The 72089-nt window shown below is 34.8% G+C and overlaps 1 long non-coding RNA gene across 1 annotated transcript; it reads left to right on the top strand.

Moving 5' to 3' along the window:
- The first annotated feature begins 39453 nt into the window (after positions 1–39453).
- Positions 39454–68297, top strand: LOC130543509 (uncharacterized). The gene is made up of 5 exons (XR_008958889.1): positions 39454–39572; positions 53321–53373; positions 58302–58426; positions 64805–64848; positions 66722–68297. It is a non-coding gene; the product is annotated as an uncharacterized LOC130543509 (long non-coding RNA).
- Positions 68298–72089: the final 3792 nt, after the last annotated feature.

The following is a 72089-nucleotide window of genomic DNA, read 5'->3' as shown; positions in this document are numbered from 1 at the left end:
CCGGTTACCATTCCACATAATTCCTTATGTTTCTGCCACTTGAACTAAGGGGACTGAAACAAGGTTAGGAGAATATTAAGATAGACCAGGATAGAGGGCACATATTGCATGGAGCACTGGGCGTTATATGCAAACAATGAATCATGGAATGCTAGATCAAAAACTAATGATGTACTGTATGGTGACTAACATAACATAATAAAAATTAAAAAAAAAAAAAAGATACACCAGGATATAATGCTAGTACAGTGCAGAGTCGTTAGGATTTTGTCTACTGAATTAGTCCCATGAAATCCTCCTCAGCGACATCTATCTAAACTTAAATAGCTACAACTATTTATTTCTAATTGGAAAAAAAAATTGTTGTGGCTTCACTGGGCGTTGGGAAGCCAGAAGATAGTTCCAGTTTTTGCCCCATTTTTAGAATTCATTTTTTCCCATTTCTTCTTTTCATTAAATGAGTGTTGACATCTAAACTACATGCCCTTTCTGATCATAGTCTTTTTTTTTTTAATTCCAGTAGAGTTAACATAGTGTTATATTAGTTTCAGGTGTACAATATAGTGATTCAACAGTTGCATACATAAGTGCTCATTGTGATAAGTGTACTCTTAATCCCCTTCACTTATTTCACCCATCTCCCACCTGCAACCCTTCTGGTAACCATCTGTTTGTTCTCTGTAGTTAAGAGTCTGTTTCTTGTTTGTTTTTTTCTTCGTTAATTTATTTCTAAAATTCCACATATGTGTAAAGTCATATGGTATTTGTCTTTCTCTGACTGAATTATTTCACTTAACATCATATTCTAGTTCGATCTATGTTGTTGCAAATGGCAAGATTTCATTCTTATGTATGGCTGAGTAATACTCCATTATTGAAATATATATATATAGATAGATAGATATATCTATCTATCTATCTATATATATATCACCTTGTTTTTATCCATTTACCTATGGATGGACACTTGGGCTGCTGCCATAGTTTGGCTATTATAATTAATGTTGCAATAAACATAGGGGTGCATAAATCCCTTCAAATTAGTGGTTTTGTATTCTCTGGGTAAATACCCAGTAGTGGAATTACTACTGACCATAGTCTTTTTAATTGACGAAAAATTATGTGCGGAAAATGCAAGAATTAAGCACATTTCTGATAGGTTTTACTCTTCAGAAATTTTCATGTGGTTCTCCTTGCTCCGTTCTTACTTTATCCCCTCCAGGACACCTGTGATTTCAAGAACAGTCCTGTAATTCGAAATCCGGTTTCTAAAATTCAAAGACAATGTCTCTGCCCATTTACTTATTGATTCATTATGAATCTATTACTTCCATATAGGGTTTTATGGCTTACTTTTATTGAAGTTCATGAAGTCAATTCCATTAATTTATGCTAAGAATGTGAGGATTTTTTTTTCTGAATCTCACAGTCTGTTTCAGTGGAAATCAAATAAGAAGCCAGGTTTCCAGATTCCCATCAGTGTTCTTTCTGCTACATCTTCTTATTCTGGCTTTTAAGATACAATATTACCTATAAATAATACCTGAGTTAAAAAAAAAAAAAGAAAGAAAACATTCTGCTAATCACCAGCAAAATGAAACAGTGGGACACAGATGGTGAATTTTAGTGAGGAGCTGTAATCCCTACCAAATTGAGACTATGAGAAGAAGAACGCAAGAGTCCTCTCAGTCTCCCCTGATCCTAGTCATATCTCAAGGAAAAAATTCTCCTGTACCTAGGCTTATCTCTTCTGAACACCAGAGCTGCCTTATGAACTGTTTCAAATGCTGGTTTGTAGATAGACAAACTCCTTAAGAAACAGGTAGAAAATAAAATCCTGATGTTGTCATGGTATATTTTAATAGCACCCCTGAAAATTGGTTACAGATCATACATTTTGTCTAATTCTAATTATGTGGAACTCCAAAATCATTTTGGTAACAGAAACCGATCTAACCTGTTGCTCTACAGCATTTTTTAAAATTGCTTTGGTAAGAACTTTAAAATAAAAAAATCTATAATGAATCAGACCAACAAAGCCTAGTAAAATGAAGAATCTGTATCTTTATTCATGATTCAAGAATTATTCCAACTTAATTCAAAGTGAATATATCTTAGGAGTGCCTGGGTGGCTCAGTCGGTTAAGCGTCTGCCTTCAGCTTAGGTCATATTCCCAGGGTCCTGGGATCGAGCCCTGCATTAGGCAGGCTCCTTGCTCAAGGGGAACCTGCTTCTCTCTCTCTTCCCAGCTCAGTGCTCTCTCTCTCTCTCTTTAATAAATAAATAAAATCTTAAAAAAAAAAAAACCCAAAGTGAATGTATCTTTACTGTTTTATGGTTATAGATAACCACTCCCCCTGTCTGTGTTCCCTCTCTTGCGGGCTCTCTCTCTCTGTCAAATAAATAAATAAAAATCTTAAAAAAAAAAAAAAAAGAAAGAATAAAAGAAAATAAATCAGCTAAACTGTCAATCTTTCTTGATTTATGGAAGGAAGCATTTAGGAGATTAGGTCTTGATTTTTACATTCTTGTACTTCAAGGTGGGATAATACTGGCACGGCCATTTATGGCCCTCATTCCTATCCGCATTGTTTGGCAAGCTTTAGGTGAATACTTTTGTAATAGACTAAAGCCTTCTCTCTGGATATACTTTTCATTTCAAAGCAATATATAAACATCACACCTCCAGTTCTGGGATAGCTTGAGGTACAAAGGAAAACCAGAATGGATGTGATCATGGGAATATCCGTAGCCAGGCGTTAACATTTACAGTTAAATATGTCAGCAACAGACTTCCTGCTACACCGCCCACCATTTCACACGATTCAGCCAGCTGACTCATTCAAAACCTTAAGGCTAATCAGAATAAATTAATGAGTCATCATTAATAAATGGACACAGTATGTCCCTTTATTCACCACGGGAGTAAAATAACCCTCCTGAGTACTTTTGGAGTAAATGTGTTTCAACAATGTAGTCTTTTGAATTACTATCTATAATAATTTACACACTTAGGGAAGACATAAAACTTTTAGAGCTGTGAGCTACTATTTGTCAGGCAAGGGAAACTGGGAAAAAAAGGTGATTTACCATATATTTATGAAGAAAAAATTAACTGACACACAGATTTTGTTATGATTCTTGATAATAACAATGAATCATACTTTTATGTGTGTGGTGGGATGAAGTAGTCAGAGATCTAATCCTGGCATTTCTGTCTACATGTTTTTAATTCATCTGATGGAGGTATTCAAAGAAAGCCCTTTGTTTTGCCCTTTCTTTGAATTCAGAAGTCTGACACTGTGCACAGTATTTTTCACTCCCATCAGGTGATGTAATGATAAGAATATGTTTAAGATCACCAGATGAGACATTATATGTAAATACAGTGTATTATTGACAGAAGCCAAAATACACATTCAACTGATAGGGAGAACGCAGAAATTTATTAGGACTCAAAATCCCAAATAAGACCTCTATATTAATCAGTGCTTATTTTAAAAATATTAACTACTTCAATAAATTATTTTTTGTTTTTTTTTCTATTGATTTTTAAAATAGTTAACACCTTATTATTATTATTATTATTATTATTATTATTATTATTGAACTACAATACACATACCATAAAATCTACCCTTTGGAAGCATGCAGCTTGATGATTTTTTGTAAAATTTAGAATGGTGCAAGTATCATCATAATCCAGTTTGGTTTTTTTTAAGATTTTATTTTTTAGTCATCTCTACACCCAACATGGGGCTCAAACCTACAATCCCCAGATCAAGAGTCACATTCTCTTCCAACTGAGTCAGCCAGACACCCCCATCATAATCCAATTTTATTTAGATAATTTCTCTCATTCTAAAATAATCTCATGTCTATTTTCAGTAAAACCTGCTCCCACTTCCAGTTCACACAACCACTGATATAGTTTCTCTCTCTATAGTTGTGTTTTTTCTAGAAATTGTATACAAAAAGTGTGGTAGGAAGAATAAAAGATGTTCATGCCCCAATCCCTGTTATCTATGAATACGTTACCTCACAAACCGAAAGGGACTCTGCTGATGTGAGACCTTCGGATGGGAAGATTATTCTGAATTATTCAGATGAACCCATTCTAATCACATGAGTCCTTAAAAACAGAATTTTTCCCATCTGGGTCAAAGGGATACAATAATAGAAGGGTCAGGGAAATGCAATGTGAGAGGGACTTGATCCACCATTGTTGGTTTTGAAGAAAGAGGAAGGGGGCCGTAAGCCAGGGAACACAGTGAGCCACTAGAAGGAAAAATCAAAGAAACTGATTCTCCTCTAGAGCCTCCAGAAAGGAACAATACCAAAAGCAATATCCAACATAAAAATAATCAATGATATCTTTTGAAATTATTATTGGTAGCATATAACTTAAGCACCATGTACAGTCTTAAAAAGCTGGTGCTGTAGAACCCAGAGAGGCTGGACGTTTAAATTTTCTACTATCTCTTTCCTGCCATGGGACCACATAATAAAGATTTTCTACTTTTAATTTTTATTTTGCTGTTGTATCAATATTGCTAGTCTAAGAAGAACCTTTTTAAAATTTAAGTGAAACAAACATCTAATTATTAGCTAATACATTCCTTTTGCACAGTCTGTATGAACAGGTGAATTTTCTCCAATGCTAGATCTCTCTTTCATTTAGTCAGAAAATTCAAAAATATGAGTGAAAATGTCAAGATCTGAATATTCCCATTTACTTTGGACTCTGAAAAGAGTCAATATGGCATGCTTGACATTTAGCCTAATTACCATAATTGCAATAAATCATGTAGGAAAATGTCAGTGAACCTAAAATAATATCCTTCTTTTCATATTAGCTAGTTTAGTAGTTTTCCCTAATCTCTACTTACGGGGAAAAGATTTGGAGAGTCCTCTCACTGTCAGTTTATACTTGAGCTGAGTTGTGTAAATACATAGAAGAAGAATATCTGGATATCTTCTAACATAACCAAATTTTGTGTAAGGGCTAAATCTCAATTCATCTATTTGGCACATGAAGTCATCATATTAGAATTAAAGAAAACAATAAGTAGCTCGTTTACAGACTTTCATTTGCATAAATTATAAAAGTACACCTCTAAAAATGATTAGGATATGTTAAACTTCACATGCCACTGGGTAATAACCTATCCTGAAAATTATTTTTCCTATGAAGGCTAATTACTGAACTTTAGTTTTGCTAATGTATCTGCCACTAGATAAAGCGTGTCTGAGTAGACTACCTATTGTTCAGGCAGCAATTTCTGTATTTGGAAATTAAAAAAATTAATAAATCCAGGTTTAGTTCATGAAATAAAAATGTTCTGAATTTCATTTAATTAAAAAAAAAAGCCAATAAAGACTAAAGCACAAAAGTTACATACTAAGATTAGCTTAAATTTGTGTTCTACAGACAATTCCGTTTCTGGGTGTGACTTCAGTCTATTTTTAGAAATCATAGTAATTGCCACTATAACATTAAATTCAGATACTTTTCACCCTGTGTTGACTGATCCTTCACTCATCTTTCTGTGCTTTTTCTAATCCAAACTTTTATTATCTATGTAGTTGTGAAAATTGAAATCCTGCCATTTGTTACCTTATTTTTATGTGATTATGCATAATGATTATTATTTTTTTAATTTCATTAATGAAACAGATTACAAGAACAGAAAATTAGAGGCTATTTTCAACACTTATGTATTGGTTATGGAATTTAGAAACTAAATCCCCATAATGTTAATGGCACATTAATTATTCACAAAAATTTATAGAATAATTCATAGATTTCAAAGGATATTCTATGATTATTTTTGTACTATTGTTCACTAACTTGCTGCTTTTAGGTTTTGGTTTTGGCTTTTTGTTTTGCTTTTTATGAAAGGGTACAAATATTAATTGAATTAAACTTTCTTATGTGTTATTTCAAAATATTTAAAATAGTGTCTGATGGGAGTCCTTCGTTCATCAAGACACTATGTAAAATCGACAGCATATTCCAAAAATAAAGCTATTTTTATTACTACTGTTCTTATTTACTGGTTAAACTGGTCCATCTTTGGGGCACCCGGGTGGCTCAGCCGCAGAAGCGTCTGCCTTTGGCTCAGGTCATGATCCCAGTGTCCTGGGATCGGGCCCTGCATTGGGCTCCCTGCTCAGGGGGGAGGCTGCTTCGCCTTCCCCTCTGCCATTCCTGCCCCCCTTCCCTACTTGTGCTCTTTTGCTCTCTCTATCTCTCTGTCAAATAAATAAATACATCTTTAAACTGGTCCATCTTTAAAATAATCCTGCTTGAATTGATCCCCCAGTTTGTCATTTATTATGAGTTATAATAAGTTTTTGTTTACTTTGTAAAATATTATACTTTATATTTATAAATTGATGTGTCACTCAGTACCCTAGACAAGTAATACAGGAAGAGTATCACCTTCCACTAAATGAAAAGGGGCACACAATAGAAAGTTAAGAGGGGAGAGCTTGAGTGATTGGAGGAATTGTGAGAATCCTTCCACCCCTCTTCATGTCCAAGTAAATCCAGAATCCCTTTAAGGACTGTGTGCATCATATTTTAATTTCTACTTACATTGTGACAGGGGGTCTATTTGCTTTTTAAAAGGAAAACAAGGAGAGAAGCGATACTAAGCTTTCTCATACTATATTCTAATTTTGCATTATTGACTATTTTCCAATATTTTGTAAAGTATTTTATAATGACAGTGGAATCACAAAAGAGTATTTCTAGCTACAGTGAAGTGTTAGTTTAAGTAAACAGCTTCAGCTTTTACTTTATGAAATCAGTGACTTTTCTTGATTGGCAAGGAGATAGTAGCTTTAAGTGGTGCGTTTCTTCACACATATGATCTATTTTGAGTAAAGGATTGAAGATTATGCTATAGATCATGAGATTCCCAGTTTTTCCAATCTTTTCTAAGTCACATTTAAAGTATATAGTTTGAAACGGAATGAAAATATGTAGTCATTCTAATAAAAGCTAGGAAGTTTCTCTTTGCAAGAGCTGCATTATTAATAAATATAACCCTTTCAATTTGTTTTCTATGATGACATTCTTAGATTTTAATAAAAACAAGAAATAGAAATAAGGACTCATTTTACAAACTCATGCTTCAAGCTATCACATGTTCTAGAAATAAAATTTCCTGCTATCAATACAGGAAAATATAATTTTTCTAGTTAACAGGTTAAGAAACATCACTTCTTTTGGTGGGGGTGGGGGGTAGGGAAAGGGGCAGAGGGAGAGGGAAAGAATCTTAAGCAGGTTCCACACCCAGTGCAGAAACCAACACAGGCCTTGATCTCACAACCCTTAGATCATGACCTGAGCTGAAATCAAGAGCCAGGTGCTTAACCGACTGAGCCACCCAGGCACCCCAAGGAACATCACTTCTGATAATCCAGTACCAGTTGCTGTATCCAGTGTGGGTGGCCAAACTTACATGAACTCTTTTCCTTGTATCTTGGATGACATGAGCCTTGTTTTAGTATTGTCTGGCATCCTGAGAAGTCTATATGACATGACTATTCCTCTGCCTTTCCAGCCCATTGTTTTCTCTAATTTTTGATGAAAAAGGCAGCATTCACATTCCCCAATGTCATTACCTTGACTTCCTCAGAACATTTAGAGTGTTGCAGATAATATTAATGTGATTTTATTACTTTCTTTAACACTTTTAGGTTTCCTGTTTCCTTTTTAAATATCACACATAATGTATTGAACATATATGCAGTCACATTTTAATAGGATGTCAAAACAGAAAAGAGAAAAAAGGACATTTTCCTTTTTGGATTCATCATGAGAATTTTCAAAATCATTATTGAAAAGGAATGTTTGTAAAATATATTGAATAATAGCATATTTCTTTGTTGGTATGCCCAAATCTGAATTTGAATGTCAAAATATATTTTTTGTTTCTCTATAATTTTCAGCAAAATTCCTAGATAAAATTACAAGCCAATAATCAAAGGGAAAAAAAGAGATTATGTGATACAGTAGCCTTTATTTATTTCAAAACAAATTCGGTGTTGTTAAATCCACTTATAACCATCCTTGTTTTCCCTTTAGTGACTTAGTGGCCTTGTAATAATTTTAATATTATTGTAAATTTTGTGTACCTGTCATGAATCAATGTTACTTGACATAATTTTGCACAATTAAATAAAGTTTGCACGACAGGAATTATTTCATTAGAAAAAATGGGTTGACTTTCTCTTCTAATTACTTGTGTTTCTATGTTTGATCAAATGTATCTTGAAGCCCTAGTTGTATACTGTCATCTAACTTTTTAAAAGAAGAAATTATCATTGCTTTTTCAACCAAGAGCATTTAATTTGGAGTTTAAAAACTCAGACAATAATGAAAAATGAAAGTTGTCTTCCAAATTTACTGGGGTCAAAATGCAGCGCAAAATTTCAAGGGCACTATCCTTTTTAATTCCTGGCATTTTTTGCTTTTGAGGGTATCCTGTTATATCATTTGGCCTCCTGTTTTACCTTCTTGTTTGCCAAGATAAGTCTCAATGAGGTGTAGAAAAGATATCTGGGGCCAAATAATACAGTGTGGTTGAAAAACACTTGCCTCATGTAAATACAGTCTTGGTGAGAGAATATCTAAGATTTGCCTTTCCAACAATAATACTGTGGTTTTGAGAGAATTATGGTATTGTTGCCTTCGTTTGTTTATACATGTAATTTTAAAGGTTTAATCAATACTGTTAAACATAAGATGAATCTTCCTCAGTTGTTAATTTGGAATTCTTTGTAAAATAGGAAAACAGCAAAGTAGTGTTTGGTTTCAAGATAACATTTTCTTCAAAAGGATTGCAGCAGAAATAGTTTAGGAAAAAAAAGTCTTAATATAAAAGTGACATCCTAAAAAGATTTTTGTCCATTATGTTGTAATTCATTTACTATTATCTAGAAAAATTTTCCAATGGTATGACACTATACATATTGTTACAAACCTTTGCTTGCATTTTGTTTGCTTACTTCTGATGCATTATAAAACAGCTGTTGCAATGGGACTGCTCCTCCTCATATTTTGTGCTGTAGTGGAGGCTTTGAAGTGAAGGTTGTCTTCATTGCTTGATTTAGCAATGCTCTTACAGATATGTTGTATTTGGAGAGCTTGTTGAAACTGGCTAGTCAAGAACTATTGCACGACTCCTGAGAGTTTTGTATAGCTCTCATAACTCGTAACTACAAAACAATTTTGTTTTCAAAGTTCATGTAAGACTCACATTTGGAGTTCCTGGAAAATAATTTACATTAATTCTTTGAATGCTTCTTTATTCTTAGAATTACATTTTTGGTGGCCACCCACCTTTCTGCAACATTGCTGCAATGTTGATATCTTCTGTCATAAGAAGATGGTAATGGTATTCTTATATTGTTAGAATTCACAGCTCTACCTTTTCCATTATTTACCAACCACTAAAGGCCCCAGGGGAGTCAGTGAGGTGCAAGCAGATTTGTCATTATGCAATCCCAGGTGAAAAACTCTATTTTTGAAATATTTTTGCTGAGAGGACAAGTTTCTTAAACTTTCTTAGCCGCAGTTTCCTCATGTATAAAATCAGGCAAAGAGCAGTGGCTAACTAAATTATAGGTATCTTATGTCTTTACCTCAGACTATTTAAATGAGGCTGACTTGTAAAGAGCTGAGCGAAAGCAATTAGAGCAACAATCAAAATGCATGTAACCCGTGTCATAAAAGATCCCATGAAAACATCCTTTGGAAACAGTAACTCTCTCACTTATGTAGGATAACTTGTAATGTGTGTAAGGTAGGAAACAGCAGGTGTTATTTCCTTTACTATCAATGCAACCTTGGGGCTGAGTGGTGGGGTGGGTGTGGTTGCTGAATCCTCCATTTGCTTATATATACTGATTGGTGAGTGTGTGTGTGACAACATGGGTAGGTGAAGATGTACATCTGTAGGTGAATTCCTAGGACTCAGGAGGCCTCAACCCCAACACTCACTTGTTCTGTGATCTAGACTCTTAATTGTGGTTTCCTTATATTTAAAAGCAGGTAATAACAATTTCTCTCTAAATATCACCAGGTAATTATAAATATCACATGAGATAAATATATGCTAGTGATTTATAAACCATTAACTACCATAAAAAGCAAGGTACTCTTATTCAGATAGAAATTGAATCCCTTCCATGCTCCACCATGCTCTCTTAATAATTTTTATTATAAAATAAAGTATAAATAAAGAAAACCTCACAAAATAAGTGTATAAATTAATATGTTATTAAGAAGGGAACACCTCTGTGAATACCACACATATCTAGAAATAGAACTTTACCAGATACCTCAGAAGCTCCTCTATATACCTAACTTTTGTGCCCCACCCCTGAAAATAACCAGTACTTTAATTTTTATAATGACATTTGATTGGATTTCTTTATAGTTTTATCACCCACAAGTGTCAATCATTAAGCTCTATGCTTGCATTGTATCCATTTTTTTTAAAAAAGCAATGTGTCTTTTCAGCCTGTACAAATCTAACAGTTCCCCCCTGTATTCCTTTCTCTTCCTCCCTGTTGAAGAATGCAAGTAATTCATACTGGACATTTCCCACAGTCTGAATTTCATTGATGTGTGCACTCATGGTGTAATCAGGAAGTTTCCCTTCCCTTTGTGTTTCCTGCAAATTGGCAGCTCGTTCTAGATGCTTGATCAGAATGTTTATCCTTTTGTAAGACTATGGTCAGTATTGGGTTTGCTCATCAGTGTCTGGTTGTTTCTCTTTCTGGATGTTAGCCATCGATGTTCAATGCCTAGATCCATTAATTCACAAGACATTGGAAAATGGCATTTATTCAAATTCTGTAATTTTATTTTTATGTATTAGTTGAAGTATTTTTTTTAAGATGTTTATTTATTCGACAGAGATAGAGACAGCCAGCGAGAGAGGGAACACAAGCAGGGGGAGTGGGAGAGGAAGAAGCAGGCTCATAGCGGAGGAGCCTGACGTGGGGCTCGATCCCATAACACCGGGATCACGCCCTGAGCCAAAGGCAGATGCTTAACCACTGTGCCACCCAGGCGCCCCGAGTTGAAGTATTTTTATCAAGCTATTGCTTCCCTCATAAAATCTTTGTTCATTCAGTGGTATCATTTATACAAATAAGGCTTGATTGTTTCCCTTTTTAGTACCAATTTTCAAGAAAATGGCCTGCAAGTACTATCCTTGTTGAAGCACAAATTGTTCCTTGAAGACTTGACCAGTTGGTTCCTAAATCTTTTGACATGAACTTAGTATTCTTTGATAGTTTCAGATTCATCTTCTACATTTCCTTCTTTGGGCCTGGAATTATCCACTTCTCTTTGAAATCCTGGTTTCTTTACAGAGGAAATGATATTTCAAAACCACAATGTGGGTGCTAAGAGCTTGTGACTTTTTTCTAGGCTTTTTCAGTGGACAGGACTGGCAAGTGTATTTTTTACATGTTAACACATAAATTTAATTGTATGTATATAAAATATCTCATAACTTTATATCAATACTTTCAATTCATATTTAGTACTACTGAGTTTTTACTTAATTTCTATTGACATACACCCATTTCAGGTTCTTCCACATTAAGGGTACTTGTTTTCAAAGACATGAGAATAATAGAATTAGGATATCCCATTATAACTAAATTGTTTTATTTCACATTACACACATGATATCCACAGAATAATACTCCATATGATTACTGAGAATACCTAATTATTTTCTACATGTTTTCCCTAGTCATCACCACTTTTTAAAAATAGTTGTAGTATATTTACACTGTCAGAACATCTAGCTATTACAAATATTCTTTCTCTTTTAACTCTTATTTAATTTTGGTCTCCAATTAAATACTTATTTAAAGGTATATTTTCATTCCTTCATTTCCTTACATATGTTGTTCTATTCCTTTATGGCATAAAGCGTAACTGTTAGAGTCAGATGAAAATCTATTTTTTCCATATAGATGATGTTATTTTTGCCTATATGTCCTTCATTTTTTCCTTTCATTTAAAGTCCAGAATAAATCTCATTGGAAAATCAAATATGTAGTAAAGACAGTGGATTAATTACTATAAAGCTAGTATAAAGGTTAAAAGACAAAAGTAGTAATAATAACTATGTTTATAATAGTTAGATAAGGGATATACAAGATAAAAAGATTTAAAATGTGACATTAGAAACATAAAACATGAAGGGAGAGTAAAAATGCTGAGTTTTAGAATGGGATCAATCTTAAGTTATTATCCACTTAAAATAGACTATTATAGATACAAGTCATTATATGTAACCCTCACAGAAACCATAAAGCAAAAGCCTATAGTAAATACACAAAAGATAAAAGAATATAAGCATATCACTATAGAAAATCATCAACCCACATAGGAAGAGAGGAAGAGAAGAGAAGAACACAGAGTAGCTACAAAAACCACAAGAAAACAATTAACAAAATGGAAGTAAGTACACACCTATCAATAATTACTTTAAATGTAAATGGACTAAATTCTCTAGTCAAAAGATATACAGTGACTGAAGGGATAAAAAAAACAAGACCCATTTATATGCTGCCTACAAAGGATTCACTTTAGATATAAGGACACACACAGGCTGAAAGTGAAGGAGTGGAAAAGTTATTCTATGGAAATGGAAACCAAAAGAAAGCTGGCATATGTATAATTATAGCAGACAAAATGTTCTTTAAAACAGAGACTATAAAAGAGACAAAGAAAGGTGTTACATAATCATAAAGGGGTTAATCCAACAAGAGGATATAATATTTGTAAATATTTATGCACCCAACATAGGAGCACCTAAATATATAAAGCAAATATTAGCATACCTAAAGGGAGAAACAGACAGCAACAGAATAATAGTAGCAGGTCTTAATACTCTACTTACATTAATGGATAGGTCATCCAGACAGAAAATCAATAAAGTAATAAACAATATGTTATACCAGATGGACTTTTACAGACTATTCCGTACAAAAGTAACAGAATACACATTCTTCTTAAGTGCACATGAAACATTTTCCAAGATAGATTTTTTTAGGCCACAAAACAAGTCTTAATAAATTTAAGAGGACTGAAATCACATTAAACAGTTTTTTCTGACTACAATGCTATGAAACTAGAGAGTAATTACATGAAAAAAATGAACAGTCACAAATATGTGGAGATTAAACAACATGCTATTGAATATACAATGGGTCAAATAAGAAATCAGAAGATAAATAAAAAAAATCTTAAGACAAATGAAAATGGAAATGGTACATACTAAACTGACCTTCCAAGATGGAATTATGACAAAATAGAAAATCTTAAATTACTAGCAGGGAGATTGAATTAGTAATTGAAACTCTCCCCCCAAAAAAGTCCAGAACCAGATGGCTTTACTGGTGAATTCTACCACACTTTCAAAGAAGAATTCATATAATTCTTCTCAAACTCTTCAAAAAATAAAAAAGGGGGGAACACTTCAAAACATATTTTATGAGGTTAACAGTACCCTGATACGAAGACTAGGCAAGAATGTCACAAAAAATAAAATCAGAAGTCAATATTCCTAATAAAAATTGTTGTAAAAATCATCAACAAAATATTAGTAAAGCAAATTCAACAATCCATTAAAAGGATAATACACCATACTCGAGTGGGATTTATTACAGGAATGTGAGGACGGTTCAACATCCACAAATTAGTCAATGGGATATGCCACATTAACAACACAAAGAATAAAAATCATATGATCATCTTAATATGCAGAAAAAACATTTGACAAAATTCAACATCCATTTATAATAAAAAAATCTCAACAAAGTAGCTACAGAAGGATTATAAGTCAACATAATGTAGGCCATACATGACAAGCCCGCAGCTAACATCATACTGAATGTTGAAAAACTGAGAGATTTCCTTTAAGATCAGGAGCAAGAAAAGGATGTCCACTTACCACTTTTATTCAATTTAGTATTAGAAGTCCTACCCAGAGCAATTAGGCAAGAAAAAGAGTTAAAAGGCATACAAATCAAAGGGAAGAAGTAAAATTGTCACGATTTGTTAATGGCATGATATTATAAACAGAAAACGCTAAAGCCTCCATTAACAAAACTATTATAACTAATTAACAAATTTAGTAAAGTTAGGATTCAAAATCAATACCAAAAAAATATGCTTCATTTCTTTACAGTAATAACAAACTATCAGAAAGAGAAATTAAGAAAACAATCCCATTTATAATTGCCTCAGAAAGAAAATACATAGGAATGAATTTAACAAAGGATGTGAAAGACAGTAGTCCCCCCTTATCAGTGGCTTTGTTTTCCACAGTTTCAGTTACTCACAATCAACTCCTGTCGAAAGTAGATGATCTCCCTTCTGGTATACCATCATCAGGTCAAGAGTAGCTTAACACTACTTCACAATGCTTACATCATTGACCTCACCTCATCTCATCACATAGGCATTTTATTGTCTCAGATCACAAGAAGGGTGTTTATGGTACAATAAGGTATTTTGGGGGAGAGAGAGAACCACACTCACATAATTTTTATTCCAGTACACTTCGTAATTGTTCTTTTTTATTATTAGTTATTATTGTTAATCTCTTACTATGTATAACTTATACATTAAACTTTATCATAGATATGTATGTATAGGGAAAAACGTAAAATATATATAGGGTTTGGTACTACCCATGGTTTCAAGCATCCACTGGGAGTCTTGGAATATATTCCTTGCAGATAAGGAAGAAATACCATATATTGAAAATTACAAGACAGTAATGAAAGAAACTGAAGGCATATATAAATAGGAATATATTTCATGCTTATGTATTGGAAGAATTAATATTGTTAAAATATCTACACTACCCAAATTAATCTGCAGATTTAATGCAATCCTTATCAAAGTTCCAATAGTACTTTTCATAGAAACAGAACAAACAACCCTAAAATTTGTATGGAATCACAAAAGACCTCAAACAACCAAAGCAATCATGAGAAAAAAGAACAAAACAAGAAGTGTCATACTCCCTGATTCCAAAGTATATTGCAAAGCTATGGTAATTAAAACAGTATCATACCAACATAAAAACAGATACTTACAACAGAATACAGAGCCCAGGAATAAATAATTAATTAATTAATTAATTCATGAAGAAGACAAGAATATACACCGGGGAAAGTAGTTTCTTCAGTAAATGATGTTGGAAAAATTAAACAGCCACATGTGAAAGAATAAAATGGATCAGCATTTTATACCATACACAAAAATGAACACAAAATGGATTAAAGACTTGAATATAAAACCCAAAACCATAAAACTTTTAAAAGAAAACATAGGTAGTAAGTTCTTTGATGTAGATCTTGGTGATGATTTTTTGAATCTGACACCAAAAGCAAAAACAGCAAAAATAAGTGGCACTATATCAAACTAAAGTCTACACAGCAAAGAAAACTATCAACAAAATGAAGAAGTAACCTGCTGAATGGGAGAAATTAATTGCAAATCATATAACTCATAAGGCATTAATACCCAAAATATATGAAAAACTCCAAAAAAATCAATAGCAAAACAAACAGATGGTCTGATTAAAAAAATGGACATTTTTTCCAAAGAAGACATACAGATGGCCAACAGGCACATGAAAAGATGCTCAACATCATTAATCATCAAAGGGAAATGCAAAGAAAAACAACAATGAGATATCACCTCACACCTGTCAGAATGGCTAAAATCAAAAAGAAAAGAAATAACAAGTGTGTTGGCTAAGAAGTGGAAAAAAGGGAACCCTTGTGTACTATTATTGGTGGAAATGTAAATTGGTGCAACCCCTATGCAAAAACAATATGGCACTTCCTCAAATAATAAAAAATAGAACTACCATATGATCCAGCAACTTCAGTCCAGGATATTTACCCGAAGAGAAAAGAAAAACCCCAATTCAAAAAGATATGCATAACACCCTGTTCATTGTAATATTATTTACAATAGCCACGATATGGAAGCAACCTAAGTGTCCATTGAAGGATGAATGAATAAAGAAATAGAATATTACTCAAGCATAAAATGGATGGAACTTGATGGCATTATGTTAAGTGGAATAAGTCCAAAACAGAAAGAAAAATACAGTATGATCTTTCTTATATATGGACTCTAAAAACAAAACAAAACAAGCTTACAGATACAGAGAATAGATTAGTGGTTGCAAGAGGCATTGGGGGTTAGGAAAATGAATGAACTGTTCTTTTTTTTTTAGTTTAAGTAAATTGAATAAAAATTTAAAAAAATAAAAATAAGGTCCAGTATTTTACTAGAAAATGTGTGTTGATATTTGTTACTTTTGGTCACTATTCTCAGATACATAGTGTCCTCTTTCAATTTGTAGTTACAATTTTTTTTCAGGAATTACATTTTTGTGTTTATGTATTCTGTTCACTTGTTTCCTTACCCTACTCTTTTTAAGGTTTTTTTTTTTTTTATCCATATCTTGGATCTTTTTTGTCTATCTTCAATATTTGTCACTGTCTCAAATACTTTTTATCTCCTTGTTTTCAATTTTTTAAAAAAAGTCCTTACTTTACCCTTCTATTTCTCTAAAAATATCAGTTTATTTATTTTTGTGTTTCTTCCAGTTTATTCTTAATTTCTGAAAATTTTTTTTATTTTTAATTCATTTCTGAAAATCATTACCTCATTTCTGAGTTTTTCTAATTTGTTATTCTTGTTTTTTTGTCTTGTAATCTTTCCTAATGTTGTACAGCTAATTTATGTAAGTTATTTTGTAAGCATGTCTTTCTGCCATGATTTCTTTGTTTGTAAGGATATTACTTTTATTCTTTATCTTCTTTTTTCTTTAAATAATCTGTGCAGTTTTCCACCTCAATGCCTTTCTTTTGCTCATTGTTTCTCTAGATGATGCCTGTTTAACTTAACCTATTCTATTGCTTTTGTGAAATGTACAAATATATGGTGACTTGCTTTCTCATATTTATGGTCTCTTACCCCACTTTTATCTAAATTTTCTCCTTTATTCATTACTTTGCATATATTTTATTCAATTTTGTTTCTGCTCCCAGCACTTTTCATTGTGGGACTTTTCTGGAAGAGAACTTTAGCTAGTTGGTTTCAAGACTTCACTTGGCCCAGACTGCTTTAAAGCTTTCTGAAATTACCAAGTATCCCATGATAGGCAGAATTCTAAAGACCAATAAGATTTCTGCCCCTGATTATTCAATCAGACTCTAATCTGAGTACTGCCCTGAAGGAATCTTGTGGCTGTAATGAAGATTACTAATCAGCTGACTTTAAAATAGATTATTTTGGACTATCAAGGCAGAACAAAATCTAATTATATATAAGCACTTGAAAGCAGAGAAATTTCTCAAACTGAGTCAGAAGAGATGCAACAGAAGGAAATTACCTGTTTCAGAGATATCTGAAGCATGGGAAGGACTTGACATGCCATTGCTATCTCTGAAGATGGAGGAGGGAGCCACAAACCAAGTACGTGAGCAGCTCCTAAAAAGAGAAAATGATAACTAGCCAGTAGCCAGCAAGGAATGAGTGACTTCAGTCCTACAACCGCATGAAATTTTGCCAACAAAGTGAATAAGCTTGGAAATAGAGTCACCCTTAATGCCCCAGAAAAAAGTCTACTAAGACCTTGATTTCAGCTTTGTGGAACCTGGATCAGAGAAATCAGCTGAGGCTATATGACTTCTGACCTACATGAATGTGACAATAAATTTCTACTATTTTAAGTCACTGAGTTTGCGATAATTTGCTAGAGCAGCAATAGAAAAAGCTTATACAGAGTCTTTGTATTCCACTATTACTTTATTTTTTTAAAGGTTTTATTTATTTGAGAGCAAGAGAGAGTGACAAAGAGGAGAGGGAAGAAGCAGACTCCCCACTGAGCAGAGAGCCCACCATGGGGCTGGATCCCAGGACCCCCAGATCATGACCTGAGCTGAAGACAGACACTTAACCAAATGAGGCACCTAGGTGGCCCTCAACTACTACTTTAATTTGCTATTCTCAAAACTGGCCCACTGTCATTTAATATGAATACTATTGGTTATTTGGGGATTCTTCTGAACTCAGATCTGCTGGATGTTCTGTTGCCTACTTCTGCTTCTTTTCATAAAGATGCTGATACAATCTGACCCTACCGTCTTTTAGCTAGGAAATTTGTCCCCTGAAGCTTATATTTTATTATTCATAGGTATATATTATAAACTAATTGTCATTAATGCTGTTTATAACTTTTCAGTTTTGTATTCAGTTTCTCTATTTTTATATGGAAATTCAGAGAGATTTTTTTAAAGAACTATGCTACTACCATCTTCCCAGAATCCCTCTGGCTGTACTAGTCTCTCATTAGTCTATGAATCTTACCCAAAACATGATCTCCTTTTATAAATATTCTATAATTAATTTCACCTGAGTTATGCCTACCAGGAATTGTTTATTTCATCTCTTTCAGTACTTTGGGACTCCATTGCTACACATACTATGTGGAAGTGTGCCTAACTGATATACTACTTTGGAACTGCCATTTGATTATTCCCTGCTGAATGATATTTAGTATTCCTCAACTATGGACAATAGCCATATTTACTATGTTTTAGTCACTTTCTGGTTGCACTTAGGATGGTGTACAACACCCAGCAGGCATTTTATACATTTGGTTAAATCTATGTGTCTAATGCAAATGATGATTTTTCAATGGGTGAATCCAAGAGAATCCCAGGAGCAGCAACTGAGAAACTATTATAACAATAAAAATATAACTGATCACATAATAGACTTATTGAGAAAGATATAGGACCTAAATGCAAATTCTTATAGAGGGCAAGAGAGAATATTTAATACATGGGTGTGTGTATATATATACCATGCTCTTGAATATGATTCATTTGTTAGAAATAATACCCTATAAGCATCAAAATAAAATTTAGGTGAATATACATATTGCAATAAGAAAGACCTTTCTAAGCATAATATCCAAAGCAGAAATCATCAAGGAAAGATGAAAAAATTAGATTCTCAACCACTACCTTCCCTAAATAAAACTAGATCTTTGTAAATTAAAAACTAACATCAAAAATTAAAAATCAAATGATAAGCTAAGAAAAATATTTATACATATATATGAAAGAAGCTTAATATTCTTTGTTGGTTATAGCATAAGGTAGTATAATAATCTTGTTTAATCAAAGCATGTTTAAAAGAACTTATTAAAATGCATGTACCCAAAACTAAGTAATTTGCCCTAAAACCATCATGGATCTAGGAAAATATTTCATTCTAAATGCATTAATTACAGTATGATTTATAATTTAACAAATTAAAATATAACACATTGGAAAAATATACATTTCCTAAAATACACAATTGGCAAATTAATTATACCCCACCAATACTAGGACACTTGGTATCAATTAAAAATAATGTTGGTTGCATTTGTCTGTGTGTGTCTTTATGTTTTTATAGTACTATAAAATGGTGAAACAGCTTACGGGCAATGTGTACAGAGTACTTCAAACCTTTTTAAGCAAAAAAACCCTTGATTTTTCTGAAAACAAGTCTCTCAGATTTTCCACCATTTAATTATATTTAATTCATTTTAACCTTTGAAATATGTTCAGGACACAAGGAGATTTTCTTTGGTTTATTGATGTTTATTTACATCATCTAGTGGAAAAGCTGTTACTTGTATTTCCACTTCCCTTTCTATACAAAGAAGTTGCTTTTAATAGGCGCTTTCCTTATTACTAGCAATTATTTCATTATAATAGTAATTTACTTTAAAAAGCCAATAGACTTATGCACATCCAACTATCTGACATTAAGTAGCAAAGAACAAAATTTTGGGTCAGATGCTTAAAAGAAAAGAAAAGAAAACACACTTAAAAGGAAAAAAATGACTCAATTGTTGAGGTTAATAATATCTGGCTATGTTATTTGAGTCAGGCAGTTTGAAATTAACATATGACAAACATATAGAATTATATGGAAATGTATAGATTTTAAAAATTAACAAATTTATTACCTCACTAACAGATTTAAAACCTTGCCCTGAGATGACTAGTACATGGTAAGGATATTATAATCTTATATTCTCTCAAATTTTACCCTATCACTTTATCCAACTGATAACATTAAAGAAGAATCTGACTCATGATACATATCCATTGTATGTTGATCAACAGTACTGAGGCAAAGAAAGGAAAAAAATTGAGTAACCCTTCATCTATAAGTAGGAATACATTTTAGTATTTTCACTATGTGTTTAAATTTGCCCTTTTGTTGTTTTTATCTCATACATGGTTTCTTTTGTTTTTGTTTTTTAAGTTTTTATTTTCATCACCTGGTGCTCATTACAAGTGTACTCCTTAATCCCCATCACCTATTTCACCCATCCCCCAACCCACCCGGTAACCATCAGTTTGTTCTCTATAGTTAAGAGTCTGTTTCTTGGTTTGTGTCTCTTTTTCTCTTTCCCCCCTTTGCTCTTTGTTTTGTTTCCTAAATTCCACATATGAGTGAAATCAGGTATTTGTCTTTCTTTGACTGATTTCACTTAACATTATACTCTCTAGCTCTATCCATGTCATTGCAAATGGCAAGATTTCATTCTTTTTTAATGGCTAAATAATATTCCATTTATATAGATAGCACGTCTTCTTTATCCATTCATTAATAGATGGACACTTGGTCTGCTTCCATGTCTTGGCTATTGTAAATAATGCTGCTATAAACATAGGAGTGCATGTATCCCTTTGAATTAGTGTTTTTATAGTTTGGGTAAATACCCTGTAGTGTGATTGCTGGATCATAGGGTATTTCTATTTTTAACTTTTTGAGGAACCTCCATACTGTTTTCCACAGTGGCTGCACCAGTTTGCATTCCCACCAATAGTACATGAGGGTTCTTTTTTCTCCACATCCTCTTGAGCACCTGTTGTTTCTTGTGTTGTTGATTTTAACCATTCTGACAGATGTAAGGTGATATCCCATTGTAGTTTTGAACTGCATTTCCCTGATTATAAGTGATGATGAGCATCTTTTCATGTGTCTGTTGGCCATCTGTATGTCTTCTTTAGAGAAATGTCTGTTCATGTCATCTGCCCATTTTTTAGTTGGATGATTTGTTTTTGAGTGTTGAATTTGGAAGTTCTTTATATATTTTGGATACTAACCCTTTATCTGATATGTCATTTGCAAATATTTTCTCCCACTCAGTAGGTTGCCTTTTAGTTTTGTTGATTGTTTCCTTCCCTGGGCAGAAGTTTTTTTTTATTTTTATGTAGTCCCTATCCAGAAAAAAGTTGCTAGGGCCAATATCACAGAAATTACTGCCTGTGCTCTTTTCTAGTATCTCATATTTGAACAACTGTCACAGCTTTTATGTAGATGCAAAACAAGTAACTGAACAATCTTGGAAAAGAGCAATAAATATTATTTTTCACTCAGCAAAATTGTTCAAAGCATACTGCTATTCAAAACCATTTAAATAGTTTATTTTGTAAAGCACTTCAGGAATATTTTGTGACTTTTCTTAGCCTTCATTTAAAATTCAATATCATGAGTGTTGTTTTATCAAATGCTTTTCAGCATCACTCTTATTAAGAGTTTATCAATTTTATTAGTCTTTTAAAAACACACCTTTGGTCAACCATCCTTCAGTAATAGTAACAACGCTACATACAATACCTATCAAATTTAAAAAATACATCTTTGCTTTTGTTCATTCCTTATTGTATATAATCAATATAAAAAGCCAGGGTGGGTGGGGAGGCTGGGTCCACAGGAGCTGGCTTGGAAGCTGGGTCTGCAAGGGCTGAGTCACTTAGTGCTGGGGTGGGCCTAGAGGCAGAATCCACAGGGCTAAAGTGGCCAGCCTAGCACCAGTGTTCCCTGGGGTGGGCCTGGAGCCAGAGTCTGTGGTGAAGTCATATGCTCACTTAATTCTCCTTCCACATGGAGAGGGTATCTCCCTCTGTGCTGGTCTGTCCGGGCTTAGAGGATTGGTGATAGTAATAGTGTGAAACTGTCCTTTCTACTCTCTACAGTGCATCTCCGTACACTTGTCTCAGTGTTCCACCCAGGTGCTATAATTTCTCGCCTAGAACCTTTAGTTCTTATGAAGGTTTTTTCATTCATGAATAGTTGTTCAAATTGATGTTTACACAAGGGGGCAAGTGCTAGAGACTACTTAAAACCATCTTGCTGGTGTCAATATCTAAATGTAGTTTTCTTTGGATTCTTCTTGGGATTTGCTGACCTTCATAAACCCAGAGATTAATCTCTTTCATTAGTTTTAGGTAATACTGGCCATCGTTTCCCCCAAAATTGCTTTGGTTCCATTTTCTTCTCCTTCTGAGACACAAATGACATGTTTATTAAACCATTTAACTGTACCCCCAACTTCTCTTATACTCTGCTTGCTTTTTCCATTTTTTTCTTTTTTTCTGTGCTTCTATTTGACTACGTTCTATTAACCGCTCATAGGTTTACCAACCCTATCTTCTGCTATGATCCACCTTCCATTGAGCTCATCTAATGAAATATTAATGTCTGATATTGAAAATTTCAGTTCTAGGATATCCTCTGTTTTTACATAGAGTGATCACATTTCTCTGTTGAAATTATCCCTCTCTTTATTCTTTTTGGATTTGTTCTCCTCTATATGAGCACACTAATTATACTTCTTTTAAACTTCTTGGGGTGCCTGGGTGGCTCAGGTGGTAATTTCAAGGTCAGCCACAGCAGGGAGTCTGCTTGGGACTCTCACTCTCCCTTTCCCTCTGCTTCCTCTCCCCCCACCTCTTTCTCAAAAAATAACTAAATAAATAAATAAACAAATCTTTTTTTAAATTTTTTTTATTACATTATGTTAGTCACCATACAGTACATCCCTGGTTTCCGATGTAAAGTTCAATGATTCATTACTTGCGTATAACACCCAGTGCACCATGCAATACGTGCCCTCCTTACTACCCATCACCAGCCTATCCCATTTCCCCACCCCCCTCCCCTCTGAAGCCCTCAGTTTCTTTCTCAGAGTCCACAGTCTCCCATGCTTCACTCCCCCTTCTGATTACCCCCCTCTCTTTATCCCTTTCTTCCCCTACCAATCTTCCTAGTTCTTATGTTCCATAGATGAGAGAAATCATATGATAATTGTCTTTCTCTGCTTGACTTATTTCACTTAGCATTATCTCCTCCAGGGCCGTCCATGTTGCAGCAAATGTTGAGAACTCGTTCTTTCTGATAGCTGAGTAATATTCCATCGTATATATGGACCACATCTTCTTAATCCAGTCAACTGTTCATGGGCATCTCGGTTCTTTCCACGATTTAGCTATTGTGGATAATGCTGCTATGAACATTGGGGTGCATATGGCCCTTCTCTTCACTACGTCTGTATCTGTATACTGTAAATACCCAGTATTGCAATGGCTGGGTCATAGGGTAGCTCAATTTTTAACTTTTTAAGGGACCTCCACACTGTTTTCCAGAGTGGCTGCACCAAACTGCATTTCCACCAACAATGTAGGAGGGATCCCCTTTCTCCACATCCTCTCCAGCAATTGCTGTTTCCTGCCTTGTTAATTTTTGCCATTCTAACTGGCGTAAGGTGGTATCTTAGTGTGGTTTTGATTTGAATTTCCCTGATGGCTAATGATTTTGAACATTTTTTCATGTGTCTGTTAGCCATTTGTATGTCCTTATTGGAAAGGTGTCTGTTCATATCTTCTGCCCATTTTATGATTTATTTATTTGTTTCTCACGTATTGAGTTTGAGAAGTTCTTTGTAGATCTTGGATATCAGTCTTTTATCTGTAGCATCATTTGCAAATATATTCTCCCATTCTGTGGGCTGCCTCTTAGTTTTTTTGATTGTTTTCTTGGCTGTGCAGAAGCTTTTTATTTTGATGAAGTCCCACATGTTCATTTTATCTTTTGTTTCTCTTGCCTTTGGAGATGTGCCATGAAAATGGTTGCTTTGGCCGATGTCGTAGAGGTTGTTGCCTATGTTGTCCTCCAGGATTTTGATGGATTCCTGTCTCACATCAAGGTCTTTCATCCATTTGGAGTTTATTTTTGTGTATGGTGTGAGAGAGTGGTCAAGTTTCATTCTTTTGCATGTAGCTGTCCAATTTTCCCAGCACCATTTATTGAAGAGACTGTCTTTTTTCCACCGGATGTTTTTTCCTGCTTTATCAAAGATTAGTTGCCCAAAGAGGCAAGCATCCATTTCTGGGTTCTCTATTCTGTTCCATTGGTCTATGTGTCTGTTTTTGTGCCAGTACCATGCTGTCTTTGTGATCACAGCTTTGTAGTACAGCTCAAAATCTTGCATTGTGATGCTCCCAGCTTTGTTTTTCCTTTTCAACAGTTCCTTGGCAATTCGGGGCCTTTTCCGGTTCCACACAAATTTAAGGACTATTTGTTACAGTTCCTTGAAAAATGTCATTGGTATTTTGATCAGGATAGCACTGAAAGTGTAGATTGCTCTGGGTAGCATGGACATTTTAACTCTGTTGATTCTTCCGATCCATCAGCATGGAAAATTTTTCCATCTTTTTGTGTCTTCCTCAATGTCTTTCAAGAGTGATTTATAGTTTCTAGAATATAGATCCTTTACATCTCTGGTTAAGTTAATTCCAAGGTAACGTATGGTTTTTGGTGCTAACAAATAAATCTTTAAAAATAAACTCCTCGTCTGCTACAGTGTCTGGATTGTCTGTTAGTTCACTTTTTCTATTATTCTTTTTAAAATCACCCACATTTTCTGTCTCTTTGTATATATAGAAACTGTGGTTGTATGTGTGGAAAAGAACTTTGGTTCCAAATGCTATTTTCCACCAACTCCATCTCCTCGTTTATTCTATTAGGTAGATAAGGTGAAAGTGTGATTAATTCAAGGGTCAGGCTGTACTTTTAGTAAGACTCAATATACTTTGGGCTTTGTCAGTGCTCTTTAGGAATGGTCCTTCCCTGATTTTAATTGAGACCTTTGTGTAGTCCCTGTTTGTTCAGCCTTCTAAGACTGCAGGAGATTGAATTCTCCTCATTAGAGGTTTTGAGCTTAGCTCTTTAGACTTCTACTCCATGCAAGTTTCAAATTCTGGGAAAAGTCTTATGAAGAAACTGACTATGCATTTGAGGCAGGCCCCTTCCCATTAGTAAAACTTTGTTTTCCAATCACTACGAGATTTTGGGAAATTTCATTCTGTTTTCTAGAATGCTTGTCCCAGCCCACCAGCTTCCTATGTAGCCCTAGAGTCTGCCAAAAACAAGTTTAAGTATTATATCATAAACACTATTTGTGAATATTAAATGGTGAAGGTAGCTTTTCTCTCTAGAAAATATTTTAAAACTAACGTAAACTGAGAAAGTATTTGTTACTGATTTTTTTTTTACGTACTTACATGCAATTAACATTTACACATATGGTCTCACATTGTAATCAATTTTGTTTCTATATTAAAGTAAATTTTAAAATGGTGACCTTTGAAAACATTTCAGTCAAGATAAAATTCTTATTATAGAAGGCTCTAGTTTTTGCTAAACTTCCTTTCATGACATCCATGTGGATTCTCCTGATTAAGTCATTCCTACTTCCTGAGTGAACAAGAACTGCTTTTTTTTCCCCATTAAAGATTATAAGTTGTCAAATATTCAGTACAGTAACATGAAGATAAAAAAGTCCAGAAAATGATATCTCACTTTTTCCCAGGCTCTGTCATTAACCCTCACTCCAGCATGGGTGAGGTGGGTTACAGGAGAGAAATAGGGAGCCAGTTTGGAAATTCTTCAAGTTCATGTTTATTTAAACTTAATCTCTAGAAAGCTACTCTCTGAATATTATCATATTCCACACCTACAATGACTTGCTTAGAAATCATTGCTCACCACTCTAGTTGAAGCAGAAAATAGGAAGCTATGTTTCCCATATGAAATCAAGGAGAAATTATGAATTTATAGACCAAAGCTTTCAAAACACGATATGTACTTTTTGCAACCCATGTGCATTTGTCCTACTAATTAAGCCAAGATCATTTTAATGAGAAATTGAGGCTAAGATTGGTGAATTATATTCTAAATAAATGCCACTTAAATATAAGAAACAATTAAGAGGACACAGAAAGAACAGGATTAAAAAATAAAAAAGTGAAGTATCTTCTCTGTATTGCAATGTTGTACTTCAAAACAGAAAATCTATTGAAAGTACAAGATTTTATAGCAGGTAAATCAATTGATCTAATTAGGAAACCTAATCTAGAAAAATCAATTAATCTAAGAAAGCTACAAAGTTATTCCTGACTTTGCAAAACTAATTAAAATTCTTTCTGAATTTCTGAATTTTATTACAGAATTAAAATCACCAAACAGAAGTTTTCTCATTAATTTGTTGGAAATTTTAATTCATGGAAATAACTCCATTCAGTAAAAAATGTATAGATGAGTAGCATCAACAAAATGTCTGAAAGGGTGTAGCAAGACTATTTTTTCTTATTGTTTCAAATAAGAAGGAATCAATAAACTTAAGCAGAAAAGAATGTATTGGTTTATGCAACTGAAAATCTTAGTTTGAATGAGTTTTGTTCACAGGTTAATTCCCAACTCATCTCTATCGATGGATGGGTATGGGTGGGATGTGGTGAATAAACAGGTAGAGAGAGATGTTAAAGTGCTTAACAGGCCAAGTCTGGACCAAATGCTCTATCCCTGGAATCCCAGACCAAAGGAAGAAGGATGTGGATATCTGAGCCAAAGTTGGAGAATGAAGTTTGTTTTGGGATAAGGGTAAATGAACTGGGGAAAACATGAACAAAAATAGAGAGAAATGACAAAGAAAAAAAAGAAAAGGGCAGTTTTCATTGAATAGCTGGGGACTGCAGTTCAATTTAATTTTGTTCTTTTTTTTAAATCTATATTCTTCAATGCGAAAAATAAACTAAAATATTTGCAGTCATTCTTACTGTGAAGCTCAAATAGAGAATTCAATTAGGAATAAAGCCCAAAGTGCTATCATGTACAGAAAACATGGAGTCCAAACAAGATGCTCCAAGTGAGTGAATTCTTAGTTCAATCAACTCTTTAGAAGTCATTACATCCAGAGTTTCTGGGTGTCGTTGAATGAAATAGTGTTTCTTTGGTTTGGAGCTAAGGTCATACACTGGTCATCTGCCAGAAATGTATCTGAAAACAAAAAAAAGAAAGAAATCTGGATGGGAGGTAATGTCAGAAATGTGTATATCAAGCCTTGGGCAAGCAAGAACACTCTCAGAATCAAATTTGATCTTGGGGTTTCTAATTTCCCCCTTGGGGATTTTAATCTGTCCATGGAATGGATCAAGAGGTGTTGCCAGTTCAAGAAACAAATTTAACCTTTGGAGTCAGAACCTCAGTATCAAAATTCATTCCACAAGTATATCTCAGCGTCCCTATAAAAGTGGAGAATCACGGTTGGTGCATTCAAGGTTTCAACACGATATTGAAAAGGAAACACAAAATAGGTTTGTGAGAAATGAATATGGGCTTGATTTTACTATCATAATAATTTTCTATGCAAAGCATTGCCATAAAGCTGATTTTCTGTTATATATCTTTCCGAAGATAGTTGTGTCAAGGAATGGGTCACACCAAGGAAAAAATATTATTTCTACATTGCAAATTAGAAATAGCATTTGCTAATTAATGAGGCTTATCTGTTTCTTGTGATGAACATAAGAATTAAGTATATAAAACTTACATTTTCCTACAATCACTTCTTCTTGAAACCAAATAAACTGATGTGTGATTATAAATTATTTCTTTTAAAACAAGAAAAACCTTAGTTCCAGGACTCTTTACCTTCAAGCATGCACTAAAAATATATTTTAAACAGCATTATTGGAATGGCAATATCTCTCCTTACTAAAAATACATACCGAGAGAACCCTAATGTAAACTATAGACTTTGGTAGATAATGATATGTCTTCATAGGTTCATTGATTGTAACTCTGGTGTGGGATGTTGATAGTGGGGGATAGTGTTTGTGTGTGTGTGTGTGTGTGTGTGTGTGTGTGTGTGCATGTGGGTAGTGGGGACAGAGAGTATATGAGAACTTTCTATTTTCCACTCAATTTTGCTATAAACCTAAAACTGCTTTAAAAAATAAAGTTTATTAATTTTAAAAAGCATACACATAAATATGTCTTACAAAATTACATGTCATTCTGAAAAGCATCTCAAAAACTATATTCATAGTGGCAGAAATTCTAGCTATTCATAAAACTTACACTCTCAATTTTTCTATTTCCCTGTCTTTAGGTACTTCTCTCTTCCTTTCTCAGTTATTTCATACTAATACAACAAATCTTTTTAAAAACTTAATTCCCTTAGCTTATATTATGTCTGAACTCTCCTAGAGATTGATCTCAGCCTACCTCTGTAAAAGTATGAAGCACATGTATTGTATCCTTCCAGGAATATTTCATTTCATGTTTCACTTTTTCAGAAAAGTCAGTGACAAACCACTCATCCATCTGTTTGCTTAATAGAGTATATCAGCTAATGAGGCTGGTGTCTGGAGCCAGACAGGCCTGGTGGCACTGGGCTTTAGCCAAATATCTCGAACCATTTTTCTAAATGCTTTAGGTCCAGAAAAATACAAAGCTGGTTTTACCGAGTAGTTTTTCCTTTTAATTTCTTAATTTGCGCACATTGTGAGGAAAATGTAATCCATCTGTTTCACTGGCACTTAATTCGACAAATTACTGTTTTGTAAGAGTATTTGATGTCCAAGAAGCCTAGGAGTCTTTTTATGAGCATTTGAAAACCTCCACAACCCATCAGAACCCCTGGGAAGTGGGGTTTTCCAAAAGCAAATGGATCTCAGAGTTTAGAAGGCACTGGATTAGTAAAAAATACTGTGCTCTTAATATTCTTCATCTTAGAAAAGTTTTGTCTAGTACCAGCAGAAGAATTAATTAAAAATACAGTCTAGTGGATTTAATTATTAGGCTTTTGTTCTCAGTTTCTTGGCTTCTTTTAATTCTTTCTAATCCCCACTATCCCTAAGTGGTGTGATGCATGGTTCCCAGCCTATATAATTTCTTTTTTCCATGCTCTGAGCATCAAAATGTTATGTTTTTCTACAAAGGCTTTGATTACCTCTAAGTGATTCCATTTCCCAGGGGTCTGGCTTTCTGTACACTTGAGTATGTTTGCATTGTACAGGCAGGCACCAAGCATAATCCACATCACTAGCTCTGCAGGATCTTGATGTGTGTTATATTTAAGAAGCCTTCATGAACTCATAAATTTTAGAAATGCTAGGTTGAAGGAGGCTAAATAGATTTCTTTACTTCAGGATTTTGGTGCCTTTACTATTTTAATATGTATTGTGCATTCCCTAGAGAGGACAGCATATGGGGCACTCTGGAAATGTGTTCTGCCATGGAGCGCACTGCTCAGAGCATCTGGTTGGACTAAGAGATCTGTGGGAAAAGCTTGGGAAATTTTGACCCACATCTTTCTTCTTTGCATTTATTTCATTACTTTCCTGGTGTCTAGTGTCTATTGTCTAAAGACAAACAACATGCTGTCTTCTTTTTAAATTTAATTTTCTTTTCATTAAAAAAAAGGGACAAGCCTACCATCATCAGTAGACAGTCTGAAATATCAAAGAATATTTTGCAACTATTTGAATGGAAATCCCCATTTACTGGACTGTTGCTCGATAGTATGGCAGTTTGGCTTTAGAAGAGCTGGTTACTTTGATTAATTTCTACCAAACTGCACTACTATACACACTTTATCTTTTAAAAAAAAAACAAAATCATGTGAGAATTGGCACATATTTACTAAGCTAGGAAAAGAGGAAGTAGACATTTTTAAAATGGCTTGAAAATAAAAAAGAAATAGTGTTGGAAGCCTTGTCTATAATAGTTTGTCCTATCTATCATCTAGCTAGCTAGTTAGCTATCATCTATCGTCTGTCTATCATCTCTATGCATACATGAAGGATATAGAAATTTGGAATTATTTGCTTTTTCTTTACTAAGTCATTCTGAGGTTAACCTTTCAAAATGACTGTATAGTATTTGTCTCAATCCCACGCCTCAGTTAACTACCTGGCTAAGGAACAACCTTGGGAGATGAGTGGGTGGAGAAACTGCTTGTCTGAAAACACCCATGAGAACAGTCATATCCTTTGTGGAGCTCGTATAAATCTTTCAATTCACGGATGCCTTGGGAGGTGTGTGTATGTGTGTGTGAGTGTGTGAGTGTGTGTGTGTGTGTGTGTGTGTGTGCGCGCGCGCGCGCGCGAAGGAAAGGGAGGGAGGTCATGAGTTCATGACACAGAAAAGGAAAGAAATAACCTCCACCCTTTTCTCTGATGAGGCAGTTCTACCCCAGGAATGATACATTTTCTCTTGAGCAGCTTCTTTTTGCTCTAACTCTTAACTTCAATCTGCATTTCAGGGCGTAGGTTACCACCTGAACACAGTGATTGATTACTGAAATCACCTGTGAGCCTTGCCCCACCCCCGTCTGCCTTCGTATTCCAGACTCTAATTTACACTTGACTACTCAACAATGATTTTACTCTGCAAGTAGGCCTCAGTGTGATAACTATCAACAAATGAAGAGAATAACAAAGGATTCATGACTTCCTCTCTGTTTACTCGACATAAAACACGTTTTGCATATACATGCCACTATAAATTCATATACTCATTCATAAACCATTCATGTGATTTTTCATTCACGTATGTATTTATTCATGTATGTATTCATCCACTTAACAAACATCTATTCAGCACCTACTACATAGATGTTAAGGGCGTTTCCAAAGTTTCTCACTTTGTGACCAAGTAAAAATCATTCCAGATTTTCTGCAAAAAACTTCCAGATGAAATGTAAATACAAAGCAGAATAAATATTAAAGACCAATAGCAATGTTAATGGCAGGTTTAATTAATTTTAGCTTAGAAATAATGATTTTTTTTCTTCAACTTACATAAAATCCATATATTTCTAAGATTAATATTGGGTCCAGAATCACAGAAAATAATGTTTTGCTTAAATACAATATTCCAAATAGCAAACTGAGTCAATATTCTACATTTTCTCTATATTTCAACTTCTGATTTTATTATGCTTTTGTTTTAGTTAAGTTAAAGTTAAGTGAAATATCATTGTGGAATGAAAATATCTTAGATATAATATGGTGTGGTTTATAAGACAAGTCCCATAACAGATTAAATGCTACATTGATGTTTATTCCCATGATTCTTGTGTTAGATGAAATTTAAATCACTAGTGTGGAGGAAGGAAAGTATTTCTTTGAAGAAGCTTTCAAAACATTTTAAAACAAAATAATTTCCCTTTTATGCCTATATCCCTAGCTCTCTTAAATATTTGTAATTTTGTTCTTTTTTCAACAAAGACTTCTTTTTTCTGCTTTGTTTATATCTCTTTTCCTGCAAGAGTTGTCTGTGTTCAATGTCTTCAATTAGTTTCCTTCCTTTTTCTATTAAATGAACACTAATTTGGTTCCTCCTCAGTCATCATTTCTATTTGCCTATAATGAAAATATTGGGAGTAATCCTGGAGTCTGCTCTACTTCTCACATGCCACGTACAAACCATCAACAAATCATGTCAATTCTTCCTTTAAATGTTATTTAGGGTCCAACTGACTGACTCCCCACTTCCACTGCTACCACCTTTGCCTAAGTCCCTGCACTATAATGGTGGGAGTTAGACAGGGTTCAGCTGTTAAAAAAGATTCTCAGAACTGAATTCTAATACTTGTAAGATGTATTGTTGGAAAAGAATGATAAAGCAACAGCATTAGCATAAGGATGCATTCTAGCCAAAGGCTGTCTCATAGCAAGGGTCTAGATAGGCTGAGCCCAGCCTCCAATTGTTCTCCCTCTGCATGGTTCCTTTGTTCTCTCTCAAAGATCAGGGGCCACAGATGTGTGCACTGTGTGGAGCACACTGAAACCAGAGAGTCCAAAATGGATTTCTGACTAGTACTTTTATATCTTGCCGCTCATGCAAGCATATTTTTTGCTAGGTGTCAGAGTCCTCTGGGGGTCTCACCAATATCCAAATATAGTCATCAATCTCATTGTTGTCAATAACCAAAATAAATAATGCCAACAAACAGATAAAAACCATCCTGAAACTTGCCTTGCACTCATGGTTACAAAACAACACTATTATTCAGTATACAGTTGACTCTTGGACAACATGAGAGTTAGGGATACCGACCCCCTGGGCCGTCAAAAATTTATGTATAACTTTTGACTTCTCCAAAACCTAACTACAAAAAGTCTACTGTTGATGAGAAGCCTTACCATTAACATAAACAGTTGACTAACATATATTTTGCATGTTATATGAATTCTATACTATATTCTTACAATAAAGTAAGGTAGAGGAAAAAAAGATTATTAAGAAAATTGTAAGGAAGAGAAAATATTTTTACAGTACTGTGTGTATATTTATTGAAAAAAAAATCCACCTGTAAGTAGACCAGTGCGTAAGTGGACTCACATAGTTTAAACCTACGTTGTTCAAGGGTCAACTGTATTTCATGCCTTGACTAGAGGTTTGTGATATCCAAATACATCTCTTACTTCAACAATCCAGCTCAGGCCAATTCCAGGCCTGCTAGATTAACCATCACACACATTAATTTTATCCTGGATTATTCCAATTTTCCCTGCTTCCATTTCAATCCTTGACCACCTATTTTTAACATAACCAGAGTGATCATTTTAAAATACAAGTCAGAACATTTTACTCCTCTGCCTAAAATCCTCCATGACTTCCTTCCTATCGTGACCTAAAAGGCTCAAACAATCTGGAACCTCTACCTCCTTCCCTTTCCAGCTTCCTTTACTACAGCTTTCTCTCTTGCTTACTCTCCTCTAGTCACTTTAGCCTCCTTGCAGTGGAAACCATGACTACACAGGACTTTCGTACTATCTGTACCCTCCCCTGACATACTCTTCCCCCAGATAGTGGCTGGGTTTCCACCCTCATCTCCTTCATTCTCAAATGTCACCTTCCTAGTGAAATTTCCCCTGACTACCTCATTGAAAATTGAAAACTCCCCTTTCAATTGTTTCCTTTCCATTTTCTCAGCTTTAATTTTTCTCCAAATAACTCATAACCATCCAATAGACCATACATAACCATCCAATGTGTTTTATTATCTTTTCTTTACTGTCTTCTCCACTGATTATAATCTCGCCAGGAAAAAAAAAAATGATGTTTATTTGTTTTGTTCACTGCTGAAGCTCCAGCACCTAGAGAAATACCTGTTTAATGAATGAATGGCAGCTTATAAATTCATATCTGAAAACCTAGAACACTCATGAGAACTCTAGACTTAAAAGCATAAGAATCATCTCCCCAAACACCTGTTGTTTATAAAAACAGAAGTCATATTTCATAATACCAAGGAAATTCTCAATTCTTTTTTTTTTAATTTATTTTTTTGAGAGAGAGAAAGAGACAGAGAGAGAGCAAGTGGGTGGAGGGGCAAGAGGGAGAAGAAGAGAATCTCAAGCAGACTTCCCACTGAGCAATGGAGGCTGATGTGGGGCTCAATCTCATGACCCTGAGATCATGACTTGAGCACAAAACTAGAGTTGATCCCTTAATCAATTGAGCTACCCAGGCACCCTGGAAATGCTGAATTTTAAGAAGTGTATTGGGTATATGTAAATGACTGTAATATCTGCCTGGAGCAGAATTAAGGAAAATATCTTACAAATCCAGAAAAGATCATTGCTTTTAAATTTATAAATTTGAGCTCTTAAACTATAAACCACTGAAAAACTGGGTAATTTTTTGTTATTATTAAACTTTAAATCAAGACACTATGGGATAAATCAAGATCACTGCTCAAATTTCTAGACATGAAAAGGCATCCAGAATCTAGACATGGCTTCCCAGGGAAGTGATAATAGAAGATTTCATAAAGGATATGCACTGAGGCTGAACTCTGCAGCCACACATCCAACTGCCCATGTTTCTCTCTCCCACGCACCTCACACTCATCATGTCAAAAGCTGACACTCATCTCCCCCAGACCAAATCTGTGACCCTGTGTTAATCCCAATCTCAATGAATGGCACCAGCATCACGTAACTGAAACAAAACAAAACCCCAACTCCTACAAGACATCTTTAACTCTTCTTTCTGTCAGCCCCAGAAACCAACCAAACATCAATTTTACCCAGTAAATATGTGTATATCCACCTACTCCTTTCCATTACCACTAACACTGTTCTAATTAATGCTGATGTTCTTTTTTACCTGGATTCTCACCAAAACCTCCTAACTGATCACCCACATCCTTCTCATCAAACTCCATGTTCTCGCTGTTTCAGCAAAAGTGAATGGATTGTGTTGCTCTTCTACTTCAATGATTTCTCATTATTCCCCACATAAAATTCAAACCTCTTTACATTTAAAAGGTCATCTGCACCCTGGCACCTTCTTATGCTTCCGGTCTTAACTCTCTCTACTCTCTCCCTTGCAAGCTGGGGTACCAGACTGAATTGCTTTTAGAATCTACAATGTGCCAGGCTGAATTCTACTGTTTTTCCAGTATAATATTCTCAGGGAAGTTAACTCTCGACTTCCATTTCACAACCACCTACCAAACACACACCCTACTCTACAGAGTGAAGTCAGATACTCCTGCTTTGCATTTCCACATCCTTCTGTAACTCCTCTATCCGAGTACTTATAACACTTTCCTGTAGTTGTTTCAACACATCTTTCTCACAAACTATAATAATAGTAAGCATTGACTGAGTGATTACTATGGACCAGGCTCTGCTATAAGCCTGATACACAAATTAATTCATTCAATGCTCACAAAACCAGATGAGGTAGGTACTACTTGCATCTTAGTTTATAGTTGAGAAAAATAAAGCACAGAGAAGTAAAATAACTTACACAAGATTACAAATCCCAGAAGGGGCAAAATAGGTATTTGAGGTCAGAAACTCTGCTCTTAACTCCTACAATGTCTGTGAGAGAACACTGCAGTGTAGACATACATTTTACAAAAATGTTTGCTTTAATTGTAAATAATTTCACAAGTAAAGTAAAACAATGACAATAACTAACAATAAAACCCCAAAACTTGAGCTCCTCTTGAAAAATTCATAGTTTCTTCTGCACAGGGGCCCATGTTTTCTTTCTTTTTTTTTTTTAAGATTTTATTTATTTATTTGACAGAGAGAGACAGCCAGCGAGAGAGGGAACACAAGCAGGGGGAATGGGAGAGGAAGAAGCAGGCTCACAGCGGAGGAGCTTGATAGCTTGATGTGGGGCTCAATCCCAGAACGCCAGGATCATGCCCTGAGCCAAAGGCAGACGCTTAACGACTGAGCCCCCCAGGCGCCCTGGGGCCCATGTTTTCTATGATCTCTACTTTCTGTTTTTCTCCCTGATAGAAATTGTTTCCTTCACTATGATATCTGTTTGGTCACTGTAAGAATTAAAGTTTGTGGTTAAAGTTTATAAGTTCCTTGGGACTAAGGATCATGCCTATATTATTTACTTCCAGATTTCTAATACCAAGCAAAGTTTCCAGGCAAAACACAGGCACTGGATAAATATTCATCGATGAATGAATGAAGGAATGAATGAATGAATGAATGAACTGAATAGAGACTGGTGACAATGGCGAAATTACATTCAGACTGGGAAAACTATATAAGTTAAACAATTTCCAAGAGACTTTAGTAAGAGTATTTTATAATTATGTTTGGAATTTTTCTTGAAATCATGGGCTTCTAAAGTTCCTCTAATTAACGTGATTTTTCCTGCCCTTAAGTAGTACTTGCTGGGAGTAAGGAATGACAATTCTTAGCTGTACCCTTTGTGCACTCTTGAATTAGGATTTGAATGTCATTACTGATTTTCATCTTTTCTCTATTACCATGTAAGAAACTTGTTCAGCCCATGACTATATGGTATGTGAGTATAGCGTGTCAGCATAAAACAAAATCTGGAAACCTTTTTAATCAATGCCATGAAGGTGGTTAATACTGGCGTTGTGGCAAAGACTCTTAAGAACTTGTTACAAAGGTTAATGTTGATGTGATTTCTATTTACTAGAGAAATAGCAGGCTCTGGAGTCCTTTGTAGAAACTTGGTCTCCCTTTCCCTTCTGCATAGATGTTTCTCTGCCCAGCAGAAATCAATTAATCTTTTTATGCCCAAGTTTATGCCTCTATAAACTGCAGAGAGCTCTCGCTACCTACGCTCAGAAGAATGTTCTGTTAAATAATGAAGTCATGTCTGAAAAGCACTATATAAAAACAAAGTATTATTATGTTGGTTTTTTTAAAATCAAAATTAGCTTGTTTTCCAGTTTCTAACTAGTCTGTAATAACTGAAGGACAGTCCAATATTTTCTTGACCCCTTTTACTGGGTTACTCAAGCAGCTCCTAGGAATGCTAATACGCACACATAATACTACATATATTGTAAAGTAGTTCTTGCATAAACCATTAGTTTTTAAGTACAACAAAAGATATTTCTGTTAAAAAGGAAATGAGAAGAATAAGCTTCAACTTCAATATTTTCCAGGCTAAGCAACGTGACTTGCCCCTTTAGCATGTTTAGATTCACTTTCTGTAGTAAATATTCAAAAATCACTTATTGGGGAAGAACAAAAGTGTGATACTACTTTCTCTGAGATAAAGAAACCTCTGAACTTTGAAGCAATAGAAATTTCATATACAGCATTGGCATTGGGGAAGCACTTGTATACTGATGCAGCAAATCTTAACTAAATAACCAATTGCTTAAAATAGCACCAATTTGACCTTTTTTCACTGTGAGATACAGTACCATTAATAGTGCTTTCAGATGCAGTAAAGAACATTTCTCCACATTATGCAGTTATTCACTACCTCTGTTCAGTCCTCATTATATTTAGAGTTTAGGATATTGCAGAAAGTGTTTTTATGGGTTTTGTACTCTACAAAATTCAATTAAATTCTAATTATCATGAAGCAAACTCACTCTATCTTCATGCTAGGCATTACAACAGACAGTTGTCAGGGTTTCGGTCATATTGAGCCCTTATCAAAAGGTGTCTAGGGGTGCCTGGGTAGCTCAGTCAGTTGAACTTCAGACTCTTGGTTTGGCTCAGGTCATGATATCAAGGTCCTGGGATCAAGCCCCTTGTTGGGCCCTGGGTAAGTCTGCTTGTCCTCTCCCTCCCCTGTACTCCTTCCCTCCACCCCTGCTCATGCTCTCTCTCTCTCAAATAAATAAATAAAAATCTTGAAAAAAAAACCCAAATAAACAAACAAAAAAATATGTCCAGCTAGGGAAAGGCATATAATAAAAGCCTGAAGTTAGTAAAATATGTTTTATTAAGATATATTTCATTATGATTATTTTCTTGAACTTTTCTCATTGATTCCTTATCAAATGGTCATTTACATATTGCTCTTCCTGAATCAAATTTATCACCTTAAAAATATCTTTGCCAAAAGACTTTTCCCTCCTCTTTGAAAATAGAAAAAGGATCTTCTAATGGTTCTTCATCAAAAAGATTTTTTTTGGGGGGGTGGGCAACTTTCCTCTCTTCAATGAACTGTGAAGAAATCTGAGGTCTGAGGAAGGTTTCTTATCCCAAAGAATACCAATCCCATGTTACTGGTAGCCTAACTGGTCTTGATGACAAAGACTTGGAAAAGTGAGGAGAAGTAAGGGGGGGGTCTATTTTAAGAGTAAAAGGAATGAGGTTTTAAGTGCTGAATTATGTTGTAGGACAGTTAAGAAAGACTTTCAACACAGAGGTGAAGGTGAGTACAACAGAGAGCTTCTACATGATATCAAAAGCCTCCACCTTTATTTTGGAAGGAAGGGAGGACTAAGCATGTTTATCTTGAATTTGCCTATATAATTCAATCATTCCCCGGCATGAGTTCCCCCCTACTTACCAGAAGCCTCCTCACACCCAAGAACATATGTTTTCAATTGGAAAGTGCTTGCAAGAAGACCACCTGCCAGCAAAGGGAATGTTTTCCCTCTCCCAGTGGGGGTCTTACAGACAGGTTTAATGTAGTTAAACAGGAACAAAGCAAGAAGCCTGCAGGAATGATCTTACAGGCTGGCTTGTTTATTGAGATTTTCTTTCAAATAGTGAAGGGAAATGTATAAGATATTAAAACAATCATTTTTATTCTCTTTGTCAGTCCTCCATCAGAACTCAGTCCTTTCTTCCCCTTATCACCTCTCCATATTTCTTTATTCAGCCACATTTTGTGATATGACCCAACGGTTTTAACTAAATGAATAAAACATTTTAAAAGTTTCCATTTTCGAGTGCTATTACTCTAAAGCAAATACAAAAATCTGTGATTATGAATGTAGATGAAAAAAAATCTTATTGTTAACACTGTGCCTATTATACATTAAATGTGCAGAGAGAATACCGGGCTGCCGGGCTGTTGAAGAACTAACAGCTTAAACATTGAAGTATTAAAGTTAATACTTGAGCATCAAATGGCAACCTTTTGTGCACAAAGAGTAAAGTTGTTGGGGGAAACTGGGGAAGAGGGGAATGAAGGAGAAAAGAAATCAAATATCCTCAAAAGAGTTTAGGAATGGGGCCGTTCCTTACTTATCCTCCTGGTTTCTGCCATTTTCTTTTCACACATACTCAGTCATTCTATGAAGTGTAAACAGATGCTGGGAACTGGAGTTCTAGGGTTTGATAAAATTTTTTTTCTTTTCTTTTTTGAATGAAAGAAAAAAAAAAAAACAGGATGAGGAAAGCTCAGTCTCCATATTGGGGAGAGAAAAGGCTGTGGGTAAAGGGGTCACTAGACATTTTATTTCATAAAATCAATCCGACAATCAAATAGCTAGGGGGAGTGCTGCCTCCTCTGATGTTCTTTGAGTCCTCCTCATCCCCCCACCCCAGTGGAGGACTTTTTAATTAATCTCACAAATCCAGAGAATGCAAGTTAAACAACCCCATCAACTGTGATAGCCTTGTGTGGGGGTCTGAGTGAACTGGCCCTCATGCCAACACTGCAGGCACATTCCACAGGGATGAAAGTGATCTGAGACACCCAGCTACAGTTGACAAAGTCTAGGAGGCAGGTGACAAAGTGGTGACATGGTCAATGATGACAGCCAAAAAGCAGTTCCAAGTTAATATCACATACAAAGACTTGCACCAGCTTCATTCTGTATCACATTGTTATGTGGTAAAAACAAACTGCAGTGAGAAAAAAAAAAAAAAACACCTCATTCCACAGACCTTCACTGTTGTGTAATGAGATTACAATGCAAAGGTTTGCTACCCATGGGAGGTCTTTGAGCAATTCACCACCCAGGAACCCAAAGCGAACTAGATGAACTCTGCTTAAAACAATAAGCTGAAAGTTCTGTATTATATTACCTCACCAGGCAACAGCGAGGAGAAGAAATGGGAATATAAGAAGGAAATAGGTAAACTTCCTTGGGTTACTTTCTCATGACACATTTCACTTGAGAATTCATAGGTCAGCACTGTTTTATAATAACCTGCTTTTAAAATAGCATGACAGAAGCATGTGTAATTTGTGTTTAGTGACCCGAGAGCAATCTTTCAGTAAAACAGTGTGGTTAAGTGCCTGCCAAGGCAACCCCTGGTCTGTAATCCTCTAGGAAATAAGGGTGGAGAGTATTCCAGAAGTGTCCATTGCTTTCTCTTGTTTATTATGGGGAAATCTATTACTTAACGTGAATTTTTGTTCTTTGTCTCGGAAGCCCCACTGTACGTGCAAATCATGAGGTTCATATCTTCTTGCTCTACAAAGAGGGAAATAAAATCTTTTCCTTTTGCCAAAGCAAATTAGAATTTATGAGATTTATTTTCTTAAGTATAGGTAGTAGCCCAGAACCACCCACCTCACCAAATCCGCTTCTTCTGTAGCATGTCTCCATAATTAGAATGAAAGAAAAAGTCGTGTTTGAAGATAAAATCTCTTGTTCAGAATACTCACACTATGGCAGAAATGGATTATCAAGTTTTAGAACAAGGTGAATGTCTGAAAAAAAAATCAGTTTTTTTTCTCTCATCATCATGACTGAATTGACCTTGAATTCAACCAATTTGACCTTCTGCCTATCACCTAGGCTTCCTGTTCCTGCCTCTCCCTTCTAATCTCCCTTCCTCCTTCCTTCCTTCCCTTGACAAACATTTATGGATGACCACTTACTCTGTGCCAGACAGTTGTGCTAGGCTCCAAAGGTGAGAGAAAAAGAATCCAAAATTTAAGAAAAGTCTTCTCTTTTACATTTCAGTTTATACACTCCTAAAATATTTGAAGTTTCTCCCAACAAGTATGTATCACTTTCTCTAAGATATTCTAAAAGAACTTTTATAAAAAGTAATAATGTTACCCTAAAACACAACTTGACAATTTTTTTTTTCTGTAAAGGGCCACATAGTAAATATTTTAGGCTTTGTGGGCCATATGGTCTCTGATGGAGCTACTCGACTCTGCCCCCACAGCAGCCATAGACAATACCTAAGTAAATAGATGTGACTATGTTCCAATAAAACTTTATTTACAAAAACAGTTGATAGCTCAGATTTGGCTCATGCTATAGTTTGCTGACCCCTGATTTAAAAGATTGAGACAAGGCCCTGTATTCCAGAGAAACATAACGCAGTGATTTTTTTCCAATAGCATCATGCATGAGACATAGTAAGCACTAAATTAAATATCAGAGCACACTGATCTTAAGGAAATTATTAACCATCTCTGGGCTTCAGTCCCCTTACTGACAAATTCTTATGAAAACCTAATTAGATATTCTTTAGTGCTTTTCCAACTCTGAATTTTGCTTATATCTTATCATATACCCTTCTAACATGCAACCAAACTTACGAAGAATAAAAAATGCTTGCTAAAATTTCTCTGAGCAATATATGTAGAGGATTGGTATCTCTTGCCATTGATATGATCTAAAGTGTGGGAGCTGGTGATCTGAGGAAAGTCAATTACGAGTCCTGTTAAACAAATAGAAATAAGTCACATTTCATTTAAGAAGCATTTTTATATATATTTTCACAAATAATCCTCAATACAATCTCATTGGATAGCAAGAATAGATATTTCCTTCATCTTTCAAATAAGAAAAGAGAGGATTAGAGAAATTAAATGAGGTAGCTATTGTCCCCCATCTAATGCCCAGATGAGCAAAGCATTAATGCCAGCCATGTTCTAATTCAGAGCTCTTCAAACCATGCCAGTATTCTTCCAAAATACACACTTTGAATTACTTAAAAACAAAACAAACAACAACAACAAAAAACTGCAATAGGAATGTAAAGTGATGGATGGCAGTACAAAAATGACTACTGAATTACACCAATAAAGGTAGATATTTTGTAATAGAGTTCTATGAAGTAGGACAAATAGAAACAATATATGGTGAAGAAGCCACCTATACTGCCTGTAGTCCACACCAAAATACAAGTCTCACACAAAAGTATGATGCATGGAGTTCATGTTGAGTTTTTCTGTTTAGCCCATGATTACAGACACCTCAATTTTATTTTCTAGGAGAAAGTATAATGATAAAACTATTAATATCTTTCTAATTAAACATCTTCAAGGTAAAAATACATTTACAAATTATACATTTTAAAAGTTATATTTTTTTTCTTATTAAACTTGAAGCTTTGGATATTCTAGATAACAACAAAAATATCAATTATCTCAAAAAAACTATTTTTAATGATTTAGTTTTCACTTTTTTCTTCATGTTTTTCACACTTCATCTGGTTTAATACATTCAATGTCCTTTTCCTTTTTGCCAAGTTCAAAAAAAATGCACATGCACCACTCTACATCTTCAAAGCATTTTACAAACGCTACCAAATTGGAATTCTTTAGTGGTTTAAAATTAGCTTCTTCTTATTTTTCTCATGAGCCTCTAACATGCCTCAGTAAATGGCTTTTCTCCTGTTGTTTCAAAAAAAATTTGTTTCCATATTTAAGTAAATACTATTTGTGTGTCATTCAGCATGTATTAGAGCATTTATACGGTCCAGGCTTTTAAGGAAAAAAAATTAAGAAATGGTGAATTCTTGTTTTTATTTTTCCTGTGAAGTTTAACATTGGTTTACCACATTCTATGTGTCAGGCACTGTGTGGCTGCAGTATATTTTAACAAAGAAAAGGAAGAGAGTCTCTACCTTTGACTGTTGAAGAGACAGGTACAGAGTACCTTATTTCACTAAATAAAGGCAGACAGATGAGTTCTAGCTAACAACGAGGGCATGGAACACTAATACTTCCTAAGTCCTTATTGTGTGCAAGGCAATTTCTAAAAGCTTTTCAACACAATTAACTCAGTTAATACAACAAACTACAGGAAACAACAAAGTATTGTAGATTTATGGCAGGGGGATAGAAATTAATTTCAACTGCTTGTCTAATATTTGGCCAAGTTTGTGAGCATTTCAAATGCTTCCCAAATAATTTTTCTTTCATTGCCTCACACAAAGGTCTTATCAGCTATTTTTATGCCATATTTTTCTCGCCCCCCCCCATTTTAAATTTGTAGTTCATAAAACCCCTGCTATGGGCTGAATAGTGCCCCCTACCCACCAAATAGTCATATGGAAATCCTAACCCCCAGTGCCTGTAATGTAATTCTATTTAGAGATAGAGTCTTTAAAGAAGTAATTAACTTAATCTGAGGTCATTAAAGTGGGCCCTAATCCAACATGACAGGTGCCCTTGTAGGAAGAGAATATTTAGACACAGATGGGTACAGAGGAAAGACCATGGAAGACACAGGAGAAGACTGCTACCTAACAAGCCAAGGAGAGAGATCTCAGATGAAACCAGCCCTGCTGACACCTTGATCTAGGCCTGTAGCCTCCAGAACCGTGAGAAAATAACTTCCTATTGTTGAAGCCACCCAGTCTATGGTACTTTATTATGGCAGCCTGAGCAGAGTAATCCCCCCTAAACTGTATGTTTCCTATAAGACTTTTCATCATGTTTACTTCTATTTTATTTACATCTTGTATTTTTAAAATAATCCTTTGTAAAAAGGACACATATTTAAAAATAAAAATTTAAAGGAGAAAAGCAGACCCCATAATGCCATTACCAGGCCACCAACACATTGAGTGACCATAACCCACTCACATGGAAAGGGCCATTGTACATTCCCAGCCCTGATGGTAGAAACAAAAGCTTATTTGTCCTTTAAAAAGTTTAAAAAACAAATAGATAAAGTTCACATATCATAAGAAAGCATTTATTTAAGAGTTGGGAAAAGAAATTAGATGGTCTCTTGTCCTTTTCCAACTCTTACTTCTAAATGATAGTTCATATGATTTTTGAGACTCTATGCATTTTTCTAAGACATTGATATTAGTTGTGAGAGTGGCCTGAGCCAGGAAAATAAATATTTTAAGAAAGAGTGTATAGAATCAAAAATTGTATAAATTATTATTAGAATTTTTTTTTTTTTTTAATTCGGAGGACCTACTGAGGTAGGAAGGAGCAATTAAAAGTCACTCTTGTTTTCTTTGGACTCTCAGAGTTCTTCAAATTAAATATTCTAATAGCCTATATTCTGAGACTTGGGACTGAACAGAAAATACAAAACATGTCTGCTTAGCATTCAGAGGTTTTAGTAATGATGAATATTATTAATAAATAAAATTAAATTACTTTTTTTTTTTCAAGCACCCCATCTATGAATAACTACTGCTTCTCTTCCCTCTTCCTTGGCAGGAGTTCCAATTCCTACCATCTCTCCCTGAAAACTTGCATGACACAGAATACTACAGTTCCTAAACATGCCCTAAAGGAAATATTTTGCGTGTGTGTGTACGCACACTCACGCATGTGTATGCATGCCGATGATTTTACTCACCTGAAACATTTTAGCTCCTTTTTTCTCCTTTTTCTTTATTCTCCAGAGAATATATTTTTAATTATTATTAATACTAAACCCTTTTTTGAACTACATTAGACCACAAAAGTACATACATTTAAATTTTATTTTTTAAAATTAATAATCTGTTTAATCTAGATTTACAAATTTACTGCTCTGAGGTTTAATTTTTTTTCTTATAATTTTTCAATTTCCTCTGTATTGTCCTTGTTTCTCTTTTCATATCTGACAATTATTTGTGTACCTTTTTATCTTGGTCATATTTACTAAAGTATCATATTAATCTTTTCAAAATACTGTTTTTTTTTTGTTTTTATTCATCACTTTTTCATTTTCTGTTTTCTAGTTAGTTGGTTTATGCTTTCATTTACACTAATCCCCTTTTTCTATTTTATGTTCATTTTGTTTAGTTTCCCTAGATTCTTGTCTTAAAAGCATAGATCATTTATTTTTAATCCTCTCTCTCTCTCTTTTTTTTAAAGATTTTATTTATTTGAGAGAGAGAGAGAGAGCAAACACGAGGGAGGGAGGGGGCAGAGGGAGAGAAGCAAAGGGAGAGTGGGAAGCAGACTCCCCGCTGAGCAGGGAGTCTACCCTGGGACCCTGGAATCATGACCTGAGCCGAAGGCAGACACTTAACGTACTGAGCCACCCAGGCACCCCTTTAATTCTCTTTTTAAATAGATACACTTAAGTTCATACACTTTCTTCTCAGTTTTGCTTCATATTCCCCTAGTTTTGTTATATAACACTTTTCATTTGTTTATTTAGCTCTGAATAGTTTACAAGTTCCATATTGATTTTCACTTTAACCTAATAATTATTTGGTTGTGTGTGTGTGTGTGTTTGCACACATGTATGTGTTTAATTTCCTTATATATGGAGATTTTCTGAGTAGTGGAATTTCTTGTAATTGTTGATGAGTAAGTAAATGTAGCCTGTATAATATCACCTTTATGGAATTTGCTGACATTTTCATTGTGGTCTAGCGCATGATAAATTTTTGTGGCTGTAGTCTGTGTGCTTGAAAATGATACACAGTTTCATGCACATGGTACAGGCTTCTTTGTATAGCTACTCAGTCAGGCTGGTTAAGTGCATTACACAACTCTCCATACCCCTCCTTATTAGTGGGTGGTTTCTTGGTTGGTTTCTGAGCGAGGGATGTTCAGCCTCTCACTGTGATTATGAATTTACCCATTTTACTCTGTAGGGCTATAGTGTTTGCTTTACATATTCCTCTCTGTGGTTCTCCAGCTAACCAACTTGTTGGTTGCCTATCGCTCTGTGGCCCCCAGTGTCTATAACTGAGATGATGAAGCAGAATTGCTATGTCTCAGATCCAGTGACAGAATTTCCCTTGCACATTTTGCATTCTTCTGCTTTTAGGATTTCTTTACATGTTCCAGTCCTCTGAAAGTTCTTCCTTGCTTTTAAGCATTAAGCATGTAAAAGTGAAAGAGGTGGGAGGAGAGGCTAAATAAAGCATTTGCTCATTTCAATCCCTTCAAGATTGAGTTTTAGAGTTACTCTAAAACACCTTTGATGGCCTTTCTCTTCCATTACCCCAGTCTCCCCTCTGATCCTGCCACCTCTTGTCCCAACTTCTCAACCCCACCAATCTTGTTTCAGTTTCTCAATGCAGTAAGTTCTTTTCTGACACGTGACTTTTACATATCAGGGTTTTCTGCCTGGAATTGCCATTTTCTCTATAATTTACCTATTAATCATATTTATCCTTCAGGAATCAGGTTAAATGGCACTTACTCAGACACTTGTTGGATAATCTAATATAAATCAGTTCTACTTTCTTGCAGTACCTATACTTTTTTGGTAGCACCCTTCAAAGTCATATATTTTTAAAAATCTAACCATTTACTTGTTTATTTCTTCTTCCCAATTAGTTTCAAATGCTAATTGTACCGGGACTGTATCTATTTGTTCCTCACTATATTCCCATGCCAAGATAGGACCAGTAACATGGTAGGTATCAGAAGAATACTTGTTGAATGAATGAGTGCATATTAGCCTCAAATAGTTGCACATTTAAGGCTGAGAAAGGATCACAAGCACTGTACAAGGTTAAAATTTCACATAGACATGACACATTCCATCTTAAAGAGATGTACCTATTCTGAAAAATTAAGAGAATCATAATAGCTACAAGTAATAGTGCCAGGCATTTTATATTCATTATAGCTAATCTTTATAATAACACTGACATTTACAGAGGAGTAAATTGAAGATTAAGGAAATTAAGTAACTTACTCAAGATCAAGTTATCTATAATAGCAGGGCTGGAATTCAAAACCAGATGTGTTTGCTCCTAAAACTTGTCCTTTCTCTCCACTACAATTCTATGCACCATTAGGTTACATTTGGTAGTCTACGAAATAATATTAATTTTGTTTTGCAAGCAATTTATTTTAAGGAAACTCAAGTGATATTTTCAGGTTTGAACTTGATCCGCAGTAAGGCAAATATAAAATGTAATTATCAATTTAGATTTTCTTTTCAAATTTTAAACAGCTAAATAAACACTCAAAGATATCCATTCAGACTAGGTCTTTAGATTCTTGGGGCAGAACGTCTCTAACAAATTTTACTGAGTTCAATTTACCAAAGTGAATAGGCATGACCACAGGATTTAATGGGAACATAGAAGTACCAGTTTTTATTTCTTCATTAAGGAGAAAGCCCATGTACATGGGCTCCATTGAATACTTTCTTCAGTCTAACCCTGCCATGCATTTAAATAACAACTCAAGTCAATTTGGGCCATTCAGTTATGTCATATAAAGTTGACAAACATCTGGACAATCGATCAAATATCTGGATGATTGATGACATCTGTGACTAACCTGATGGAACACTTGGGCATCCTAAAACAACCTAAAAGATATCTTGGTCTGACTCTCTAAGCCAGGAGTAAGAAAATATATAGTTGTCTTTAAGACCTTTCTTCACCTGCCTAATATTCTAAATGTGTCTCATAAGGAGATGAACTCTGTGTGTGTGTGTGTGTGTGTGTGTGTGTGTGTGTGTGTGTGTTTGCGTGAGCATGTTTTACATTCCTATCATCCCTAGAGGGGTTTTGTTTATTTAGTTTCTGTGACTGAATATTAAAACAAAAATGAAGAGAACAACTTGGAAAGATTTTTATAAAAACAATAGATTCACTCCACCCTTATTACAGCATTATTTTTACTTAGCCAGTTTTCTAAATAGTTTTGCAATAGAAGCAATAAAGAAAAGGTATAAAAATCTAGAACCTAATAAATGATAAAAATTCAGAAAGAAAAACCTCAGTAATATTTAAAATATCAATATAAAATTTACCCACATAAAAAAAATGTGAGATGACAAAGCCCATGAAATAAACACATAAAAAGAGAAACTGAGTATAATACCTTTGAAGGAGTGTCTCACATAAAACCCGACACCTCAATTACTGCACCAATACACAACACCAAAAATCTCACAATATAAGAATTAGCAATTGTTTTGAACTTAATTTTCCTCATGCTGATTAAAATAATTTATATTTTGTCTTCCCAAAATACTGCTTTTGTAAGTTCACTTCATTTACCTTTTTAAATTTTTATTCACTTTTGAAGATGTTCATTCCCTGTATAAAGAAGGTCATATATCTTCCCTTTGTGGGACATACATGAAAAGTATTCATTGGGTTTGCTGGAAACAAATAGAAATAAGCATAAAATGGCCATTAAGATTCTGGGTCTGCAGCTATACTACTAACCCACTTAAATCATACAAACAAAAGACATATAATCCATGTATAAAAGATTGCCTCTAATTTCTATTTAGAGAGTTTCTTTCTACCAGAAAAGTTACTTAATCTACCTGGGCCTCTGTGTGCCTCACTGACAAATGAAAATAACAATATAACAATAATTCTATAAGGTCATTTTGAAATTACATTAGGTAGTACGCACAAAACAATAGTACCTGACACTGAGAAAATGCTCAAAGCCACTAGGAAGGAAAACAATTTACTGGTGTATTTCTAGTATCAGTTTTGTAAATAGGGTTCTATGAATATTTAATAAAAGATCCAGTGTACCTAGAACCATCTTTTTCACAGAAACAAGAATGGAAGAAAATTAGACAAAAGACCACAAGGAGGAAGATGAAAGGAATAAAGTACCAGGAAAACTGTATTGTTTTCTGTATTGCTAGGGGTTATAAAGGAAAAGACACTAGTCTTTGTCATGTGCTACCCTAAACATTTTACAAACCTGTTCTTCGTGTCTTGATATCTTATTTTTGTCCCCCACTTTATATCATGAAACTCAAATGTCAATATAAATCAACCCTTTCTCTGGTTTCATCTTCAGTGTTCCCCTCCCCTCACCTCCCATTCAGTATTTGACAAAATAGTTCAACCTCCATCTCTTTCCATTCCTTCTGCTCAGAGAATATGGCAATGTACCAGTTTTTTCCTTATCCCACTCTTCTTTCTCCTTCCATTACTTTTTTCTTTCTTCCACACCCCTTTTTGGACATTTTCCAAGACTTTTCACAGTAGATGAATGAGAAACTATATTATGAAACACAAACCCAGGGTCTGATATATGAAAAGTGATAAGTAAGTGTTAAGTTCCCTTTGTTCTCTGACAGTCTTCTTTTCCCCATGATGTCATCAGTGTTCGTGACTCCAGGAATCACTTCCACAGAGATGAGGCTTAAATTTCTGTTTCTCACTGACTTCTCTCCTCAGATTCACTCCTCTGCTTTTACCTGCCTACTAGATGAGCAGCTGTTAACCTCGATTCTTCCTTTCCCTCCTCTTGTCCCCATACCATACCCCCAACTTTTGTGCAAGTCTTTCAACTTTTTATGGTGCTGGTAATTTATTTTGATCGTTCTCAAAATATCAGAGATGACTTGCTTTGTCCTCACTTTTAAAAGTCAATAGGTCTTAGAGGATCTACCTTCAAAATATCTATCACATTCGTGTCCTCCTTTAAATTCTCAACATCACCTTACTAGTTCAAGACTAAGCATTCAAACTTGGGCAATTTAACATAGGCTGAAGGACATCTAATTCCAAATCTATGCTTTCAATATTTTGTTGTCACTGAGTTACATTAATCTTTCTATAAATGTGCCCGGAGGATTTCTTTGATTATGCCAATTCTTTTAAAAAAACATCTTAGGGACAGCTGGGTGGCTCAGTCAGTCAAGCATCTGCCTTCGGCTCAGGTTATGATCCCAGCATCCTGGAATAGAGTCCCGCATCTGGCTCCTTGCTCAGCGGGGAGCCTGCTTATCCCTCTGCCTGCTGCTCCCCCTGCTTGTGCTCTCTCTCTCTCTCTCTGTCTCTGACAAATAAATTAATTAAATCTTGAAAAAAACCACACAACATTTTAAAAATCTTCCAAATACAAACTCAATACTTTTTGTAGTATTTATCAACTTAAGTTTGTAGACTTATCTCTAATGATTTTAATTCTTAGTCTGCATTATAACAAAGCTATATGATTAAGAGTTCCTTTCTTCTGCCTTGTTCTTTCTTACCCTGTGTCCCTCCATATGCGATTCTCCCCCATAGTCATTGCTGATTGGCACTGAATTTATAATTTAAGACTCAGAGTGTGTACCATTTTCTTAAGTGAGAATTTAGTTCTCAGGCTTAGACAGGAGGAAATATATATAACAGCTTTTTGTTGTTCACAGCCTCTACCATAAGGTCCTGCATCTGGTAAGTAAAACATATTTAACGAATGTAAGGAAGTACCTGTCTTTAAGCATACACTTGTGTTATCACTATGTGCTCTAGAATAAAGCCCTTTGAGAGAAGGGGCTTTGTCCTATATTTCATGTTTCATTTCTCAACAGTTCCCAGAATATTCTGAGAACACCTAAAAGAAGGGAAACAAGTTTAATTTTATTTTGATCATTGGTTTTGAAGAGAGCAGACAGTTATATCTCACAGATTAAACTATGAAAAGACAACTAGCATGGTCAGAATGAGCCATTTCCAGAGGCCTAATGTGAGTTATCAGAAATGCAATTTCAGCAACAGGAGTAAGAACCACAGTGACCACAACCAGATTTGAGCAAAATATGATAGGTCTTACACTCAAAAAAACTCAGCCCTTGTGATTAAAAGAAAAAAAAAATCTAAACAGGCCAATAAGAGAAATGGTCAGAGAGAAAGAAAGAGTCACTTAGTGCTGCTGATGACTTCAGCAGCAGATGGAAGGTGGGGGCCTCAACTGCAGTTGGTGCTGAGAGGGGCTTCAATATTCAATGTCAGCCTTTCAGGAAGGGATCCACTAATATCTCCCTCCCACACACATACAGTTTTAGAGATAAATACAAGAAAGTAGAAAGGGGAAAGATTTCCCTTTTCTGGCACACCGAATACAAATGTTGTCACTATGTTTTGATAGCAATCTAGGGAAATGTCTCCACCCTCTTTTATCTTGGTGGTAAGAAGCTTTTATGACATGATTGACAATTTATTTTTTTAGGATTAATTTTAGACTCACCAAACCTCCAGTCATAGGAGCCAGTTCCTTAAAATTCTCTCTCTCTCTCTCCATCCTCTCCTTCCTCCCTCTCTCCCTCTTGTTGGTTCTGTTTCTCTGAAAGGCACTGACTAGTACATTCTGTTAAAGTAACATCATTTATACTTGAGGGAAAGTTTCATCACTATTTTGAAATTTTGAAATCTCTTTGCATTACCAACAAAGTGTTGAGATGATACTGATCAATGAAAGAACAGAAAGAAAGAGACAGAAAGAGAGCCGTTAGATTTAAGAAACATTGAATTTTTTAAGGACAATTTAAGGAGTTCAAGTAAGTCACATTTTGGTTAAGGGTGAAAAAGGAGTTTCCATAAAATATAAAAAGAGTCATTAATACACTTCTGCCATTTGCCACTTTTTGTCAGACCAAAGTTTTTTATACATTTATGTCTTTCAAGATCTCGGAGAGGTGATCATTAAAAAAATCTTGATTAGAAATTTGGTGAAGCTACTTCAAACATAAATTCTAAAGTAAAATTACAGCCACATTTACAAATTCAACTTTCGTAGTAGAAAAAATATGAAAATGTTTTACTCAAAAGTTGTATACAAAGTATTTAGTTTCTTTCCTAACACTTTGTATTTTTTTATCATTTATTGTAATTATATGGCCTAAATAAAATGTAATTTTTTTAAAAAACCAGGATCAATGTAGACTCTCTAAACCCTTCCACCCCAATTTATCCCTGTAAGCCACATAAATATTATGATTTGTGATGTGTCATAATATGAAAAAGGTTGAAAGCGCTGTTGAAAAGAAAAAAAAAAACTGAACATCTTTTCTAATAGCAATAAAGACTCATTAAACTTTATAGAACCAAAGGACATTAGAGATTTGCATATAATTTTGCTCACCACATTGTACCTGGGTGGCTTTGTATTTCATAGCAGGAAGTACTTTAGATATGCTTCAGACTTCAAAAGCTTTTAGATATAATTGCCTCATTGCAATGGACAAGAATAGGCAAGACTAGATAGATGGAGGCTCTGTGGAAGGTTGTTGCAATAATCCAGGTGAGAGATGATGTAGTTTGAATAAAGATAGTGACCATGGTGATAGAGAAAAACAGGAAGCTTTGGTTTATATTTATTAATTAGAATCAATAGAATTTTTAATTGATTTGATGTGAGGAGTCATGAAGAAGGAGAGGGGGGTTTAAGATTTTCTGGCTTGAGTAATACAAATTGGCAATGGTCCGTATAAAGAGCACTCTTACCTGAATATGGTGTAGAACTATATTCACACTAGTCTTTGCCCTCTTCATCCTCAGTGCCTGATGGTGGTCCTCAGGACTTGCTCTCAAAGAGTCTAAGGAACAAAAAAAGACTATCAGTTCTTTTTTTTATTTTCGATTTTACTTATTTATTTATTTATTTATTTATTTGACAGAGAGAGAGAGAGAGAGAGAGAGAACACGAGCTGGGGAGAGGGACAGAGGGAGAAGCAGACTCCCCTCCAAGTAGGGGACCCAACACGGGGCTTGATCCCAGGTCCCCAGGATCATGACCTGGGCCAAAGGCAGATGCTTAACCGACTGAGCCACCCAGGTACCCCAAGACTATTAGTTCTTTGACATTTTGTCTATTGATCAAAAAAAAGAATATAATAGCTTTCACTTCCTTCATAAAGTCCCACAGCTCTTCCTAGAATTCTGGATCATGTAAAGACTGTAAAACTATCTGACCTAACTTTAGACAATTATATTATGCCTCCTGACCTAAACTTTCTTTCACTTAAGTGAAAGCTTACTCTTTAATTATTCCCACTAACCCCCATTACAATTTGTATCATAATCTTTGTTTTTATTCAGTTAAGGAAATGGAGGGATCCACTGTACCCTTCAGTGATTTTCTCTTTAGGAAAGGGAAAGATACCAGTTAAGCAATAAGAAGTAAATCAGAACACATTCAAGATAGGAGGGGCCTTGAAAACCACTTGATGCTTGTCCTTTAATTTATAGGCAGGAAAACTGTGGTCCAGAGGTGGGGTATAATGGACTGAGACCAGGCAAAAATACAGAGAAGAGTATGAAAGAAGATTACTAGAAACATAAATGTAAATGGATTATTGAGTCAGATTAACTTGCCCATCTTAATTACAATATTTCACCAAAATTAGGATGCCATCAATTGTAAGGCATGGGGAAAAAAAAAACTACCAGTTAAACTATGACAAAATGCTAAGTAACGTCATTGTAAGATATGTCTTAATTTCAGATTTGTTAGTATTAAACATATATAGGTATCTTAGAATTGATGAGCTCTGAAAGCAAAGCTGTAAACCCCAAATTCCTACAATAGGAATTGGCATTTCCAATCCACTTTTAAAAGCCAGAATCTTTGAAACACTAAAATACACAGTCAGAAACTATACACACGGCCAGCCGCCTCTCCAGGACTTGGTCCTGCCACAGCTGAATCAGGAAAGAAAGAAAGAGAGGAGAGAGGGAGAGGAAGAGAGAGAGGACAGGACTAGAGGGGAAGGAAGGGGGAAGGAGGGAAAGGGACAGAAGGAAGAAGGAAAAAATTTTTTACACTTAGTTCTCTAAAAATTCTTATTTTTCTTGTATTATAGAGAAATGGACTCACAATTTTGTGTTAGGTCTCATTCCGAATTTTATTACAAGAAAAAATTATAATAATATGTAGTTAGTTATTCACATGCAATGACTATAAATATTTTGGAAAGGGTCACAAATCACAGAACTTCTGCCTTCTGTTTTATTTCAGAGCTTACAGCATCAGTTGGGACAAGACTAAGTAACTCTGGAAACACTTAGAAGGTACAAAATGCACACTTTTATTTTGTAAGAATCCCTTAGACATGAGTCATTAGATAAATTTCTTCTTCTAAGTAAATTTATCAAATTATTATTGTCATAAAATTTTAAGCCAAAAATGGATAAAGCAAGCACATGCTCTAAATTAGAGGAAGGAGGAAATAAGAAGGTATGGGATGTGGTGAAATGCATAAACATGTAAATGTTATCCAGCTTTCTTAAATTGGAATTTTTTTCTCTTGAGGTTAGATTCTTGCATAATACGTATGGAATAACTTTTTCAGAAGTATAATTAGAAATGCAGTATGAAAACCTACCTTCTTGCAACATGGTATGACTTACTCCTAAGAAAAATAGCATAATATCAAAGCATATGCTTCACTTTAAGCTTCCAGATCACTTGAAATTTTTTTTCCAACAGACTTAATATGGCCGGGAAAAGCATATTTCAGATTTGACATAAGAGATTATCATATGTCTACTCATCACACTGTATCTAGGTGGCCTTTGGGTTTCAAAGCTGAGAAGTACTCTTATATTTCAGAGTTTAAGAGCTTTTTGAAAAGCAACCTCATTGAATTCTTGAAAGAATATTTTATATGCTTAGAAAATTATATAGATTTTCTAAAATTTATTTTAAATTTTTATGCAATTTATGTAAACTAAAGAAAAAAAATGGTTCATCCGTTTCTGCCACCCCCACCCCACCTTTGCAACCACCAATCTGTTTTCTGTATCTATAAGTTGGGTTAGTTTCTTTCTTTTGTTTTTTGTTGTTGTTTTTAGATTCCACATATAGGAGATACCATACAGTATTTTTCTTTATCAGACTTACTTCACTTAGTATAATGCCCTAAGGTCCATCCATGTTCCAAGTGGCAAGATTTCATTCTTTTTTATGGCTGAATAATATTCCATTGTATAATATACACCGCATCTTCCTTATCCATTCATCCACTGTTGGGCGCTTAGATAGTTTCTATATCTTCACTACTGCAAATAATGCTGCATTGAACACAGGTGCATTTATCTTTTCAAATTAATGTTTTTGTTATCTTCGAATAATTTTCCAGAAGTGGATTGCTGGATAATATGGCTTATTTTTCATTTCTTGAGAAAGTTGCATACTTTTTTCCACAGTGTTGCACCAATTTACATTCCCACCAACAGTGCACAGGGTTCCCTTTTCTCCACATTTCTACCAATACTTGCCATTTCTTGTCTTTAATACTAGTCATTGTAACAAGTGTGGTGTGATATTTCATTGTGATTTTGATTTGCACTACCCTGAGGATTACTAATGTTGAGAATCTTTTCATGTGACCATTGGCTATCTGTATGTCTTCCTAGGAACACTAACTATTTAGATTTTCTAACCATTATTAAATCAGATTATTGTTTTGTTTTTGTTTCAATTTTTTTGCTATTGAGTTGTATGAGTTCTTTGCATATTTTGGATATTAACCCCTTATCAGATATATGATTTGCAATTATTTTCTCTCATTCTTTAGGTTGTCTTTTTATTCTGTTGATGGTTCCCTTTGTCGCTCAGAAGTCTTTCATTTTGATGTAGGCCCACTTATTTTTACTTTTACTAGCTTTTGGTTTTGGCATCAGATCCAAAAATATCATTGCCAAAACCAATGTCAAAGGAGCTTACCACCTATATTTTCTTCCAGGACTTTAACGGTTACAAGTCTTATATTCACATTTTTAATACATTTTGAGCTAATTTTTGAAATGGATGATGGTCCAATTTCATTCTTTTGCATGTGGCTGTCCAATTTCCCCAACATCATTTATTGAGAAGACTGTCCTTTCACCATTGTGTATTCTTACCTCCGTTGTCATAAATTAATTGATCGTATATACATTAATTATTCCTGGGCTTTCCATTCTGTCCCGTTGATCTATGTGCCTGTTTTTATGTCAATATTGGCCTTTTTTATTATTATTATGGGTTGTTATATAGTTTGAAATCAGGAAGCTTGTTGCCTCCTGCTTTGTTCTTTTCTCTTTAAGATTGCTTTGACTATTAAGAATCTTTTGTGGTTTCATACAAATTTTAAGATTATTTGTTCTGTGGAAAAAAACCATTAGAATTATCATTGGAATTGCATTAAATCTGTAGATTGCTTGGGGTGGTATGGGCATTTTAATAATATTAATTCTTCTGGGGCGCCTGGGTGGCACAGCAGTTAAGCGTCTGCCTTCGGCTCAGGGCGTGGTCCCGGTGTTATGGGATCGAGCCCCACATCAGGCTCCTCCGCTATGAGCCTTCTTCTTCCTCTCCCACTCCCCCTGCTTGTGTTCCCTCTCTCGCTGCCTGTCTCTATCTCTGTCAAATAAATAAATAAATAAAATCTTTAAAAAAAATAATATTAATTCTTCTAATCCATGACCATGGAATATCTTTCCCTTTGTGTATTCCTCATTGTCTTTCATTAATGTCTTGTAATTTTCAATATACACGTTTTTCATTTTTATGTTAACCTTATTTACAGGTATTTTATTCTTGTTAAAGCAATTGTACATGAAATTATTTTCTTAATTTCTTTTTCTGGTGATTTGTTTTTAGTGTAAAGAAATGCATTAGAGTTTTGTGTATTGGTTTTATATCCTGCAACTTCACTGAATTTATTAGTTCTAACAGCTTTTTGATGGAGTTCATAGGGTTTTTTATATATAATATCATGTCATCTGTAAATAGTGATACTATTACTTCTTCCTTTGCAATCTGAATGCCTTTTATTTCTTTTTCTTGCCTAACTGCTCCGGCTGGAATTTCCAATACTATGTTGTAAAAAAGTAGGAAAAGTGGATATCATTTTCTTGTTTCTTATCTTAAAGAAAAAGCTTTCAGCTTTCCATCATTAACTATAATGTTAGCTCTGGGCTTCTTGTGTATGGCCTTTATTATGTTGAGGTACATCATACCCATTTAATTGCGAGTTGTTACATAAATGGATGTTGAATCTTGCCAAATAGTTTTTCTGCATCTATTGAGATGATCACATGATTTTGATCCTTCATTTTGTTAATGTAATATATTACATTGGTTGATTTGTGGACATCGAACCATTCTTGCATCCCTGAAATAAACCCCACTTGATCATGATGTATGATCCTTTTAATGTAATGTTAAATTTGGTTTTCTGCTATTTTGTTGGGGATTTTTGCATCTATTGTTTATCAGGGTATTGGTGTAATTTTCTTTTTTTGTGTGGCATCCTTGTCTGGTTTTGGTGTCAGGGTAATGCTGGCCCCATAAAATGTGTATTGAAGAGTTCTCCTCTCTTCTATTCTCAGAAGAGTTTGAGAAGGATTGGTATTAATTTTTGTTTGAATGTTTGGTAGAGTTCACTAGTAAAGCTATCTGGTCCCGGACTTTTGTTTGTTGGATTACTGATTCAATTTCCTTGCTAGTAATTTGTCCAGATTTTTAATTTAATCATGATTCAGACTTGGTAGGTGTATGTTTCTAGGAATTCATTTCATCTAGGTTGTCCAATTTATTGGCATGTAATTGTTTATAGTAGTCTTTTATAATCCTTTGTATTTCTGTGGTATCATTTATAACATCTCTTTCATTTCTGATTTTATTTATGCAAATCCTCTATCTTTTTTTCTTGGTGAATCTAGCTAAAATTTTATCAATTTTGTTTATCTTTTCAAAGAATGAGCTCTAAGTTTCACTGATCTTTTGTATTGTCTTTTTAGTCTCTATTTCATTTATTTCTGCTCTAGTCTTTGCTATTTCCTTCCTTCTACCAACTTTGAGCTTCATTTGTTCTTCTCCTTCTAGTTTCCTGGTATATAAAGTTAGATTATTTAAGATTTTTCTTGTTTTTTGAGGTAGGATCACTACGAACTTCCCTCTTATAACTGCTTTCTCTGTATCTCTAAATTTCGGTAGGTTACATTTCCATTTTTATTTGTCTCAAGGTATTTTTTTTATTTTTCTTTTGATTTCTTCTTTGACCCATTGATTATTCAGTAGAATGTTGTTTAATCTCCATATATTTGTGAATTTTCCAGTTTTCTTCATGTAATTAATTTCCAGTTGCATACCATTGTGGTTGGAAAAGATTCTTGAGATGATTTCAATCCTCTTAAATTTATTAAGAGTTGTTTTATGGCCTAACATATGACTTATCTTGGAATATGTTGGATGTATAATTGCATTCTTGAGAAAAGTGTGTTATACAAATGCTCAGAAAATTACATATATTAATAGACTCGATATACATTAAGACAAGAGTTTCAATGTAAAAAAGATCAAAATGGTCACAGAAGATTTCATAGTCCCAGTATTTTTACACAAATGGTGTATTGCAAACAAAACAGCTCCTAAAGAAGTATTCTACTTTCAGTTTCCTTGACTTTTAAATTTTCTTTCATTGAAGTTTCATGGATCTTGAGTTTTTTAGCCTTTTTTATACTAAATCTTTATTTGATATATGCTGGTAATGTCTATCATGTTTTATTTGATCTGATATTGGAAGTCTACATAATTGAAATATCATTCAAGACAACTTATCACAAATCTTTATGAATTTATGGGAATGGAGAGTCCATCAAATGATAGCAGAAGTGGAGCTCTCATTCATGTCTGTAACAACACCTTTATTCCTTGAGCTTGAGGGGGAAAAATGAGGATGATATGCTTAGGGTAAGAAATATGAGGGGCACCTGTGTGGTTAAGGGCGTGATCCCAGAGTCCTGGGGTCGGGCTCCCTGCTCCACTGGGAGCCTGCTTCTTTCTCTCCCACTCCCCCTGCTTGTGTTCCCTCTCTTGCTGGCTATCTCTCTCTCTCTCTGTCAAATAAATAAATAAAATCTTTAAAAAAAATAGTAGACTGAACAAAAGTAAGCAGAGTAATGAAACTTTGCTATTTGTTTCTCTATTTGAAAACCTTTTTTTTTTTTAGGACAGGCAGACTACTTTGAGACCAAAATCCATCAAACTGACCAAAGAAATCAACAGTTAACCAGAGCTCACAAAAAGAACAAGACAGGAGTGGTGCTATATGGATGTTCCCTGCAGTTCAAGAAGGTCACCCAACATTTTCTTTCTTTCTTCCCACTTCAGGGGTCATCCTGAAATAAGTGATTTTCACAATTGCAAAGTAACTGAATCTTCAGATAAGTTTATACCTACTTACTGTAATTTACCTTTCTCTATTCAAGATTTATTTTTATGAATCTATGTATTTCTTTTAAAAAATCTTGTAAATCATCTGGTTTTTTTTAACCTAAGTAATTGAAATTTACCATGCAGTCATTATCTTCAGACCCCAGTAACTCAATTTAATAGTGAGTTTCAACTAGAGTTTTAAACACAAACTAATGCATCATGCATGATATGACTGTCAATATGAAGGGTGTGTGCATGTTTATATTTGTATATGTGTTTGTGTGTGTATACAAGACTGTGTGTGTATCTTCAGATTTGTAAAGAATTTCAATAACCTCCTGTGTTGATTTACTACAATCCGATCTCAAATGTGCTAATATTTTGTTGTAGTGTAAGCACTAAAAATAACACTGGATTAAGAAGATGTGGTCCATATATACAATGGAATATTACTCAGCTATCAAAAAGAACGATTTCTCAACATTTGCTGCAACATGGACGGCCCTGGAGGAGATAATGCTAAGTGAAATAAGTCAAGCAGAAAAAGACAATTATCATATGATTTCTCTCATCTATGGAACATAAGAACTAGGAAGATTGGTAGGAGAAGAAAGGGATAAAGAAAGGGGGGGGTAATCAGAAGGGGGAATGAAGCATGAGAGACTATGGACTCTGAGAAAGAAACTGAGGGCTTCAGAGGGGAGACGGGTGGGGGAATGGGATAGGCTGGTGATGGGTAGTAAGGAGGGCACGTATTGCATGGTGCACTGGGTGTTATACGCAACTAATGAATCATCAAACTTTACATCAAAAAAATAAAATAAAAATAAAATAAAAATAACACTTTAGTTAATTCTTGACACACTGACCAACTTCATTTTCAGCCTAGTATAGTATGGTTTCTTTTAGATACTGAGAAATTATAATAATAAGCTAAAAGGACTAGGGCAACCCTGCAGAGAATTCAGTTTAGTAACTGTTTGGATATGACTGTGTTTTCTTTTCCCTGGTTGAGCAAAAGAAAGGGGTTTAGTGGTCGCTATCCTAGGGTCCTAGATAATATTTAGGAATGGGACGGCTTCTGACTTACTTCACTAGAGGTCATGCTGGGAACTTCCAAATCATTCATAGGTGAACAGACCAAAGCTAAGCTCTATGCTGCAGAGAGAGTAAGACAAGTCAGAAAAATCAAAGTAATCCAGGAGTGCCAGTGGTAGGAAGGTAGGCTGTGGGAGGGAGAGAGGGGCACCCTGGAGAAGTTTCTCCCAACAAGCTAATAAAGGAGTATTTTATTAAATTCTTTGGTCCATGGGTGTTGGTAAATGCTGTGGGTTTTAGCATATAGCCTAGGATATGGCAATGAGAAAGTTGACTACTTGCAAAACTAGTTGGATCTCTTTTTGACTGATGGGACTCAAGAACCAAACGGGTTTCAGTTTCACATCTACAAATCAAAGTTTCTTGACTCATTCTGTCTCTTTTTTGGAGCCCTGGAGCATTTGCCATCTAACAATATTTGAATGTGTATTTACCACCGACATTTTAAGAAATTCTGGGAAACACCAAAGCAATTGGACTTCAAAACCAACACTGCAACCCAAAATGTACTCCCAGTCTCTGATGACAGGGACAGTTGGTTTTATGGAGATGTGAGCTAAGAGTCTTTATACCAATGTATGTATATGAGAATCAAAGAGTAGTGGGGAAGGACAAGTCTGAAACATCATACTTAGTAGTTTAATGACTTTAGAGTGTGTGTGTGTGTGTGTGTGTGTGTGTGTGTGTGATTACACTTAATTTATTCAGCTATTTCAATTAATTTCAAAAAAGGGGATGAGATTTTTCATATCTATTGAAAGGGGACATGAGCTGAAAAGTTGAGGAACACATCTCCTATTTTATATAGCCATAGTGCCAGTACAGTTATTTCCTAGCCTACAATGGTGAGTGAAGTCGAGCACAGATTGTTGCAGTGTACAGAGCTGGTAGCTGGGAGTTACAGTGAGGAAGGTTGAGCCACACTAGTCTCATGGTTGTACTTCTTAGGTCATCTTGGTCACCAGTAGAGTACTGTTGGACACTATCACGCTGCTTCTCCTTTCATGTATAGGACTATCACTTCTAAAAGAATTTAAGTAAACTCTACCCCCAACATGGGGCTCAAATTCACAACCCTGAGATCAAGAGTCCCATGCTCTATCAACTGAGCCAGGCAGGCACCCCAAAAAGAATTTCATTAAAATAAATTCAAACCCTTTACAAGTATTGAAATAAATTCAAATCTTAAGTGCAGAATTATAACTATAATATTCATACTGAGTACCCACTGTGCAGGCCACTTCATACTCAAGGCTATGGACAGTGCTCCTGAGCTTTGTCCTCATGGAGCTTATTAAAAAACACAGAATATAATGGAAATAAAGACTAAGGTCTAGGCATGTACAAATGTAATACAACACCTTTGGTCCCGTGCAAAGTACATAACAGACCTGAAGCTGGAAGAAGAAATATTTGTTGAAATATAGTCATACTTCTGGAATTATGTATTGGTAATTAGAAGATAAAAGTGGAAATACACAGAGTTACTTCAAAGTACAGAAAAGGGTATCAACAGGTTTTGCAAAAGCCTTGTAAGACATAGTTTTATACATCTTAGCTCATGAAGTTATTTTATACATGTTTACAGAAATATATAAATACTCTTGGGCCAAATGCTCATGGACATAATTGTTTAATAAATCAGGTATTAGAATTTGGGCTGAAGATATTAATGTTATTTTAGTTTTTGTTTTTTGTGAGTGATTTCAATGACCGCTTTGAAAAGCTAAGGGATGAAAGTAAAGAATAATCACAAATTATTACAGATTTTATGAAATATAATTGGTAGTGTTTTCCAAACGGACAGCCTAAGGTATGTATCTATGAGTGATAGATAAAAATCTCACTTTTTTATTTCAAAAGTCCTTCCTAGAAGTGCTTTCAAGGATCCTATAGCAGTAGACTCAGTAGTTAAAATTCATAGTCTCAGTGTCACACTAAAAGGCAGAAAATAATTTATGGCTAGACATCCTGAATTTCAAGTCAGGTTCTTTCCAGACACATCTGTGCACCAAATGAAAATGCAAAGCATTTTATTGCATAGTACATCATTTGATTGGGGAATAAATGGAAGATTTATTCCTAATAGTTTCTTTTACTGTTTGCATTTAAATATATAAGATAAAATGGAGAGGAAATTCTGGTTTGGTAGTGTCTTCATTATAATCGCCAAAGGCAATGATGTATATTAAAAAAAAAAAAGGACAGTCATCACTCCTTCAGCTAATAGTAGCTAAAACATTTAAAATTTTTATCTTAAAAATAAACATTCCTACATGACTATGTTTCTTTCCCAATTGACTTTGGCTTACTCTATATATTTACCATCCTTGCTATTGAGTAGAAAAATTGAAAAATTTCTCCTATATACCCTTAATCTCTTTTTTATTATTATTATATTATCTTAGCCACCATACAGTACATCATTACTTTTGATGCAGTGTTCCATGATTCATTGTTTGCATATAACACCCAGTGCTCCATGCAATATGTGCCCTCCTTAATACCCATCCCTGGGCTAACCATCCCCCCACTCCCTCCCCTCTAAAACCCTCAGTTTGTTTCCAGGAGTCCATAGTCTCTCATGGTTCATCTCCCCCACTGTTTTCCCCCCTTCGTTTTTCCCTTCCTTCTTCTAATGTCCTCCCTACTATTCCTTATGTTCCACAAATAAGTGAAACCGTATAATTGTCTTTCTCTGCTTGACTTAATTCACTTAGCATAATACCCTCCAGTTCCAACCATGTTAATGCAAATGGTGGGTAATCATCCTTTCTGATGGCTGAGTAATATTCCATTGCACATATAGACCACATCTTCCTTATTCATCTGTTGAAGGGCATCTCGGCTCTTTCCACAGTTTGGCTGTTGTGGACATTGCTACTATGAACATTGGGGTTCATATGGCACTTCTTTTCACTACATCAGTATCTTTGGGGTAAATACTCAGTAGTGCAATTGCTGGGTCACAGGGTAGCTCTATTTTTAACTTTTTGAGGAACCTCCGCACTGTTTTCCAAAGTGGCTGTACCAACTTGCATTCCCACCAACAGTGTAAGAGGGTTCCCCTTTCTCCACATCCTCTCTAACATTTGTTGTTTCCTGCCTTGCCAATTTTTGCCATTCTAACTGGTGTAAGGTGGTATCTCAATGTGGTTTTGATTTGAATTTCCCTGATGGCTAATGATTTTGAACGTTGTATCATGTGTCTGTTAGCCATTCATATGTCTTCATTGGAAAAGTGTCTGTTCATTATCTTCTGCCCATTTTTTGACTTGATTATTTGTTGTTAGGGTGTTGAGTTTGAGAAGTTCTTTATAGATCTCGGATACCAGCCCTTTATCTGAAGTGTCATTTGCAAATACCTTCTCCCATTGTGTGGGTTTTCTCTTTGTTTTGTTGACTGTTTCCTTTGCTATGCAGAAGCTTTTTATTTTGATGAAGTCCCATAAGTTCATTTTTGCTTTTGTTTCCCTTGCCCTTGGAGAAGTGTCATGAAAGAAGTTGCTGTGGCCGATATCGAAGAGGTTACTGCCTATGTTCTCCTCTATGATTTCGATGGATTCCTATCTCACACTGAGGTCTTTCACCCATTTGGGGTTTATCTTTGTGTATGGTGTGAGAGAATGGTTGAGTTTCATTCTTCTGTATATAGCTGACCAATTATCCCAGCACCGTTTACTGAAGGGACTGTCTTTTTTCCATTGGAAGTTTTTTCCTGCTTTGTTGAAGATTAGCTGACCATAGAGTTGAGGATCCATTTCTGGAGTTTCTATTCTGTTCCATTGATCTATGTGTCTGTTTTTGTGCCAGTACCATGCTGTCTTGGTGATCACAGCTTTGTAATATAGCTTGAAATCAGGCAACATGATGCCCGCAGCTTTGTTTTCCTTTTCAACATTTCCTTGGTGATTCGGGGTCTTTTCTGGTTCCCACGAATTTTAGGATTGTTTTTCCAGCACTTTGAAAAATGGCATTGGCTATATACCCTTAATCTTTACCACTATTTAAAAAGCAAAAGAGGGGTCACCTGGGTGGCTCAACTGGTTAAGCATCTGCCTTTGGCTCAGGTCATGATCCCAGAATCCTGGGATCAAGCCCCATGTTGGGCTCCCTGCTCAGCAGGATGTCTGTTTCTTCCTCTCCCTCTGCCCCCCCACCCCCGTATTCTATCTCTCACTTGCTCTCTCTCTCAAGTAAATAAATAAAATCTAAAAATAAATAAATAAGTAAATAAATAGCAGAGGAGATTGTGGAGACAGCTTAATCTATCAAGTTTGAAACAAATCCACCAGAAAAGAACAACTATAAAGGATAAGATAATTAAAGACTATACTGAATAAAGGAAAAATATTATATTGTTTGTTTTGAAATTTAAGACAAGATGGCAAATGAGTTTTTAAAGTTTTTTATCTTAAAAAATTATAAAGTCATAGGAAATTGCAAAGATAGTACAGAGAAGTACCACGTATTCTTCACTCAGTTTCCCTAATGGTTATAACTTACATAACCATAGTATAATATGAAAACCAGAAAAACTGACATGAGTACAATGTGTGTGTAGTTCTATGACATTTAATCACATGTGTAGTTTTGTGTAATGACCACCATAATCAAGTTACAGAACTAAGCCATCACCACAAAGATCCCTTTCCTCTTGCTACCCTTTTATAGCACCCTCCTGCCACCATCCATATCTCTGACAACCACTAATTTGTATTCCACCTCTATAATTTTGTCATCTCAAGAATGTTATATAAATGGAATCATAGAGTATGTGATGCTTAGAGATTGGGTTTGTTCCCCCCCCTTTTTTTTCACTCAGCATAATGCCCTTGAGAGTCATCCAAATTACTGCATTACAAATAGTTCATTCCTTTTTATTAGAATAAATGTCCATGACTGCCAGTGCTGGGTTGTATGATAACTGTAGGTTTAGTTTTTAAGCTGTTTTCCAGATTGGCTGTATATTCTCACCAGTCACGTGTGACACAACCAGTTTCTCTGTATCCCAGCCTGCATTTGGTATTGTCACTATTTTTTACTTTAACTGTATTAATAGATGTGTGGTTATATCTCACCAAAATCTTAAATTACATTTGCCTAATGTTAATGGTTTTTAACATCTTTTCATGTATTTATGGCCATCTGTATATTTCCTCAAAAAGGCTAAGTCTATTTATTTTAATATATTCATAGGATCCCAAATGATATCACAGGATACCAAGTGATTTCTTCAAGTAGTAAGTGTATTTATTAATCAAATATGTTAATTCTCTGACTGAGGCTCCTTTGTGAAATAACCCCAGGGATTGTATAGAATAAAATTACAGTGCATATGTCATCCTATAATTAATAACCATTTATTAAAGTTTAAGAAATACTTTCAAAAGAGTAAAAAAAGCACAAATAATATAAAATCCCCAAACAAAATGAATCAAAGAAAAAAAATCGAACTTTCACTGTTTTCCAAATAATTTAAAAACAGTACATAAGCTTATAATTGTAAGAGGACAAAGGAAAGGCTTATAATGATTTCTCTGAAAAAAAAGCATTTGTACAGAATAATATGATATAATGAATATATTCATAACAATCAGAGGTGAGAAAAGATAATTATTTTACCTAATTATATTTCTAAATAGGATTATTTTTCAAGTAGCTTTCTTTATACTTGTTTTTACTTTTTATTAACAACACAAGGAAAGCTTCTGAAAAGGCTTGGGATAATATGAAAAGTAGGCAGGGAACCAATAGTTGACATGATAGTTATTGAAGCTATATTTTGAATGCAGTTGATAATTCTCCTGAATAACTGAATTTACTTGGGTGAAAATATTCATTCAACCAACATCATTAAGCACCTACAGTGTATCTTTATTAAGCAAGTACTGTGTAAGGCTCTTGGAATTCATGGGCAAATAAAATACTCCCTGATTTAAAGAAACTTAAAATATAGTAGCGAGAAACAGAATTGTAAAAAGCTTAAGCACTAACATTTCCTTGAAATATTTTTTAAAAAAGGGATGAGATCTTATGAGTCCATAAGATCTCTTGGACTACCACAAGATAGTCCAAAATAGTTAACTCTCTGAACTTAAAACTATATTGAATATTTATTTGATAGACTTTACTTATATAGCACTTTAATTTCTAATTTATTTTCATTTAGAAATTTTAAATTCATGGAAAATACATACCAAAATGAGAGAAAGATGAAAAGAGATGGTAGTTGACAGCAACATTCTATTGCTAATAGTTACAAATTACATTCTATTTATTTTTGCTCTATTAATTTCTCCAAAAGATTTGATTTGGTTCTGGCTAACGGAAATGCTATGTATACATATGTGTACTCTAAATATTTACATATTTCAATTATTTAATAACAAAATACTGTATAAATTCTAGGTTATACATGTGAGCTAACAGTCACATATTAGAATGTGAAATAGTTTTCTAATATTAGAATTCTTGTATTAGAATATGAATAGTCATTTCCCATAAATGTGATGGATGTGTTTCTCAGATCGAAGACCCCAAGAAAGAAAAAAGTACATGCCTAAAGTCATAGTACTCTCTATAGACCTGGAGGGATTTTACAGAGAGACAATGGGAAGAACTGTTTCTAATTCCACTCAGGACTGAATACAGAAACATGAAAGATGCTATTTGGACAGAAGATTTCTTGAATGTTTCAAATTTGAAAGGGATAGATGAAGTGTGTTAAAAATATCCACCACTCAAAAATATCTGAAAGAATTTTCCTTTTAAAGGTCTCATGAGCAAGGAAGATAGGCTGGATTCCTTCTCAAGGTCACTCTAACCTCTAAGGTTATGTATTCTCTTCTGTAAGAACAGAGCCTCCTTCTCTCTTACCCCATCCTGATCAGGTGAGGTAATTGGCGGTCTGTGATTGCTTTCTTAATGCTGATACCACAATAAACAGTGCCATCTACTGACTAAATTCTATAACCGACTACCTCTCTTGATAGTATAAATATTCATGTTTGTTATTATATATATTCACAAATCAATTATTATACTTATTTAAAGCTACAAGGTATGTATATATTGTCTACTTTGATCTTATTTTTCTTTTTGTTTTTGTTTTAGAGATGAGAAGATTGAGATCCAAAAAGACCAATCAATTTGCCCAAAATTTTGACATCGTATTTTTCAGTGAGCACCACTGTGAACTGAACCCTGGGAATAGAAGGAAATTTAACACTTTGAAGATGGAAATCAATCTGAAAAGTTGTCCATCCATTGGGAAAAAGTCTGACAAATATGATTAATGACAAAAGTATAAAATCCATACAGCAAGGCAAGTTGAGAAACTGCTGATGTAAAGTTTTAGGAGAAGGAAATGCTCACATGCAGGTTTAAATTTTAAAAAAATGAATGAGGAAATACTAAGTCATGGTTATTTTGTTCCTCTCTCTTTAATAACAGAGGGTTGAAACTATTTGTTGATTATTACAGAAGCTTGATTTGTCCTCACAGATGTATGATATACAAAATCAACCCATTTGCTTTAAGATGTTTCCCATTAATACCAACGTTTGACCTAAGAACTAAAATAAGTATAGCCAAAATATGTAATCTTTAGATTTACAATAATCAGGATGAAATAGAGCCAACTCAATGACCTGCTCCCATTTTTTCATTATTAAGAATTAAGCCATGCTTGATTTGTATTTGTGCCCAAGAAAGGAGTTATATCTACAACTATTCGATCACATCTAAATATTACTTTTAAATGGGCTCAGAATTGTATGTATTCTTTGTGGAATTTTAGTGCAGTGTGTCTTACTCAAGCAAGGTATTTATTTATGGAATGGAATATGATGAAGAGCATTCTACCTTCTTATTTAAGGTAGTAAGTTGACAGGCTGATTATTCTGATTATTACAATAGACCCACGTATTTTGTTGTTATTGTTTTTAGGCTCATAAAAGTTTATACAAAATGTATGACAATATTAGAAAATATACACCAAATTAAGAACCTTAGAGTTAAGCAGGAGCAAAAATAATCATTTTAGAAAATATTTCCAAACATCATACTCAAATTTTGTCCTGATGTCTCCCACCTTTTAAACTTAGAAAAAACTAAAAGCACTGAAAACCCAATTTTGACTTTGAGACCAGGCGAGCATACAGGGTTTCAGAACATGTCTGTTTCTCTCTGCTATTCATACCTCAAACACTTTTCCGTGAGTCAAACTAGAGTTTTCTAGGGAACCAGAATCCACCAGAACTAAGATGTCAATGGTAATAACATAACAAAAACACCAGAGAAAGTGCTTTCATAAGTGTTGTGCTGCGCTGACGGATATACATGGCACTGAAAGTGATTTGGGGACTAACGACAGAGATCCGTGCTGAGGGCATCCTGCGAGTCTTCACAAAGATGTCCTCTTGGCACAGAGTCAGGATAGATCCCAGAGATGCTGACTACAGCAACTGGAGCAAATCCCGAAACCACACGACCATTCAACAGAACACACAGATACTTGTTCTCTGTACATGTATATTGGGGTTTGGATAGGATTTCAAAATAGTTCACACTCAGCATCTTCTGTTTCCAAGATCTTATTTGATGACCTCTTCTCTTTCCATTATTTGATCAGAACACTTGGAAAGCATGACTCTTTCTGCTTCATTTTTCTATTCACCTCAGAATTAAATTTAATGCTCTATTTGCCATCTATGTGGTTGCATTTGTGTTCTCTGGCTTTTTTTTTTTTTTAACCACATACTGGCAGAAGTTTTAGACCCATTTAGATGATATTCATTTGCAGGTGACAGATGAAATCAGAATAATCCAGTATATGAATATGTTCCTGCTTCTTCCTGCTTTCTCTGTATTATGGTGAACTTCTTGAATCCTCAGGCATTCCAAAAGAAGACATTTACTATGTGATTAACCAATATCTGTGGGCTACTTTTAAGCTGCTTCATTTTAGTTTGGTAGTTAACAAACTGACTTTGGATTTGATCAGTTCTAAATTTAAGGGAAAGAGAGAGAGAGAAAGGGAGAGTAAAAGAGAAAAAGAAAGAGAAAGAGGGAGAGAATCATGCATACATTTTTAGAGAACAGTAACAACTAGTGCAGAATATTCACTCTGAGAAGGTAAGACTTTCCACCTCTTAGCTTGTTGTTTTATTTTTAAGCACAAATGGGTTGTCAAGGAATTTTAAAATTTAGAATGCAATATGTGAATTTCCCTAAAAGCAGAGTATTTGCCATTTTCTAGAACATGACACCAGGGTGGTAGAAGTCCGTGTTCACATTCAGACAACAGCTCCCTAAAAAATAGAAGAGTTTTTCCACCATCAATGCTCCGGCTTTTTAAAAAAAAATAACAGGTGAAAACTTAGTATATATTCGGAAAGTCTTGCCCCTTTAGTGAAAAATCTCATCAAAGAGTGTACCTATGTCTTTCCAGAGAGAGTAGTAATACCAATTGGCCATTTCATGTAGGTCATAATCGCTCATGGTTTTAAAATCACATTGACTAAGAGAAGTCATTTTTTGCCTATTTCATATTACTCCTAAAAGATGGGTTTTACTAAATCCAAAGTTAAATATATGGAGGACTCTGTTTAACTTTACACAGGTGAAAATTCTGAGAGAGATGGAATTCTTAATATGCTTGTTTTTCCTTATGGAATAACTTCTTTACTAGACAAATTCTCTGTAATCATTTAAGGTCATGCCTCAAATTAGCAAATGCAATTCATGAAGGTAATTCAAAGTGAAGTTAAAATATGTACAATTATTTCCTGCTTGTATACCAGGTGACCAAATCCGTGGCGTATAATAAGATCTAGCCAATTATCTAAGGAGCAGACAACAAAGCTTTAAAGAGTAAATTCGCCACTTGATTCATGTCCCTCAACTACCACTTTTCAGAAAAAATATTGAAAATTATTAAAAATTACAACCAAGAACTTGCCAATAATCAAAAAGCAGGGCTGTGGATCCATTAGTTCTAATCCCCACTGATTTGGGAAAAGAAAAATCAATGTGCTGCCACCCACACCCCCTCTTATTAAGCACTTTTCTAAAGTGTCCCTAGGAGGAAAGAACAAGGTCAGCTGCTACTTTAGCCATTCTAGTTCTTTAGAGCTCAGTCCACTGAACCACCTATATATCCAGGTCCAGCCATAGTTTTAAGCAGCTCTTGATAAAGATAGGTAGATATTAACAACCTCTTCCAATTCTGGCAAGTAGAGCTTGGAAATAAGTTTCAATATACAGAATTCGAGAACCAGTCAGGATGGTTGTGCTCCCATGTACCACCTCCATGCTGCCCCTCTGGTGGATACACCTGTGTTGCCAAGCACACCTGGAATAATGAGTCAGAGACATGCAAGGGAAGCCTGTTAAGGGAGAATCTGACACCACTCAGAACAGGGCATTAGCTGAAGTTTTTCTCTCCTTAGTTCTTCAGTTTTCCCATCTAAAATAGAGCCCTGTTTGAAGTCCTGCCTAATTCTTAACATTTTCTCTGCCCAGGGGCTGTGTCTCCTTCATGTATCTCCCATCACAATAGGAGGTCCTTTATAAGTAGGGTGAAAATATAATTTAGTATCTTTCTTTTGAAACTTTTGAGAATGAAAAGGAAAGATATTAATGATAACACCAGGATAATAGGCATAAAGAGGAACTGCATGAGCAAATTAAGATATATCAGCATCCCACTATAAGCTTCTGGGGTTTTAGGAAAGAAATGAAAAAATCTATGGTTGGCTTCCATGCTACTTAGCAGACACCGTACCATTACTCAGAGCTCATTCTTTTATGATTGTTCCTTGTCTTTCACTTCAAATGCTCCCTGGCAAAGAGATCATCTGCTCTATCCAGTTCTCAGTTTTGCAACTGATCTTACATTTACCACACGTACACTATCTTATACAGAGTAGGAAGACACAGTAGGAATAAATGAATAAGGAAATGATATTACTGACTTGACAGAGTAATATATATTCAAACATTGACCAAGGTCTTCAGAAATAGATTATCTAAAGTTTGCCTGGAATTATTACCACAATTTAGTTGACAGTGTCCCTTGTAATCTTTCTGGCCAAGTGTCTCAATACAAACTAATGAATGATTTAGCATATTGTTCATTCAGAATATCATCATCATCACCCCAGTTTACTATGTGGGGTTTGTTTCTTTGGACTAGACGGTATTTCAAATATAAATTTTCTACTCTAATATTTTCCATTCTAATTTTTATAAGGTAATTTTGAAAATATGGCTACATTTTCCACTGTGCAATTTTTTCTATAGTTTACAGTGTTTAGTTGCCACATATCCTTTGGAGATATTTTGAACTTCTTTTAAAAAGTACTCTTACCATTTTAGGAGGTTATGTTTAAGAAAAAGAAAATCAAAACCACAATGAGATACCACTTCACATCCATTAAGATGGCTATAAACAAAAAGACAGATAATAGCAAGTACTGACAAGAATGTGGAAAAATTAAAAACTTCATACACTGCTGGTGGGAAAGTAAAATGTTGCATCCACTTTGGAAAACAGTCTGGTAGTTACTCAAAAAGTTAAACGTAAGGTTACTATTTGATCTAGCAATTCCACCCCTAGGCTTAACTAAGCCTAACGACAAACGAAACCAAATGGACACACAGAAACTTACACACAAGTGTTCACAGCAGCATTATTTCTAAGAGCCAAAAAGTATAAACAACCCAAATGTCCATTGCCTAATGAATGGATAAATAAAATGTGGTAGAATATTACTGAGCAATAAAAGAAAACAAAGTATTGATATATGCTACAACACTGATGAACCTTGAAAGCACTGGGCTAAGTGAAAGAAGCCAGTCACCAAAAAATACGTAATGTACGATGCCATTTATGTGAAATGTCCAGAATAAGCAAATATATACAAACAGAAAGTAGATTGATGGTTGCCTTGTGGGGAGGTTAGGGACTGACTGTTAAGGAGTACAGATTACTTTTTGGGGTAAAGAAAATGTTCTAAAATTGATTGTGGTGATAGATGCATGACTCTGTGAATATACTAAGACCCAGTGAATTGTATACTTTAAAAGCCAACAAATTATATACTAAAAGCCAGTAGTTTGTATGATATGTGAATTATATCTCAATGAAGTTGTTTTAAAATAAGGTAGCTAAAATATTTTGTCTTGCAGAATCGTATGTCAAGGATGCATTCACAATTAAAAGATGTGTACCAAAAATGACATAAAATTAAAATAGAAGTTCATAGACAGTTAAGCCAATTATTAATTAAATCATGAAACATACAACTCAGTAAGGGGTGATTTCTAAAAAACGCACATATAGAAAGAATGGCCCAGTTCCTAGAATTTAAAATCCCACTCGAGTAGTGATATAAAGATAAATTGCCACAACTCTGGTGGATTATTATAACTGGGCAAACCCTACTAGATTTATTCTTGACAGAAGATCTGTCCATTA

The sequence above is a fragment of the Ursus arctos genome, unplaced genomic scaffold (genome assembly GCF_023065955.2).
Source record: "Ursus arctos isolate Adak ecotype North America unplaced genomic scaffold, UrsArc2.0 scaffold_13, whole genome shotgun sequence".
In the NCBI taxonomy this organism is placed as follows: Eukaryota; Metazoa; Chordata; class Mammalia; order Carnivora; family Ursidae; genus Ursus; species Ursus arctos.
Note: the sequence above shows the minus strand (reverse complement) of the source record. Positions and strands in the feature narration are given on the sequence as shown.